Here is a 72089-nt window from a genome sequence, read left to right on the forward strand (position 1 = left end):
TCCTGAAAATTGCGGTTTTTCGGCGTTTCCGGTAAAAATCGCGGTCCGACGCGCAAAAGTGGGGTATCCTAGAAATCGCCTTTTAAAGACGCACCTTTCTGGCCCCACAAAAATGGGCATTTCAAATTAGAAACAAGTCAAATGAACAAAATAGTGTGAATAAGTAAGTATTTCAGGGGTGAGTTAGCAGGTTATTGGGGTAGTAAGTCCTGATATTTTTGGAGGTTGCAGTGGCCACTACGCCATTCAAAATAGGCAGTTTTTAGCATATGCAGTTAGGCCCCGTAGGACAATTTTAGCTAAAATGTGCTCCAAACACTCAAACCGGCTTGTATCTTGCAATCGAAAATATGGGAAACATGACTTAGACATCAAATGATACACTGTATGCCATGTTTCCAAATTGTTATGCACAGTGGTTACAGCATGAAGCGAATGCATGTGAATATACAAAGGTGCATTGCATTAAACAAGTCCAATGAGGGTGAAAAAAATGGCCGGCCTGCCTGCTTTCATCCATCATTTGTTCTAAATTTATAATTAATCAATGAGCTGAGGTGGAGTCTTAGCCAGTGGTACCATGAGGGGTGTGTAATGCACTTTAGGGTAGACAGCCAATCAGCTGCCAGATTCAATCTGTCCATCAAACACAGCAGCCAATCAGAGAGCTGGCCATTGATCAGCAGGCCCTTTATGACATCACAGACAGACCCATGGAACTCTCTGTGCTTGTCTGCTGGCTGTCAGTTGGGTGGGTGGGCGGCAGAGGGGGAGGATGTACGTCTCGTTTCTCCTGAAAATTGCGGGTTTTCGGCGTTTCCGGTAAAAATCGCGGTCCGACGCGCAAAAGTGGGGTATCGTAGAAATCGCCTTTTAAAGACGCACCTTTCTGGCCCCACAAAAATGGGCATTTCAAATTAGAAACAAGTCAAATGAACAAAATAGTGTGAATAAGTAAGTATTTCAGGGGTGAGTTAGCAGGTTATTGGGGTAGTAAGTCCTGATATTTTTGGAGGTTGCAGTGGCCACTACGCCATTCAAAATAGGCAGGCTTTAGCATATGCAGTTAGGCTCCGTAGGACAATTTTAGCTAAAATGTGCTCCAAACACTCAAACCGGCTTGTATCTTGCAATCGAAAATATGGGAAACATGACTTAGACATCAAATGATACACTGTATGCCATGTTTCCAAATTGTTATGCACAGTGGTTACAGCATGAAGCGAATGCATGTGAATATATACAAAGGTGCATTGCATTAAACAAGTCCAATGAGGGTGAAAAAAATGGCCGGCCTGCCTGCTTTCATCCATCATTTGTTCTAAATGTATAATTAATCAATGAGCTGAGGTGGAGTCTTAGCCAGTGGTACCATGAGGGGTGTGTAATGCACTTTAGCGTAGACAGCCAATCAGCTGCCAGATTCAATCTGTCAATCAAACACAGCAGCCAATCAGAGAGCTGGCCATTGATCAGCAGGCCCTTTATGACATCACAGACAGACCCACGGAACTCTCTGTGCTTGTCTGCTGGCTGGCTGTCAGTTGGGTGGGTGGGCGGCAGAGGGGGAGGATGTACGTCTCGTTTCTCCTGAAAATTGCGGTTTTTCAGCATTTCCGGTAAAAATCGCGGTCCGACGCGCAAAAGTGGGGTATCCTAGAAATCGCCTTTTAAAGACGCACCTTTCTGGCCCCACAAAAATGGGCATTTCAAATTAGAAACAAGTCAAATGAACAAAATAGTGTGAATAAGTAAGTATTTCAGGGGTGAGTTAGCAGGTTATTGGGGTAGTAAGTCCTGATATTTTTGGAGGTTACAGTGGCCACTACGCCATTCAAAATAGGCAGTTTTTAGCATATGCAGTTAGGCCCCGTTGGACAATTTGAGCTAAAATGTGCTCCAAACACTCAAACCGGCTTGTATCTTGCAATCGAAAATATGGGAAACATGACTTAGACATCAAATGATACACTGTATGCCATGTTTCCAAATTGTTATGCACAGTGGTTACAGCATGAAGCTAATGCATGTGAATATACAAAGGTGCATTGCATTAAACAAGTCCAATGAGGGTGAAAAAAAATGGCCGGCCTGCCTGCTTTCATCCATCATTTGTTCTAAATGTATAATTAATCAATGAGCTGAGGTGGAGTCTTAGCCAGTGGTACCATGAGGGGTGTGTAATGCACTTTAGCGTAGACAGCCAATCAGCTGCCAGATTCAATCTGTCAATCAAACACAGCAGCCAATCAGAGAGCTGGCCATTGATCAGCAGGCCCTTTATGACATCACAGACAGACCCACGGAACTCTCTGTGCTTGTCTGCTGGCTGGCTGTCAGTTGGGTGGGTGGGCGGCAGAGGGGGAGGATGTACGTCTCGTTTCTCCTGAAAATTGCGGTTTTTCGGCGTTTCCGGTAAAAATCGCGGTCCGACGCGCAAAAGTGGGGTATCCTAGAAATCGCCTTTTAAAGACGCACCTTTCTGGCCCCACAAAAATGGGCATTTCAAATTAGAAACAAGTCAAATGAACAAAATAGTGTGAATAAGTAAGTATTTCAGGGGTGAGTTAGCAGGTTATTGGGGTAGTAAGTCCTGATATTTTTGGAGGTTGCAGTGGCCACTACGCCATTCAAAATAGGCAGTTTTTAGCATATGCAGTTAGGCCCCGTAGGACAATTTTAGCTAAAATGTGCTCCAAACACTCAAACCGGCTTGTATCTTGCAATCGAAAATATGGGAAACATGACTTAGACATCAAATGATACACTGTATGCCATGTTTCCAAATTGTTATGCACAGTGGTTACAGCATGAAGCGAATGCATGTGAATATATACAAAGGTGCATTGCATTAAACAAGTCCAATGAGGGTGAAAAAAATGGCCGGCCTGCCTGCTTTCATCCATCATTTGTTCTAAATGTATAATTAATCAATGAGCTGAGGTGGAGTCTTAGCCAGTGGTACCATGAGGGGTGTGTAATGCACTTTAGCGTAGACAGCCAATCAGCTGCCAGATTCAATCTGTCAATCAAACACAGCAGCCAATCAGAGAGCTGGCCATTGATCAGCAGGCCCTTTATGACATCACAGACAGACCCACGGAACTCTCTGTGCTTGTCTGCTGGCTGGCTGTCAGTTGGGTGGGTGGGCGGCAGAGGGGGAGGATGTACGTCTCGTTTCTCCTGAAAATTGCGGTTTTTCGGCGTTTCCGGTAAAAATCGCGGTCCGACGCGCAAAAGTGGGGTATCCTAGAAATCGCCTTTTAAAGACGCACCTTTCTGGCCCCACAAAAATGGGCATTTCAAATTAGAAACAAGTCAAATGAACAAAATAGTGTGAATAAGTAAGTATTTCAGGGGTGAGTTAGCAGGTTATTGGGGTAGTAAGTCCTGATATTTTTGGAGGTTGCAGTGGCCACTACGCCATTCAAAATAGGCAGTTTTTAGCATATGCAGTTAGGCCCCGTAGGACAATTTTAGCTAAAATGTGCTCCAAACACTCAAACCGGCTTGTATCTTGCAATCGAAAATATGGGAAACATGACTTAGACATCAAATAATACACTGTATGCCATGTTTCCAAATTGTTATGCACAGTGGTTACAGCATGAAGCGAATGCATGTGAATATACAAAGGTGCATTGCATTAAACAAGTCCAATGAGGGTGAAAAAAAATGGCCGGCCTGCCTGCTTTCATCCATCATTTGTTCTAAATGTATAATTAATCAATGAGCTGAGGTGGAGTCTTAGCCAGTGGTACCATGAGGGGTGTGTAATGCACTTTAGCGTAGACAGCCAATCAGCTGCCAGATTCAATCTGTCAATCAAACACAGCAGCCAATCAGAGAGCTGGCCATTGATCAGCAGGCCCTTTATGACATCACAGACAGACCCACGGAACTCTCTGTGCTTGTCTGCTGGCTGGCTGTCAGTTGGGTGGGTGGGCGGCAGAGGGGGAGGATGTACGTCTCGTTTCTCCTGAAAATTGCGGTTTTTCGGCGTTTCCGGTAAAAATCGCGGTCCGACGCGCAAAAGTGGGGTATCCTAGAAATCGCCTTTTAAAGACGCACCTTTCTGGCCCCACAAAAATGGGCATTTCAAATTAGAAACAAGTCAAATGAACAAAATAGTGTGAATAAGTAAGTATTTCAGGGGTGAGTTAGCAGGTTATTGGGGTAGTAAGTCCTGATATTTTTGGAGGTTGCAGTGGCCACTACGCCATTCAAAATAGGCAGTTTTTAGCATATGCAGTTAGGCCCCGTAGGACAATTTTAGCTAAAATGTGCTCCAAACACTCAAACCGGCTTGTATCTTGCAATCGAAAATATGGGAAACATGACTTAGACATCAAATGATACACTGTATGCCATGTTTCCAAATTGTTATGCACAGTGGTTACAGCATGAAGCGAATGCATGTGAATATATACAAAGGTGCATTGCATTAAACAAGTCCAATGAGGGTGAAAAAAATGGCCGGCCTGCCTGCTTTCATCCATCATTTGTTCTAAATGTATAATTAATCAATGAGCTGAGGTGGAGTCTTAGCCAGTGGTACCATGAGGGGTGTGTAATGCACTTTAACGTAGACAGCCAATCAGCTGCCAGATTCAATCTGTCAATCAAACACAGCAGCCAATCAGAGAGCTGGCCATTGATCAGCAGGCCCTTTATGACATCACAGACAGACCCACGGAACTCTCTGTGCTTGTCTGCTGGCTGGCTGTCAGTTGGGTGGGTGGGCGGCAGAGGGGGAGGATGTACGTCTCGTTTCTCCTGAAAATTGCGGTTTTTCGGCGTTTCCGGTAAAAATCGCGGTCCGACGCGCAAAAGTGGGGTATCCTAGAAATCGCCTTTTAAAGACGCACCTTTCTGGCCCCACAAAAATGGGCATTTCAAATTAGAAACAAGTCAAATGAACAAAATAGTGTGAATAAGTAAGTATTTCAGGGGTGAGTTAGCAGGTTATTGGGGTAGTAAGTCCTGATATTTTTGGAGGTTGCAGTGGCCACTACGCCATTCAAAATAGGCAGTTTTTAGCATATGCAGTTAGGCCCCGTAGGACAATTTTAGCTAAAATGTGCTCCAAACACTCAAACCGGCTTGTATCTTGCAATCGAAAATATGGGAAACATGACTTAGACATCAAATGATACACTGTATGCCATGTTTCCAAATTGTTATGCACAGTGGTTACAGCATGAAGCGAATGCATGTGAATATATACAAAGGTGCATTGCATTAAACAAGTCCAATGAGGGTGAAAAAAATGGCCGGCCTGCCTGCTTTCATCCATCATTTGTTCTAAATGTATAATTAATCAATGAGCTGAGGTGGAGTCTTAGCCAGTGGTACCATGAGGGGTGTGTAATGCACTTTAGCGTAGACAGCCAATCAGCTGCCAGATTCAATCTGTCAATCAAACACAGCAGCCAATCAGAGAGCTGGCCATTGATCAGCAGGCCCTTTATGACATCACAGACAGACCCACGGAACTCTCTGTGCTTGTCTGCTGGCTGGCTGTCAGTTGGGTGGGTGGGCGGCAGAGGGGGAGGATGTACGTCTCGTTTCTCCTGAAAATTGCGTTTTTTCAGCATTTCCGGTAAAAATCGCGGTCCGACGCGCAAAAGTGGGGTATCCTAGAAATCGCCTTTTAAAGACGCACCTTTCTGGCCCCACAAAAATGGGCATTTCAAATTAGAAACAAGTCAAATGAACAAAATAGTGTGAATAAGTAAGTATTTCAGGGGTGAGTTAGCAGGTTATTGGGGTAGTAAGTCCTGATATTTTTGGAGGTTACAGTGGCCACTACGCCATTCAAAATAGGCAGTTTTTAGCATATGCAGTTAGGCCCCGTAGGACAATTTTAGCTAAAATGTGCTCCAAACACTCAAACCGGCTTGTATCTTGCAATCGAAAATATGGGAAACATGACTTAGACATCAAATGATACACTGTATGCCATGTTTCCAAATTGTTATGCACAGTGGTTACAGCATGAAGCGAATGCATGTGAATATATACAAAGGTGCATTGCATTAAACAAGTCCAATGAGGGTGAAAAAAATGGCCGGCCTGCCTGCTTTCATCCATCATTTGTTCTAAATGTATAATTAATCAATGAGCTGAGGTGGAGTCTTAGCCAGTGGTACCATGAGGGGTGTGTAATGCACTTTAGCGTAGACAGCCAATCAGCTGCCAGATTCAATCTGTCAATCAAACACAGCAGCCAATCAGAGAGCTGGCCATTGATCAGCAGGCCCTTTATGACATCACAGACAGACCCACGGAACTCTCTGTGCTTGTCTGCTGGCTGGCTGTCAGTTGGGTGGGTGGGCGGCAGAGGGGGAGGATGTACGTCTCGTTTCTCCTGAAAATTGCGGTTTTTCGGCGTTTCCGGTAAAAATCGCGGTCCGACGCGCAAAAGTGGGGTATCCTAGAAATCGCCTTTTAAAGACGCACCTTTCTGGCCCCACAAAAATGGGCATTTCAAATTAGAAACAAGTCAAATGAACAAAATAGTGTGAATAAGTAAGTATTTCAGGGGTGAGTTAGCAGGTTATTGGGGTAGTAAGTCCTGATATTTTTGGAGGTTGCAGTGGCCACTACGCCATTCAAAATAGGCAGTTTTTAGCATATGCAGTTAGGCCCCGTAGGACAATTTTAGCTAAAATGTGCTCCAAACACTCAAACCGGCTTGTATCTTGCAATCGAAAATATGGGAAACATGACTTAGACATCAAATGATACACTGTATGCCATGTTTCCAAATTGTTATGCACAGTGGTTACAGCATGAAGCGAATGCATGTGAATATATACAAAGGTGCATTGCATTAAACAAGTCCAATGAGGGTGAAAAAAATGGCCGGCCTGCCTGCTTTCATCCATCATTTGTTCTAAATGTATAATTAATCAATGAGCTGAGGTGGAGTCTTAGCCAGTGGTACCATGAGGGGTGTGTAATGCACTTTAGCGTAGACAGCCAATCAGCTGCCAGATTCAATCTGTCAATCAAACACAGCAGCCAATCAGAGAGCTGGCCATTGATCAGCAGGCCCTTTATGACATCACAGACAGACCCACGGAACTCTCTGTGCTTGTCTGCTGGCTGGCTGTCAGTTGGGTAGGTGGGCGGCAGAGGGGGAGGATGTACGTCTCGTTTCTCCTGAAAATTGCGGTTTTTCGGCGTTTCCGATAAAAATCGCGGGCCGACGCGCAAAAGTGGGGTATCCTAGAAATCGCCTTTTAAAGACGCACCTTTCTGGCCCCACAAAAATGGGCATTTCAAATTAGAAACAAGTCAAATGAACAAAATAGTGTGAATAAGTAAGTATTTCAGGGGTGAGTTAGCAGGTTATTGGGGTAGTAAGTCCTGATATTTTTGGAGGTTGCAGTGGCCACTACGCCATTCAAAATAGGCAGTTTTTAGCATATGCAGTTAGGCCCCGTAGGACAATTTTAGCTAAAATGTGCTCCAAACACTCAAACCGGCTTGTATCTTGCAATCGAAAATATGGGAAACATGACTTAGACATCAAATGATACACTGTATGCCATGTTTCCAAATTGTTATGCACAGTGGTTACAGCATGAAGCGAATGCATGTGAATATATACAAAGGTGCATTGCATTAAACAAGTCCAATGAGGGTGAAAAAAATGGCCGGCCTGCCTGCTTTCATCCATCATTTGTTCTAAATGTATAATTAATCAATGAGCTGAGGTGGAGTCTTAGCCAGTGGTACCATGAGGGGTGTGTAATGCACTTTAGCGTAGACAGCCAATCAGCTGCCAGATTCAATCTGTCAATCAAACACAGCAGCCAATCAGAGAGCTGGCCATTGATCAGCAGGCCCTTTATGACATCACAGACAGACCCATGGAACTCTCTGTGCTTGTCTGCTGGCTGGCTGTCAGTTGGGTGGGTGGGCGGCAGAGGGGGAGGATGTACGTCTCGTTTCTCCTGAAAATTGCGGTTTTTCGGCGTTTCCGGTAAAAATCGCGGTCCGACGCGCAAAAGTGGGGTATCCTAGAAATCGCCTTTTAAAGACGCACCTTTCTGGCCCCACAAAAATGGGCATTTCAAATTAGAAATAAGTCAAATGAACAAAATAGTGTGAATAAGTAAGTATTTCAGGGGTGAGTTGGCAGGTTATTGGGGTAGTAAGTCCTGATATTTTTGGAGGTTGCAGTGGCCACTACGCCATTCAAAATAGGCAGTTTTTAGCATATGCAGTTAGGCCCGTAGGACAATTTTAGCTAAAATGTGCTCCAAACACTCAAACCGGCTTGTATCTTGCAATCGAAAATATGGGAAACATGACTTAGACATCAAATGATACACTGTATGCCATGTTTCCAAATTGTTATGCACAGTGGTTACAGCATGAAGCGAATGCATGTGAATATATACAAAGGTGCATTGCATTAAACAAGTCCAATGAGGGTGAAAAAAATGGCCGGCCTGCCTGCTTTCATCCATCATTTGTTCTAAATGTATTATTAATCAATGAGCTGAGGTGGAGTCTTAGCCAGTGGTACCATGAGGGGTGTGTAATGCACTTTAACGTAGACAGCCAATCAGCTGCCAGATTCAATCTGTCAATCAAACACAGCAGCCAATCAGAGAGCTGGCCATTGATCAGCAGGCCCTTTATGACATCACAGACAGACCCACGGAACTCTCTGTGCTTGTCTGCTGGCTGGCTGTCAGTTGGGTGGGTGGGCGGCAGAGGGGGAGGATGTACGTCTCGTTTCTCCTGAAAATTGCGGTTTTTCGGCGTTTCCGGTAAAAATCGCGGTCCGACGCGCAAAAGTGGGGTATCCTAGAAATCGCCTTTTAAAGACGCACCTTTCTGGCCCCACAAAAATGGGCATTTCAAATTAGAAACAAGTCAAATGAACAAAATAGTGTGAATAAGTAAGTATTTCAGGCGTGAGTTAGCAGGTTATTGGGGTAGTAAGTCCTGATATTTTTGGAGGTTGCAGTGGCCACTACGCCATTCAAAATAGGCAGTTTTTAGAATATGCAGTTAGGCCCGTAGGACAATTTTAGCTAAAATGTGCTCCAAACACTCAAACCGGCTTGTATCTTGCAATCGAAAATATGGGAAACATGACTTAGACATCAAATGATACACTGTATGCCATGTTTCCAAATTGTTATGCACAGTGGTTACAGCATGAAGCGAATGCATGTGAATATACAAAGGTGCATTGCATTAAACAAGTCCAATGAGGGTGAAAAAAAATGGCCGGCCTGCCTTCTTTCATCCATCATTTGTTCTAAATGTATAATTAATCAATGAGCTGAGGTGGAGTCTTAGCCAGTGGTACCATGAGGGGTGTGTAATGCACTTTAGCGTAGACAGCCAATCAGCTGCCAGATTCAATCTGTCAATCAAACACAGCAGCCAATCAGAGAGCTGGCCATTGATCAGCAGGCCCTTTATGACATCACAGACAGACCCACGGAACTCTCTGTGCTTGTCTGCTGGCTGGCTGTCAGTTGGGTGGGTGGGCGGCAGAGGGGGAGGATGTACGTCTCGTTTCTCCTGAAAATTGCGGTATTTCGGCGTTTCCGGTAAAAATCGCGGTCCGACGCGCAAAAGTGGGGTATCCTAGAAATCGCCTTTTAAAGACGCACCTTTCTGGCCCCACAAAAATGGGCATTTCAAATTAGAAACAAGTCAAATGAACAAAATAGTGTGAATAAGTAAGTATTTCAGGGGTGAGTTAGCAGGTTATTGGGGTAGTAAGTCCTGATATTTTTGGAGGTTGCAGTGGCCACTACGCCATTCAAAATAGGCAGTTTTTAGCATATGCAGTTAGGCCCCGTAGGACAATTTTAGCTAAAATGTGCTCCAAACACTCAAACCGGCTTGTATCTTGCAATCGAAAATATGGGAAACATGACTTAGACATCAAATGATACACTGTATGCCATGTTTCCAAATTGTTATGCACAGTGGTTACAGCATGAAGCGAATGCATGTGAATATATACAAAGGTGCATTGCATTAAACAAGTCCAATGAGGGTGAAAAAAATGGCCGGCCTGCCTGCTTTCATCCATCATTTGTTCTAAATGTATAATTAATCAATGAGCTGAGGTGGAGTCTTAGCCAGTGGTACCATGAGGGGTGTGTAATGCACTTTAACGTAGACAGCCAATCAGCTGCCAGATTCAATCTGTCCATCAAACACAGCAGCCAATCAGAGAGCTGGCCATTGATCAGCAGGCCCTTTATGACATCACAGACAGACCCACGGAACTCTCTGTGCTTGTCTGCTGGCTGGCTGTCAGTTGGGTGGTTGGGCGGCAGAGGGGGAGGATGTACGTCTCGTTTCTCCTGAAAATTGCGGTTTTTCGGCGTTTCCGGTAAAAATCGCGGTCCGACGCGCAAAAGTGGGGTATCCTAGAAATCGCCTTTTAAAGACGCACCTTTCTGGCCCCACAAAAATGGGCATTTCAAATTAGAAACAAGTCAAATGAACAAAATAGTGTGAATAAGTAAGTATTTCAGGGGTGAGTTAGCAGGTTATTGGGGTAGTAAGTCCTGATATTTTTGGAGGTTGCAGTGGCCACTACGCCATTCAAAATAGGCAGTTTTTAGAATATGCAGTTAGGCCCGTAGGACAATTTTAGCTAAAATGTGCTCCAAACACTCAAACCGGCTTGTATCTTGCAATCGAAAATATGGGAAACATGACTTAGACATCAAATGATACACTGTATGCCATGTTTCCAAATTGTTATGCACAGTGGTTACAGCATGAAGCGAATGCATGTGAATATATACAAAGGTGCATTGCATTAAACAAGTCCAATGAGGGTGAAAAAAATGGCCGGCCTGCCTGCTTTCATCCATCATTTGTTCTAAATGTATAATTAATCAATGAGCTGAGGTGGAGTCTTAGCCAGTGGTACCATGAGGGGTGTGTAATGCACTTTAGCGTAGACAGCCAATCAGCTGCCAGATTCAATCTGTCAATCAAACACAGCAGCCAATCAGAGAGCTGGCCATTGATCAGCAGGCCCTTTATGACATCACAGACAGACCCACGGAACTCTCTGTGCTTGTCTGCTGGCTGGCTGTCAGTTGGGTGGGTGGGCGGCAGAGGGGGAGGATGTACGTCTCGTTTCTCCTGAAAATTGCGGTTTTTCGGCGTTTCCGGTAAAAATCGCGGTCCGACGCGCAAAAGTGGGGTATCCTAGAAATCGCCTTTTAAAGACGCACCTTTCTGGCCCCACAAAAATGGGCATTTCAAATTAGAAACAAGTCAAATGAACAAAATAGTGTGAATAAGTAAGTATTTCAGGGGTGAGTTAGCAGGTTATTGGGGCAGTAAGTCCTGATATTTTTGGAGGTTGCAGTGGCCACTACGCCATTCAAAATAGGCAGTTTTTAGCATATGCAGTTAGGCCCCGTAGGACAATTTTAGCTAAAATGTGCTCCAAACACTCAAACCGGCTTGTGTCTTGCAATCGAAAATATGGGAAACATGACTTAGACATCAAATGATACACTGTATGCCATGTTTCCAAATTGTTATGCACAGTGGTTACAGCATGAAGCGAATGCATGTGAATATACAAAGGTGCATTGCATTAAACAAGTCCAATGAGGGTGAAAAAAATGGCCGGCCTGCCTGCTTTCATCCATCATTTGTTCTAAATTTATAATTAATCAATGAGCTGAGGTGGAGTCTTAGCCAGTGGTACCATCAGGGGTGTGTAATGCACTTTAGGGAAGACAGCCAATCAGCTGCCAGATTCAATCTGTCCATCAAACACAGCAGCCAATCAGAGAGCTGGCCATTGATCAGCAGGCCCTTTATGACATCACAGACAGACCCACGGAACTCTCTGTGCTTGTCTGCTGGCTGTCAGTTGGGTGGGTGGGCGGCAGAGGGGGAGGATGTACGTCTCGTTTCTCCTGAAAATTGCGTTTTTTTGGCGTTTCCGGTAAAAATCGCGGTCCGACGCGCAAAAGTGGGGTATCGTAGAAATCGCCTTTTAAAGACGCACCTTTCTGGACCCACAAAAATGGGCATTTCAAATTAGAAACAAGTCAAATGAACAAAATAGTGTGAATAAGTAAGTATTTCAGGGGTGAGTTAGCAGGTTATTGGGGTAGTAAGTCCTGATATTTTTGGAGGTTGCAGTGGCCACTACGCCATTCAAAATAGGCAGGCTTTAGCATATGCAGTTAGGCCCCGTAGGACAATTTTAGCTAAAATGTGCTCCAAACACTCAAACCGGCTTTTACTGTATCTTGCAATCGAAAATATGGGAAACATGACTTAGACATCAAATGATACACTGTATGCCATGTTTCCAAATTGTTATGCACAGTGGTTACAGCATGAAGCGAATGCATGTGAATATATACAAAGGTGCATTGCATTAAACAAGTCCAATGAGGGTGAAAAAAATGGCCGGCCTGCCTGCTTTCATCCATCATTTGTTCTAAATGTATAATTAATCAATGAGCTGAGGTGGAGTCTTAGCCAGTGGTACCATGAGGGGTGTGTAATGCACTTTAGCGTAGACAGCCAATCAGCTGCCAGATTCAATCTGTCAATCAAACACAGCAGCCAATCAGAGAGCTGGCCATTGATCAGCAGGCCCTTTATGACATCACAGACAGACCCACGGAACTCTCTGTGCTTGTCTGCTGGCTGGCTGTCAGTTGGGTGGGTCGGCGGAAGAGGGGGAGGATGTACGTCTCGTTTCTCCTGAAAATTGCGGTTTTTCGGCGTTTCCGGTAAAAATCGCGGTCCAACGCGCAAAAGTGAGGTATCCTAGAAATCGCCTTTTAAAGACGCACCTTTCTGGCCCCACAAAAATGGGCATTTCAAATTAGAAACAAGTAAAATGAACAAAATAGTGTGAATAAGTAAGTATTTCAGGGGTGAGTTAGCAGGTTATTGGGGTAGTAAGTCCTGATATTTTTGGAGGTTGCAGTGGCCACTACGCCATTCAAAATAGGCAGTTTTTAGCATATGCAGTTAGGCCCCGTAGGACAATTTTAGCTAAAATGTGCTCCAAACACTCAAACCGGCTTGTATCTTGCAATCGAAAATATGGGAAACATGACTTAGACATCAAATGATACACTGTATGCCATGTTTCCAAATTGTTATGCACAGTGGTTACAGCATGAAGCGAATGCATGTGAATATACAAAGGTGCATTGCATTAAACAAGTCCAATGAGGGTGAAAAAAAATGGCCGGCCTGCCTGCTTTCATCCATCATTTGTTCTAAATGTATAATTAATCAATGAGCTGAGGTGGAGTCTTAGCCAGTGGTACCATGAGGGGTGTGTAATGCACTTTAGCGTAGACAGCCAATCAGCTGCCAGATTCAATCTGTCAATCAAACACAGCAGCCAATCAGAGAGCTGGCCATTGATCAGCAGGCCCTTTATGACATCACAGACAGACCCACGGAACTCTCTGTGCTTGTCTGCTGGCTGGCTGTCAGTTGGGTGGGTGGGCGGCAGAGGGGGAGGATATACGTCTCGTTTCTCCTGAAAATTGCGGTTTTTCGGCGTTTCCGGTAAAAATCGCGGTCCGACGCGCAAAAGTGGGGTATCCTAGAAATCGCCTTTTAAAGACGCACCTTTCTGGCCCCACAAAAATGGGCATTTCAAATTAGAAACAAGTCAAATGAACAAAATAGTGTGAATAAGTAAGTATTTCAGGGGTGAGTTAGCAGGTTATTGGGGTAGTAAGTCCTGATATTTTTGGAGGTTGCAGTGGCCACTACGCCATTCAAAATAGGCAGTTTTTAGCATATGCAGTTAGGCCCCGTAGGACACTTTTAGCTAAAATGTGCTCCAAACACTCAAACCGGCTTGTATCTTGCAATCGAAAATATGGGAAACATGACTTAGACATCAAATGATACACTGTATGCCATGTTTCCAAATTGTTATGCACAGTGGTTACAGCATGAAGCGAATGCATGTGAATATACAAAGGTGCATTGCATTAAACAAGTCCAATGAGGGTGAAAAAAATGGCCGGCCTGCCTGCTTTCATCCATCATTTGTTCTAAATTTATAATTAATCAATGAGCTGAGGTGGAGTCTTAGCCAGTGGTACCATCAGGGGTGTGTAATGCACTTTAGGGTAGACAGCCAATCAGCTGCCAGATTCAATCTGTCCATCAAACACAGCAGCCAATCAGAGAGCTGGCCATTGATCAGCAGGCCCTTTATGACATCACAGACAGACCCACGGAACTCTCTGTGCTTGTCTGCTGGCTGTCAGTTGGGTGGGTGGGCGGCAGATGGGGAGGATGTACGTCTCGTTTCTCCTGAAAATTGCGGTTTTTCGGCGTTTCCGGTAAAAATCGCGGTCCGACGCGCAAAAGTGGGGTATCGTAGAAATCGCCTTTTAAAGACGCACCTTTCTGGCCCCACAAAAATGGGCATTTCAAATTAGAAACAAGTCAAATTAACAAAATAGTTTGAATAAGTTAGTATTTCAGGGGTGAGTTAGCAGGTTATTGGGGTAGTAAGTCCTGATATTTTTGGAGGTTGCAGTGGCCACTACGCCATTCAAAATAGGCAGGCTTTAGCATATGCAGTTAGGCCCCGTAGGACAATTTTAGCTAAAATGTGCTCCAAACACTCAAACCGGCTTTTATCTTGCAATCGAAAATATGGGAAACATGACTTAGACATCAAATGATACACTGTATGCCATGTTTCCAAATTGTTATGCACAGTGGTTACAGCATGAAGCGAATGCATGTGAATATATACAAAGGTGCATTGCATTAAACAAGTCCAATGAGGGTGAAAAAAATGGCCGGCCTGCCTGCTTTCATCCATCATTTGTTCTAAATGTATAATTAATCAATGAGCTGAGGTGGAGTCTTAGCCAGTGGTACCATGAGGGGTGTGTAATGCACTTTAGCGTAGACAGCCAATCAGCTGCCAGATTCAATCTGTCAATCAAACACAGCAGCCAATCAGAGAGCTGGCCATTGATCAGCAGGCCCTTTATGACATCACAGACAGACCCACGGAACTCTCTGTGCTTGTCTGCTGGCTGGCTGTCAGTTGGGTGGGTGGGCGGCACAGGGGGAGGATGTACGTCTCGTTTCTCCTGAAAATTGCGGTTGTTCGGAGTTTCCGGTAAAAATCGCGGTCCGACGCGCAAAAGTGGGGTATCCTAGAAATCGCCTTTTAAAGACGCACCTTTCTGGCCCCACAAAAATGGGCATTTCAAATTAGAAACAAGTCAAATGAACAAAATAGTGTGAATAAGTAAGTATTTCAGGGGTGAGTTAGCAGGTTATTGGGGTAGTAAGTCCTGATATTTTTGGAGGTTGCAGTGGCCACTACGCCATTCAAAATAGGCAGTTTTTAGCATATGCAGTTAGGCCCCGTAGGACAATTTTAGCTAAAATGTGCTCCAAACACTCAAACCGGCTTGTATCTTGCAATCGAAAATATGGGAAACATGACTTAGACATCAAATGATACACTGTATGCCATGTTTCCAAATTGTTATGCACAGTGGTTACAGCATGAAGCGAATGCATGTGAATATATACAAAGGTGCATTGCATTAAACAAGTCCAATGAGGGTGAAAAAAATGGCCGGCCTGCCTGCTTTCATCCATCATTTGTTCTAAATGTATAATTAATCAATGAGCTGAGGTGGAGTCTTAGCCAGTGGTACCATGAGGGGTGTGTAATGCACTTTAGCGTAGACAGCCAATCAGCTGCCAGATTCAATCTGTAGATCAAACACAGCAGCCAATCAGAGAGCTGGCCATTGATCAGCAGGCCCTTTATGACATCACAGACAGACCCACGGAACTCTCTGTGCTTGTCTGCTGGTTGGCTGTCAGTTGGGTGGGTGGGCGGCAGAGGGGGAGGATGTACGTCTCGTTTCTCCTGAAAATTGCGGTTTTTCAGCGTTTCCGGTAAAAATCGCGGTCCGACGCGCAAAAGTGGGGTATCCTAGAAATCGCCTTTTAAAGACGCACCTTTCTGGCCCCACAAAAATGGGCATTTCAAATTAGAAACAAGTCAAATGAACAAAATAGTGTGAATAAGTAAGTATTTCAGGGGTGAGTTAGCAGGTTATTGGGGTAGTAAGTCCTTATATTTTTGGAGGTTGCAGTGGCCACTACGCCATTCAAAATAGGCAGTTTTTAGCATATGCAGTTAGGCCCCGTAGGACAATTTTAGCTAAAATGTGCTCCAAACACTCAAACCGGCTTGTATCTTGCAATCGAAAATATGGGAAACATGACTTAGACATCAAATGATACACTGTATGCCATGTTTCCAAATTGTTATGCACAGTGGTTACAGCATGAAGCGAATGCATGTAAATATACAAAGGTGCATTGCATTAAACAAGTCCAATGAGGGTGAAAAAAATGGCCGGCCTGCCTGCTTTCATCCATCATTTGTTCTAAATTTATAATTAATCAATGAGCTGAGGTGGAGTCTTAGCCAGTGGTACCATCAGGGGTGTGTAATGCACTTTAGGGTAGACAGCCAATCAGCTGCCAGATTCAATCTGTCCATCAAACACAGCAGCCAATCAGAGAGCTGGCCATTGATCAGCAGGCCCTTTATGACATCACAGACAGACCCACGGAACTCTCTGTGCTTGTCTGCTGGCTGGCTGTCAGTTGGGTGGGTGGGCGGCAGAGGGGGAGGATGTACGTCTCGTTTCTCCTGAAAATTGCGGTTTTTTGGCGTTTCCGGTACAAATCGCGGTCCGACGCGCAAAAGTGGGGTATCCTAGAAATCGCCTTTTAAAGACACACCTTTCTGGCCCCACAAAAATGGGCATTTCAAATTAGAAACAAGTCAAATGAACAAAATAGTGTGAATAAGTAAGTATTTCAGGGGTGAGTTAGCAGGTTATTGGGGTAGTAAGTCCTGATATTTTTGGAGGTTGCAGTGGCCACTACCCCATTCAAAATAGGCAGGCTTTAGCATATGCAGTTAGGCCCCGTAGGACAATTTTAGCTAAAATGTGCTCCAAACACTCAAACCGGCTTGTATCTTGCAATCGAAAATATGGGAAACATGACTTAGACATCAAATGATACACTGTATGCCATGTTTCCAAATTGTTATGCACAGTGGTTACAGCATGAAGCGAATGCATGTGAATATATACAAAGGTGCATTGCATTAAACAAGTCCAATGAGGGTGAAAAAAATGGCCGGCCTGCCTGCTTTCATCCATCATTTGTTCTAAATTTATAATTAATCAATGAGCTGAGGTGGAGTCTTAGCCAGTGGTACCATCAGGGGTGTGTAATGCACTTTAGGGTAGACAGGCAATCAGCTGCCAGATTCAATCTGTCAATCAAACACAGCAGCCAATCAGAGAGCTGGCCATTGATCAGCAGGCCCTTTATGACATCACAGACAGACCCACGGAACTCTCTGTGCTTGTCTGCTGGCTGGCTGTCAGTTGGGTGGGTGGGCGGCAGAGGGGGAGGATGTACGTCTCGTTTCTCCTGAAAATTGCGGTTTTTCTGCGTTTCCGGTAAAAATCGCGGTCCGACGCGCAAAAGTGGGGTATCGTAGAAATCGCCTTTTAAAGACGCACCTTTCTGGCCCCACAAAAATGGGCATTTCAAATTAGAAACAAGTCAAATGAACAAAATAGTGTGAATAAGTAAGTATTTCAGGGGTGAGTTAGCAGGTTATTGGGGTAGTAAGTCCTGATATTTTTGGAGGTTGCAGTGGCCACTACGCCATTCAAAATAGGCAGGCTTTAGCATATGCAGTTAGGCCCCGTAGGACAATTTTAGCTAAAATGTGCTCCAAACACTCAAACCGGCTTGTATCTTGCAATCGAAAATATGGGAAACATGACTTAGACATCAAATGATACACTGTATGCCATGTTTCCAAATTGTTATGCACAGTGGTTACAGCATGAAGCGAATGCATGTGAATATATACAAAGGTGCATTGCATTAAACAAGTCCAATGAGGGTGAAAAAAATGGCCGGCCTGCCTGCTTTCATCCATCATTTGTTCTAAATGTATAATTAATCAATGAGCTGAGGTGGAGTCTTAGCCAGTGGTACCATGAGGGGTGTGTAATGCACTTTAGCGTAGACAGCCAATCAGCTGCCAGATTCAATCTGTCAATCAATCACAGCAGCCAATCAGAGAGCTGGCCATTGATCAGCAGGCCCTTTATGACATCACAGACAGACCCACGGAACTCTCTGTGCTTGTCTGCTGGCTGGCTGTCAGTTGGGTGGGTGGACGGCAGAGGGGGAGGATGTACGTCTCGTTTCTCCTGAAAATTGCGGTTTTTTGGCGTTTCCGGTAAAAATCGCGGTCCGACGCGCAAAAGTGGGGTATCCTAGAAATCGTCTTTTAAAGACGCACCTTTCTGGCCCCACAAAAATGGGCATTTCAAATTAGAAACAAGTCAAATGAACAAAATAGTGTGAATAAGTAAGTATTTCAGGGGTGAGTTAGCAGGTTATTGGGGTAGTAAGTCCTGATATTTTTGGAGGTTGCAGTGGCCACTACGCCATTCAAAATAGGCAGTTTTTAGCATATACAGTTAGGCCCCGTAGGACAATTTTAGCTAAAATGTGCTCCAAACACTCAAACCGGCTTGTATCTTGCAATCGAAAATATGGGAAACATGACTTAGACATCAAATGATACACTGTATGCCATGTTTCCAAATTGTTATGCACAGTGGTTACAGCATGAAGCGAAAGCATGTGAATATACAAAGGTGCATTGCATTAAACAAGTCCAATGAGGGTGAAAAAAATGGCCGGCCTGCCTGCTTTCATCCATCATTTGTTCTAAATTTATAATTAATCAATGAGCTGAGGTGGAGTCTTAGCCAGTGGTACCATCAGGGGTGTGTAATGCACTTTAGGGTAGACAGCCAATCAGCTGCCAGATTCAATCTGTCCATCAAACACAGCAGCCAATCAAAGAGCTGGCCATTGATCAGCAGGCCCTTTATGACATCACAGACAGACCCACGGAACTCTCTGTGCTTGTCTGCTGGCTGGCTGTCAGTTAGGTGGGTGGGCGGCAGAGGGGGAGGATGTACGTCTCGTTTCTCCTGAAAATTGCGGTTTTTCGCCGTTTCCGGTAAAAATCGCGGTCCGACGCGCAAAAGTGGGGTATCGTAGAAATCGCCTTTTAAAGACGCACCTTTCTGGCCCCACAAAAATGGGCATTTCAAATTAGAAACAAGTCAAATGAACAAAATAGTGTGAATAAGTAAGTATTTCAGGGGTGAGTTAGCAGGTTATTGGGGTAGTAAGTCCTGATATTTTTGGAGGTTGCAGTGGCCACTACGCCATTCAAAATAGCCAGTTTTTAGCATATGCAGTTAGGCCCCGTAGGACAATTTTAGCTAAAATGTGCTCCAAACACTCAAACCGGCTTGTATCTTGCAATCGAAAATATGGGAAACATGACTTAGACATCAAATGATACACTGTATGCCATGTTTCCAAATTGTTATGCACAGTGGTTACAGCATGAAGCGAATGCATGTGAATATACAAAGGTGCATTGCATTAAACAAGTCCAATGAGGGTGAAAAAAATGGCCGGCCTGCCTGCTTTCATCCATCATTTGTTCTAAATTTATAATTAATCAATGAGCTGAGGTGGAGTCTTAGCCAGTGGTACCATGAGGGGTGTGTAATGCACTTTAGCGTAGACAGCCAATCAGCTGCCAGATTCAATCTGTCAATCAAACACAGCAGCCAATCAGAGAGCTGGCCATTGATCAGCAGGCCCTTTATGACATCACAGACAGACCCACGGAACTCTCTGTGCTTGTCTGCTGGCTGGCTGTCAGTTGGGTGGGTGGGCGGCAGAGGGGGAGGATGTACGTCTCGTTTCTCCTGAAAATTGCGGTTTTTCGGCGTTTCCGGTAAAAATCGCGGTCCGACGCGCAAAAGTGGGGTATCCTAGAAATCGCCTTTTAAAGACGCACCTTTCTGGCCCCACAAAAATGGGCATTTCAAATTAGAAACAAGTCAAATGAACAAAATAGTGTGAATAAGTAAGTATTTCAGGGGTGAGTTAGCAGGTTATTGGGGTAGTAAGTCCTGATATTTTTGGAGGTTGCAGTGGCCACTACGCCATTCAAAATAGGCAGTTTTTAGCATATGCAGTTAGGCCCCGTAGGACAATTTTAGCTAAAATGTGCTCCAAACACTCAAACCGGCTTGTATCTTGCAATCGAAAATATGGGAAACATGACTTAGACATCAAATGATACACTGTATGCCATGTTTCCAAATTGTTATGCACAGTGGTTACAGCATGAAGCGAATGCATGTGAATATACAAAGGTGCATTGCATTAAACAAGTCCAATGAGGGTGAAAAAAATGTCCGGCCTGCCTGCTTTCATCCATCATTTGTTCTAAATTTATAATTAATCAATGAGCTGAGGTGGAGTCTTAGCCAGTGGTACCATCAGGGGTGTGTAATGCACTTTAGGGTAGACAGCCAATCAGCTGCCAGATTCAATCTGTCAATCAAACACAGCAGCCAATCAGAGAGCTGGCCATTGATCAGCAGGCCCTTTATGACATCACAGACAGACCCACGGAACTCTCTGTGCTTGTCTGCTGGCTGGCTGTCAGTTGGGTGGGTGGGTGGGCGGCAGAGGGGGAGGATGTACGTCTCGTTTCTCCTGAAAATTGCGGTTTTTCTGCGTTTCCGGTAAAAATCGCGGTCCGACGCGCAAAAGTGGGGTATCGTAGAAATCGCCTTTTAAAGACGCACCTTTCTGGCCCCACAAAAATGGGCATTTCAAATTAGAAACAAGTCAAATGAACAAAATAGTGTGAATAAGTAAGTATTTCAGGGGTGAGTTAGCAGGTTATTGGGGTAGTAAGTCCTGATATTTTTGGAGGTTGCAGTGGCCACTACGCCATTCAAAATAGGCAGGCTTTAGCATATGCAGTTAGGCCCCGTAGGACAATTTTAGCTAAAATGTGCTCCAAACACTCAAACCGGCTTGTATCTTGCAATCGAAAATATGGGAAACATGACTTAGACATCAAATGATACACTGTATGCCATGTTTCCAAATTGTTATGCACAGTGGTTACAGCATGAAGCGAATGCATGTGAATATATACAAAGGTGCATTGCATTAAACAAGTCCAATGAGGGTGAAAAAAATGGCCGGCCTGCCTGCTTTCATCCATCATTTGTTCTAAATGTATAATTAATCAATGAGCTGAGGTGGAGTCTTAGCCAGTGGTACCATGAGGGGTGTGTAATGCACTTTAGCGTAGACAGCCAATCAGCTGCCAGATTCAATCTGTCAATCAAACACAGCAGCCAATCAGAGAGCTGGCCATTGATCAGCAGGCCCTTTATGACATCACAGACAGACCCACGGAACTCTCTGTGCTTGTCTGCTGGCTGGCTGTCAGTTGGGTGGGTGGACGGGAGAGGGGGAGGATGTACGTCTCGTTTCTCCTGAAAATTGCGGTTTTTCAGCGTTTCCGGTAAAAATCGCGGTCCGACGCGCAAAAGTGGGGTATCCTAGAAATCGTCTTTTAAAGACGCACCTTTCTGGCCCCACAAAAATGGGCATTTCAAATTAGAAACAAGTCAAATGAACAAAATAGTGTGAATAAGTAAGTATTTCAGGGGTGAGTTAGCAGGTTATTGGGGTAGTAAGTCCTGATATTTTTGGAGGTTGCAGTGGCCACTACGCCATTCAAAATAGGCAGTTTTTAGCATATACAGTTAGGCCCCGTAGGACAATTTTAGCTAAAATGTGCTCCAAACACTCAAACCGGCTTGTATCTTGCAATCGAAAATATGGGAAACATGACTTAGACATCAAATGATACACTGTATGCCATGTTTCCAAATTGTTATGCACAGTGGTTACAGCATGAAGCGAATGCATTTGAATATACAAAGGTGCATTGCATTAAACAAGTCCAATGAGGGTGAAAAAAATGGCCGGCCTGCCTGCTTTCATCCATCATTTGTTCTAAATTTATAATTAATCAATGAGCTGAGGTGGAGTCTTAGCCAGTGGTACCATCAGGGGTGTGTAATGCACTTTAGGGTAGACAGCCAATCAGCTGCCAGATTCAATCTGTCCATCAAACACAGCAGCCAATCAAAGAGCTGGCCATTGATCAGCAGGCCCTTTATGACATCACAGACAGACCCACGGAACTCTCTGTGCTTGTCTGCTGGCTGGCTGTCAGTTAGGTGGGTGGGCGGCAGAGGGGGAGGATGTACGTCTCGTTTCTCCTGAAAATTGCGGTTTTTCGCCGTTTCCGGTAAAAATCGCGGTCCGACGCGCAAAAGTGGGGTATCGTAGAAATCGCCTTTTAAAGACGCACCTTTCTGGCCCCACAAAAATGGGCATTTCAAATTAGAAACAAGTCAAATGAACAAAATAGTGTGAATAAGTAAGTATTTCAGGGGTGAGTTAGCAGGTTATTGGGGTAGTAAGTCCTGATATTTTTGGAGGTTGCAGTGGCCACTACGCCATTCAAAATAGGCAGTTTTTAGCATATGCAGTTAGGCCCGGTAGGACAATTTTAGCTAAAATGTGCTCCAAACACTCAAACCTGCTTGTATCTTGCAATCGAAAATATGGGAAACATGACTTAGACATCAAATGATACACTGTATGCCATGTTTCCAAATTGTTATGCACAGTGGTTACAGCATGAAGCGAATGCATGTGAATATACAAAGGTGCATTGAGGGTGAAAAAATGAGGGTGAAAAAAAATGTCCGGCCTGCCTGCTTTAATCCATCATTTGTTCTAAATGTATAATTAATCAATGAGCTGAGGTGGAGTCTTAGCCACTGGTACCATGAGGGGTGTGTAATGCACTTTAGCGTAGACAGCCAATCAGCTGCCAGATTCAATCTGTCAATCAAACACAGCAGCCAATCAGAGAGCTGGCCATTGATCAGCAGGCCCTTTATGACATCACAGACAGACCCACGGAACACTCTGTGCTTGTCTGCTGGCTGGCTGTCAGTTGGGTGGGTGGGCGGCAGAGGGGGAGGATGTATGTCTCGTTTCTCCTGAAAATTGCGGTTTTTCGGCGTTTCCGGTAAAAATCGCGGTCCGACGCGCAAAAGTGGGGTATCCTAGAAATCTCCTTTTAAAGACGCACCTTTCTGGCCCCACAAAAATGGGCATTTCAAATTAGAAACAAGTCAAATGAACAAAATAGTGTGAATAAGTAAGTATTTCAGGGGTGAGTTAGCAGGTTATTGGGGTAGTAAGTCCTGATATTTTTGGAGGTTGCAGTGGCCACTACGCCATTCAAAATAGGCAGGCTTTAGCATATGCAGTTAGGCCCCGTAGGACAATTTTAGCTAAAATGTGCTCCAAACACTCAAACCGGCTTGTATCTTGCAATCGAAAATATGGGAAACATGACTTAGACATCAAATGATACACTGTATGCCATGTTTCCAAATTGTTATGCACAGTGGTTACAGCATGAAGCGAATGCATGTGAATATACAAAGGTGCATTGCATTAAACAAGTCCAATGAGGGTGAAAAAAAATGGCCGGCCTGCCTGCTTTCATCCATCATTTGTTCTAAATGTATAATTAATCAATGAGCTGAGGTGGAGTCTTAGCCAGTGGTACCATGAGGGGTGTGTAATGCACTTTAGCGTAGACAGCCAATCAGCTGCCAGATTCAATCTGTCAATCAAACACAGCAGCCAATCAGAGAGCTGGCCATTGATCAGCAGGCCCTTTATGACATCACAGACAGACCCACGGAACTCTCTGTGCTTGTCTGCTGGCTGGCTGTCAGTTGGGTGGGTGGGCGGCAGAGGGGGAGGATGTACGTCTCGTTTTCTCCTGAAAATTGCGGTTTTTCGGCGTTTCCGGTAAAAATCGCGGTCCGACGCGCAAAAGTGGGGTATCCTAGAAATCGCCTTTTAAAGACGCACCTTTCTGGCCCCACAAAAATGGGCATTTCAAATTAGAAACAAGTCAAATGAACAAAATAGTGTGAATAAGTAAGTATTTCAGGGGTGAGTTAGCAGGTTATTGGGGTAGTAAGTCCTGATATTTTTGGAGGTTGCAGTGGCCACTACGCCATTCAAAATAGGCAGTTTTTAGCATATGCAGTTAGGACCCGTAGGACAATTTTAGCTAAAATGTGCTCCAAACACTCAAACCAGCTTGTATCTTGCAATCGAAAATATGGGAAACATGACTTAGACATCAAATGATACACTGTATGCCATGTTTCCAAATTGTTATGCACAGTGGTTACAGCATGAAGCGAATGCATGTGAATATACAAAGGTGCATTGCATTAAACAAGTCCAATGAGGGTGAAAAAAAATGGCCAGCCTGCCTGCTTTCATCCATCATTTGTTCTAAATGTATAATTAATCAATGAGCTGAGGTGGAGTCTTAGCCAGTGGTACCATCAGGGGTGTGTAATGCACTTTAGGGTAGACAGCCAATCAGCTGCCAGATTCAATCTGTCCATCAAACACAGCAGCCAATCAAAGAGCTGGCCATTGATCAGCAGGCCCTTTATGACATCACAGACAGACCCACGGAACTCTCTGTGCTTGTCTGCTGGCTGGCTGTCAGTTAGGTGGGTGGGCGGCAGAGGGGGAGGATGTACGTCTCGTTTCTCCTGAAAATTGCGGTTTTTCGCCGTTTCCGGTAAAAATCGCGGTCCGACGCGCAAAAGTGGGGTATCGTAGAAATCGCCTTTTAAAGACGCACCTTTCTGGCCCCACAAAAATGGGCATTTCAAATTAGAAACAAGTCAAATGAACAAAATAGTGTGAATAAGTAAGTATTTCAGGGGTGAGTTAGCAGGTTATTGGGGTAGTAAGTCCTGATATTTTTGGAGGTTGCAGTGGCCACTACGCCATTCAAAATAGGCAGTTTTTAGCATATGCAGTTAGGCCCCGTAGGACAATTTTAGCTAAAATGTGCTCCAAACACTCAAACCGGCTTGTATCTTGCAATCGAAAATATGGGAAACATAACTTAGACATCAAATGATATATGCCATGTTTCCAAATTGTTATGCACAGTGGTTACAGCATGAAGCGAATGCATGTGAATATACAAAGGTGCATTGCATTAAACAAGTCCAATGAGGGTGAAAAAAATGGCCGGCCTGCCTGCTTTCATCCATCATTTGTTCTAAATTTATAATTAATCAATGAGCTGAGGTGGAGTCTTAGCCAGTGGTACCATGAGGGGTGTGTAATGCACTTTAGCGTAGACAGCCAATCAGCTGCCAGATTCAATCTGTCAATCAAACACAGCAGCCAATCAGAGAGCTGGCCATTGATCAGCAGGCCCTTTATGACATCACAGACAGACCCACGGAACTCTCTGTGCTTGTCTGCTGGCTGGCTGTCAGTTGGGTGGGTGGGCGGCAGAGGGGGAGGATGTACGTCTCGTTTCTCCTGAAAATTGCGGTTTTTCGCCGTTTCCGGTAAAAATCGCGGTCCGACGCGCAAAAGTGGGGTATCGTAGAAATCGCCTTTTAAAGACGCACCTTTCTGGCTCCACAAAAATGGGCATTTCAAATTAGAAACAAGTCAAATGAACAAAATAGTGTGAATAAGTAAGTATTTCAGGGGTGAGTTAGCAGGTTATTGGGGTAGTAAGTCCTGATATTTTTGGAGGTTGCAGTGGCCACTACGCCATTCAAAATAGGCAGTTTTTAGCATATGCAGTTAGGCCCCGTAGGACAATTTTAGCTAAAATGTGCTCCAAACACTCAAACCGGCTTGTATCTTGCAATCGAAAATATGGGAAACATAACTTAGACATCAAATGATATATGCCATGTTTCCAAATTGTTATGCACAGTGGTTACAGCATGAAGCGAATGCATGTGAATATACAAAGGTGCATTGCATTAAACAAGTCCAATGAGGGTGAAAAAAATGGCCGGCCTGCCTGCTTTCATCCATCATTTGTTCTAAATTTATAATTAATCAATGAGCTGAGGTGGAGTCTTAGCCAGTGGTACCATGAGGGGTGTGTAATGCACTTTAGCGTAGACAGCCAATCAGCTGCCAGATTCAATCTGTCAATCAAACACAGCAGCCAATCAGAGAGCTGGCCATTGATCAGCAGGCCCTTTATGACATCACAGACAGACCCACGGAACTCTCTGTGCTTGTCTGCTGGCTGGCTGTCAGTTGGGTGGGTGGGCGGCAGAGGGGGAGGATGTACGTCTCGTTTCTCCTGAAAATTGCGGTTTTTCGGCGTTTCCGGTAAAAATCGCGGTCCGACGCGCAAAAGTGGGGTATCCTAGAAATAGCCTTTTAAAGACGCACCTTTCTGGCCCCACAAAAATGGGCATTTCAAATTAGAAACAAGTCAAATGAACAAAATAGTGTGAATAAGTAAGTATTTCAGGGGTGAGTTAGCAGGTTATTGGGGTAGTAAGTCCTGATATTTTTGGAGGTTGCAGTGGCCACTACGCCATTCAAAATAGGCAGTTTTTAGCATATGCAGTTAGGCCCCGTAGGACAATTTTAGCTAAAATGTGCTCCAAACACTCAAACCGGCTTGTATCTTGCAATCGAAAATATGGGAAACATGACTTAGACATCAAATGATACACTGTATGCCATGTTTCCAAATTGTTATGCACAGTGGTTACAGCATGAAGCGAATGCATGTGAATATACAAAGGTGCATTGCATTAAACAAGTCCAATGAGGGTGAAAAAAATGGCCGGCCTGCCTGCTTTCATCCATCATTTGTTCTAAATTTATAATTAATCAATGAGCTGAGGTGGAGTCTTAGCCAGTGGTACCATCAGGGGTGTGTAATGCACTTTAGGGTAGACAGCCAATCAGCTGCCAGATTCAATCTGTCAATCAAACACAGCAGCCAATCAGAGAGCTGGCCATTGATCAGCAGGCCCTTTATGACATCACAGACAGACCCACGGAACTCTCTGTGCTTGTCTGCTGGCTGGCTGTCAGTTGGGTGGGTGGGCGGCAGAGGGGGAGGATGTACGTCTCGTTTCTCCTGAAAATTGCGGTTTTTCTGCGTTTCCGGTAAAAATCGCGGTCCGACGCGCAAAAGTGGGGTATCGTAGAAATCGCCTTTTAAAGACGCACCTTTCTGGCCCCACAAAAATGGGCATTTCAAATTAGAAACAAGTCAAATGAACAAAATAGTGTGAATAAGTAAGTATTTCAGGGGTGAGTTAGCAGGTTATTGGGGTAGTAAGTCCTGATATTTTTGGAGGTTGCAGTGGCCACTACCCCATTCAAAATAGGCAGGCTTTAGCATATGCAGTTAGGCCCCGTAGGACAATTTTAGCTAAAATGTGCTCCAAACACTCAAACCGGCTTGTATCTTGCAATCGAAAATATGGGAAACATGACTTAGACATCAAATGATACACTGTATGCCATGTTTCCAAATTGTTATGCACAGTGGTTACAGCATGAAGCGAATGCATGTGAATATACAAAGGTGCATTGCATTAAACAAGTCCAATGAGGGTGAAAAAAAATGGCCGGCCTGCCTGCTTTCATCCATCATTTGTTCTAAATGTATAATTAATCAATGAGCTGAGGTGGAGTCTTAGCCAGTGGTACCATGAGGGGTGTGTAATGCACTTTAGCGTAGACAGCCAATCAGCTGCCAGATTCAATCTGTCAATCAAACACAGCAGCCAATCAGAGAGCTGGCCATTGATCAGCAGGCCCTTTATGACATCACAGACAGACCCACGGAACTCTCTGTGCTTGTCTGCTGGCTGGCTGTCAGTTGGGTGGGTGGGCGGCAGAGGGGGAGGATGTACGTCTCGTTTTCTCCTGAAAATTGCGGTTTTTCGGCGTTTCCGGTAAAAATCGCGGTCCGACGCGCAAAAGTGGGGTATCCTAGAAATCGCCTTTTAAAGACGCACCTTTCTGGCCCCACAAAAATGGGCATTTCAAATTAGAAACAAGTCAAATGAACAAAATAGTGTGAATAAGTAAGTATTTCAGGGGTGAGTTAGCAGGTTATTGGGGTAGTAAGTCCTGATATTTTTGGAGGTTGCAGTGGCCACTACGCCATTCAAAATAGGCAGTTTTTAGCATATGCAGTTAGGCCCCGTAGGACAATTTTAGCTAAAATGTGCTCCAAACACTCAAACTGGCTTGTATCTTGCAATCGAAAATATGGGAAACATGACTTAGACATCAAATGATACACTGTATGCCATGTTTCCAAATTGTTATGCACAGTGGTTACAGCATGAAGCGAATGCATGTGAATATACAAAGGTGCATTGCATTAAACAAGTCCAATGAGGGTGAAAAAAAATGGCCAGCCTGCCTGCTTTCATCCATCATTTGTTCTAAATGTATAATTAATCAATGAGCTGAGGTGGAGTCTTAGCCAGTGGTACCATCAGGGGTGTGTAATGCACTTTAGGGTAGACAGCCAATCAGCTGCCAGATTCAATCTGTCCATCAAACACAGCAGCCAATCAGAGAGCTGGCCATTGATCAGCAGGCCCTTTATGACATCACAGACAGACCCACGGAACTCTCTGTGCTTGTCTGCTGGCTGTCAGTTGGGTGGGTGGGCGGCAGAGGGGGAGGATGTACGTCTCGTTTCTCCTGAAAATTGCGGTTTTTCGGCGTTTCCGGTAAAAATCGCGGTCCGACGCGCAAAAGTGGGGTATCGTAGAAATCGCCTTTTAAAGACGCACCTTTCTGGCCCCACAAAAATGGGCATTTCAAATTAGAAACAAGTCAAATGAACAAAATAGTGTGAATAAGTAAGTATTTCAGGGGTGAGTTAGCAGGTTATTGGGGTAGTAAGTCCTGATATTTTTGGAGGTTGCAGTGGCCACTACGCCATTCAAAATAGGCAGGCTTTAGCATATGCAGTTAGGCCCCGTAGGACAATTTTAGCTAAAATGTGCTCCAAACTCTCAAACCGGCTTGTATCTTGCAATCGAAAATATGGGAAACATGACTTAGACATCAAATGATACACTGTATGCCATGTTTCCAAATTGTTATGCACAGTGGTTACAGCATGAAGCGAATGCATGTGAATATACAAAGGTGCATTGCATTAAACAAGTCCAATGAGGGTGAAATAAAATGGCCGGCCTGCCTGCTTTCATCCATCATTTGTTCTAAATGTATAATTAATCAATGAGCTGAGGTGGAGTCTTAGCCAGTGGTACCATGAGGGGTGTGTAATGCACTTTAGCGTAGACAGCCAATCAGCTGCCAGATTCAATCTGTCAATCAAACACAGCAGCCAATCAGAGAGCTGGCCATTGATCAGCAGGTCCTTTATGACATCACAGACAGACCCACGGAACTCTCTGTGCTTGTCTGCTGGCTGGCTGTCAGTTGGGTGGGTGGGCGGCAGAGGGGGAGGATGTACGTCTCGTTTCTCCTGAAAATTGCGGTTTTTCGGCGTTTCCGGTAAAAATCGCGGTCCGACGCGCAAAAGTGGGGTATCCTAGAAATCGCCTTTTAAAGACGCACCTTTCTGGCCCCACAAAAATGGGCATTTCAAATTAGAAACAAGTCAAATAAACAAAATAGTGTGAATAAGTAAGAATTTCAGGGGTGAGTTAGCAGGTTATTTTGGTAGTAAGTCCTGATATTTTTGGAGGTTGCAGTGGCCACTACGCCATTCAAAATAGGCAGTTTTTAGCATATGCAGTTAGGCCCCGTAGGACAATTTTAGCTAAAATGTGCTCCAAACACTCAAACCGGCTTGTATCTTGCAATCGAAAATATGGGAAACATGACTTAGACATCAAATGATACACTGTATGCCATGTTTCCAAATTGTTATGCACAGTGGTTACAGCATGAAGCGAATGCATGTGAATATATACAAAGGTGCATTGCATTAAACAAGTCCAATGAGGGTGAAAAAAATGTCCGGCCTGCCTGCTTTCATCCATCATTTGTTCTAAATTTATAATTAATCAATGAGCTGAGGTGGAGTCTTAGCCAGTGGTACCATCAGGGGTGTGTAATGCACTTTAGGGTAGACAGCCAATCAGCTGCCAGATTCAATCTGTCCATCAAACACAGAAGCCAATCAGAGAGCTGGCCATTGATCAGCAGGCCCTTTATGACATCACAGACAGACCCACGGAACTCTCTGTGCTTGTCTGCTGGCTGTCAGTTGGGTGGGTGGGCGGCAGAGGGGGAGGATGTACGTCTCGTTTCTCCTGAAAATTGCGGTTTTTCGGCGTTTCCGGTAAAAATCGCGGTCCGACGCGCAAAAGTGGGGTATCCTAGAAATCGCCTTTTAAAGACGCACCTTTCTGACCCCACAGAAATGGGCATTTCAAATTAGAAAAAAGTCAAATGAACAAAATAGTGTGAATTAGTAAGTATTTCAGGGGTGAGTTAGCAGGTTATTGGGGTAGTAAGTCCTGATATTTTTGGAGGTTGCAGTGGCCACTACGCCATTCAAAATAGGCAGTTTTTAGCATATGCAGTTAGGCCCCGTAGGACAATTTTAGCTAAAATGTGCTCCAAACACTCAAACCGGCTTGTATCTTGCAATCGAAAATATGGGAAACATGACTTAGACATCAAATGATACACTGTATGCCATGTTTCCAAATTGTTATGCACAGTGGTTACAGCATGAAGCGAATGCATGTGAATATACAAAGGTGCATTGCATTAAACAAGTCCAATGAGGGTGAAAAAAAATGGCCGGCCTGCCTGCTTTCATCCATCATTTGTTCTAAATGTATAATTAATCAATGAGCTGAGGTGGAGTCTTAGCCAGTGGTACCATGAGGGGTGTGTAATGCACTTTAGCGTAGACAGCCAATCAGCTGCCAGATTCAATCTGTCAATCAAACACAGCAGCCAATCAGAGAGCTGGCCATTGATCAGCAGGCCCTTTATGACATCACAGACAGACCCACGGAACTCTCTGTGCTTGTCTGCTGGCTGGCTGTCAGTTGGGTGGGTGGGCGGCAGAGGGGGAGGATGTACGTCTCGTTTCTCCTGAAAATTGCAGTTTTTCGGCGTTTCCGGTAAAAATCGCGGTCCGACGCGCAAAAGTGGGGTATCCTAGAAATCGCCTTTTAAAGACGCACCTTTCTGGCCCCACAAAAATGGGCATTTCAAATTAGAAACAAGTCAAATGAACAAAATAGTGTGAATAAGTAAGTATTTCAGGGGTGAGTTAGCAGGTTATTGGGGTTGTAAGTCCTGATATTTTTGGAGGTTGCAGTGGCCACTACGCCATTCAAAATAGGCAGTTTTTAGCATATGCAGTTAGGCCCCGTAGGACAATTTTAGCTAAAATGTGCTCCAAACACTCAAACCGGCTTGTATCTTGCAATCGAAAATATGGGAAACATGACTTAGACATCAAATGATACACTGTATGCCATGTTTCCAAATTGTTATGCACAGTGGTTACAGCATGAAGCCAATGCATGTGAATATACAAAGGTGCATTGCATTAAACAAGTCCAATGAGGGTGAAAAAAATGGCCGGCCTGCCCGCTTTCATCCATTATTTGTTCTAAATTTATAATTAATCAATGAGCTGAGGTGGAGTCTTAGCCAGTGGTACCATCAGGGGTGTGTAATGCACTTTAGGGTAGACAGCCAATCAGCTGCCAGATTCAATCTGTCCATCAAACACAGCAGCCAATCAGAGAGCTGGCCATTGATCAGCAGGCCCTTTATGACATCACAGACAGACCCACGGAACTCTCTGTGCTTGTCTGCTGGCTGTCAGTTGGGTGGGTGGGCGGCAGAGGGGGAGGATGTACGTCTCGTTTCTCCTGAAAATTGCGGTTTTTCGGCGTTTCCGGTAAAAATCGCAGTCCGACGCGCAAAAGTGGGGTATCGTAGAAATCGCCTTTTAAAGACGCACCTTTCTGGCCCCACAAAAATGGGCATTTCAAATTAGAAACAAGTCAAATGAACAAAATAGTGTGAATAAGTAAGTATTTCAGGGGTGAGTTAGCAGGTTATTGGGGTAGTAAGTTCTGATATTTTTGGAGGTTGCAGTGGCCACTACGCCATTCAAAATAGGCAGGCTTTAGCATATGCAGTTAGGCCCCGTAGGACAGTTTTAGCTAAAATGTGCTCCAAACACTCAAACCGGCTTGTATCTTGCAATCGAAAATATGGGAAACATGACTTAGACATCAAATGATACACTGTATGCCATGTTTCCAAATTGTTATGCACAGTGGTTACAGCATGAAGCGAATGCATGTGAATATACAAAGGTGCATTGCATTAAACAAGTCCAATGAGGGTGAAAAAAATGGCCGGCCTGCCTGCTTTCATCCATCATTTGTTCTAAATTTATAATTAATCAATGAGCTGAGGTGGAGTCTTAGCCAGCGGTACCATCAGGGGTGTGTAATGCACTTTAGCGTAGACAGCCAATCAGCTGCCAGATTCAATCTGTCAATCAAACACAGCAGCCAATCAGAGAGCTGGCCATTGATCAGCAGGCCCTTTATGACATCACAGACAGACCCACGGAACTCTCTGTGCTTGTCTGCTGGCTGGCTGTCAGTTGGGTGGGTGGGCGGCAGAGGGGGAGGATGTACGTCTCGTTTCTCCTGAAAATTGCGGTTTTTCGGCGTTTCCGGTAAAAATCGCGGTCCGACGCGCAAAAGTGGGGTATCCTTGAAATCGCATTTTAAAGACGCACCTTTCTGGCCCCACAAAAATGGGCATTTCAAATTAGAAACAAGTCAAATGAACAAAATAGTGTGAATAAGTAAGTATTTCAGGGGTGAGTTAGCAGGTTATTGGGGTTGTAAGTCCTGATATTTTTGGAGGTTGCAGTGGCCACTACGCCATTCAAAATAGGCAGTTTTTAGCATATGCAGTTAGGCCCCGTAGGACAATTTTAGCTAAAATGTGCTCCAAACACTCAAACCGGCTTGTATCTTGCAATCGAAAATATGGGAAACATGACTTAGACATCAAATGATACACTGTATGCCATGTTTCCAAATTGTTATGCACAGTGGTTACAGCATGAAGCGAATGCATGTGAATATACAAAGGTGCATTGCATTAAACAAGTCCAATGAGGGTGAAAAAAATGGCCGGCCTGCCTGCTTTCATCCATCATTTGTTCTAAATTTATAATTAATCAATGAGCTGAGGTGGAGTCTTAGCCAGTGGTACCATCAGGGGTGTGTAATGCACTTTAGGGTAGACAGCCAATCAGCTGCCAGATTCAATCTGTCCATCAAACACAGCAGCCAATCAGAGAGCTGGCCATTGATCAGCAGGCCCTTTATGACATCACAGACAGACCCACGGAACTCTCTGTGCTTGTCTGCTGGCTGTCAGTTGGGTGGGTGGGCGGCAGAGGGGGAGGATGTACGTCTCGTTTCTCCTGAAAATTGCGGTTTTCCGGCGTTTCCGGTAAAAATCGCAGTCCGACGCGCAAAATTGGGGTATCGTAGAAATCGCCTTTTAAAGACGCACCTTTCTGGCCCCACAAAAATGGGCATTTCAAATTAGAAACAAGTCAAATGAACAAAATAGTGTGAATAAGTAAGTATTTCAGGGGTGAGTTAGCAGGTTATTGGGGTAGTAAGTCCTGATATTTTTGGAGGTTGCAGTGGCCACTACGCCATTCAAAATAGGCAGGCTTTAGCATATGCAGTTAGGCCCCGTAGGACAATTTTAGCTAAAATGTGCTCCAAACACTCAAACCGGCTTGTATCTTGCAATCGAAAATATGGGAAACATGACTTAGACATCAAATGATACACTGTATGCCATGTTTCCAAATTGTTATGCACAGTGGTTACAGCATGAAGCGAATGCATGTGAATATACAAAGGTGCATTGCATTAAACAAGTCCAATGAGGGTGAAAAAAATGGCCGGCCTGCCTGCTTTCATCCATCATTTGTTCTAAATTTATAATTAATCAATGAGCTGAGGTGTAGTCTTAGCCAGTGGTACCATCAGGGGTGTGTAATGCACTTTAGGGTAGACAGCCAATCAGCTGCCAGATTCAATCTGTCCATCAAACACAGCAGCCAATCAGAGAGCTGGCCATTGATCAGCAGGCCCTTTATGACATCACAGACAGACCCACGGAACTCTCTGTGCTTGTCTGCTGGCTGTCAGTTGGGTGGGTGGGCGGCAGAGGGGGAGGATGTACATCTCGTTTCTCCTGAAAATTGCGGTTTTCCGGCGTTTCCGGTAAAAATCGCAGTCCGACGCGCAAAAGTGGGGTATCGTAGAAATCGCCTTTTAAAGACGCACCTTTCTGGCCCCACAAAAATGGGCATTTCAAATTAGAAACAAGTCAAATGAACAAAATAGTGTGAATAAGTAAGTATTTCAGGGGTGAGTTAGCAGGTTATTGGGGTAGTAAGTCCTGATATTTTTGGAGGTTGCAGTGGCCACTACGCCATTCAAAATAGGCAGGCTTTAGCATATGCAGTTAGGCCCCGTAGGACAATTTTAGCTAAAATGTGCTCCAAACACTCAAACCGGCTTGTATCTTGCAATCGAAAATATGGGAAACATGACTTAGACATCAAATGATACACTGTATGCCATGTTTCCAAATTGTTATGCACAGTGGTTACAGCATGAAGCGAATGCATGTGAATATACAAAGGTGCATTGCATTAAACAAGTCCAATGAGGGTGAAAAAAATGGCCGGCCTGCCTGCTTTCATCCATCATTTGTTCTAAATTTATAATTAATCAATGAGCTGAGGTGTAGTCTTAGCCAGTGGTACCATCAGGGGTGTGTAATGCACTTTAGGGTAGACAGCCAATCAGCTGCCAGATTCAATCTGTCCATCAAACACAGCAGCCAATCAGAGAGCTGGCCATTGATCAGCAGGCCCTTTATGACATCACAGACAGACCCACGGAACTCTCTGTGCTTGTCTGCTGGCTGTCAGTTGGGTGGGTGGGCGGCAGAGGGGGAGGATGTACGTCTCGTTTCTCCTGAAAATTGCGGTTTTTCGGCGTTTCCGGTAAAAATCGCAGTCCGACGCGCAAAAGTGGGGTATCGTAGAAATCGCCTTTTAAAGACGCACCTTTCTGGCCCCACAAAAATGGGCATTTCAAATTAGAAACAAGTCAAATGAACAAAATAGTGTGAATAAGTAAGTATTTCAGGGGTGAGTTAGCAGGTTATTGAGGTAGTAAGTCCTGATATTTTTGGAGGTTGCAGTGGCCACTACGTCATTCAAAATAGGCAGGCTTTAGCATATGCAGTTAGGCCCCGTAGGACAATTTTAGCTAAAATGTGCTCCAAACACTCAAACCGGCTTGTATCTTGCAATCGAAAATATGGGAAACATGACTTAGACATCAAATGATACACTGTATGCCATGTTTCCAAATTGTTATGCACAGTGGTTACAGCATGAAGCGAATGCATGTGAATATACAAAGGTGCATTGCATTAAACAAGTCCAATGAGGGTGAAAAAAATGGCCGGCCTGCCTGCTTTCATCCATCATTTGTTCTAAATTTATAATTAATCAATGAGCTGAGGTGGAGTCTTAGCCAGTGGTACCATCAGGGGTGTGTAATGCACTTTAGGGTAGACAGCCAATCAGCTGCCAGATTCAATCTGTCCATCAAACACAGCAGCCAATCAGAGAGCTGGCCATTGATCAGCAGGCCCTTTATGACATCACAGACAGACCCACGGAACTCTCTGTGCTTGTCTGCTGGCTGTCAGTTGGGTGGGTGGGCGGCAGAGGGGGAGGATGTACGTCTCGTTTCTCCTGAAAATTGCGGTTTTTCTGCGTTTCCGGTAAAAATCGCGGTCCGACGCGCAAAAGTGGGGTATCCTAGAAATCGCCTTTTAAAGACGCACCTTTCTGGCCCCACAAAAATGGGCATTTCAAATTAGAAACAAGTCAAATGAACAAAATAGTGTGAATAAGTAAGTATTTCAGGGGTGAGTTAGCAGGTTATTGGGGTAGTAAGTCCTGATATTTTTGGAGGTTGCAGTGGCCACTACGCCATTCAAAATAGGCAGGCTTTAGCATATGCAGTTAGGCCCCGTAGGACAATTTTAGCTAAAATGTGCTCCAAACACTCAAACCGGCTTGTATCTTGCAATCGAAAATATGGGAAACATGACTTAGACATCAAATGATACACTGTATGCCATGTTTCCAAATTGTTATGCACAGTGGTTACAGCATGAAGCGAATGCATGTGAATATACAAAGGTGCATTGCATTAAACAAGTCCAATGAGGGTGAAAAAAAATGGCCGGCCTGCCTGCTTTCATCCATCATTTGTTCTAAATGTATAATTAATCAATGAGCTGAGGTGGAGTCTTAGCCAGTGGTACCATGAGGGGTGTGTAATGCACTTTAGCGTAGACAGCCAATCAGCTGCCAGATTCAATCTGTCAATCAAACACAGCAGCCAATCAGAGAGCTGGCCATTGATCAGCAGGCCCTTTATGACATCACAGACAGACCCACGGAACTCTCTGTGCTTGTCTGCTGGCTGGCTGTCAGTTGGGTGGGTGGGCGGCAGAGGGGGAGGATGTACGTCTCGTTTCTCCTGAAAATTGCGGTTTTTCGGCGTTTCCGGTAAAAATCGCGTTCCGACGCGCAAAAGTGGGGTATCCTAGAAATCGCCTTTTAAAGACGCACCTTTCTGACCCCACAAAAATGGGCATTTCAAATTAGAAACAAGTCAAATGAACAAAATAGTGTGAATAAGTAAGTATTTCAGGGGTGAGTTAGCAGGTTATTGGGGTTGTAAGTCCTGATATTTTTGGAGGTTGCAGTGGCCACTACGCCATTCAAAATAGGGAGTTTTTAGCATATGCAGTTAGGCCCCGTAGGACAATTTTAGCTAAAATGTGCTCCAAACACTCAAACCGGCTTGTATCTTGCAATCGAAAATATGGGAAACATGACTTAGACATCAAATGATACACTGTATGCCATGTTTCCAAATTGTTATGCACAGTGGTTACAGCATGAAGCGAATGCATGTGAATATACAAAGGTGCATTGCATTAAACAAGTCCAATGAGGGTGTCAGTTGGGTGGGTGGGCGGCAGAGGGGGAGGATGTACGTCTCGTTTCTCCTGAAAATTGCGGTTTTTCGGCGTTTCCGGTAAAAATCGCGGTCCGACGCGCAAAAGTGGGGTATCCTAGAAATCGCCTTTTAAAGACGCACCTTTCTGGCCCCACAAAAATGGGCATTTCAAATTAGAAACAAGTCAAATGAACAAAATAGTGTGAATAAGTAAGTATTTCAGGGGTGAGTTAGCAGGTTATTGGGGTAGTAAGTCCTGATATTTTTGGAGGTTGCAGTGGCCACTACGCCATTCAAAATACGCAGTTTTTAGCATATGCAGTTAGGCCCCGTAGGACAATTTTAGCTAAAATGTGCTCCAAACATTCAAACCGGCTTGTATCTTGCAATCGAAAATATGGGAAACATGACTTAGACATCAAATGATACACTGTATGCCATGTTTCCAAATTGTTATGCACAGTGGTTACAGCATGAAGCGAATGCATGTGAATATACAAAGGTGCATTGCATTAAACAAGTCCAATGAGGGTGAAAAAAAATGGCCGGCCTGCCTGCTTTCATCCATCCTTTGTTCTAAATGTATAATTAATCAATGAGCTGAGGTGGAGTCTTAGCCAGTGGTACCATGAGGGGTGTGTAATGCACTTTAGCGTAGACAGCCAATCAGCTGCCAGATTCAATCTGTCAATCAAACACAGCAGCCAATCAGAGAGCTGGCCATTGATCAGCAGGCCCTTTATGACATCACAGACAGACCCACGGAACTCTCTGTGCTTGTCTGCTGGCTGGCTGTCAGTTGGGTGGGTGGGCGGCAGAGGGGGAGGATGTACGTCTCGTTTCTCCTGAAAATTGCGGTTTTTCGGCGTTTCCGGTAAAAATCGCGTTCCGACGCGCAAAAGTGGGGTATCCTAGAAATCGCCTTTTAAAGACGCACCTTTCTGGCCCCACAAAAATGGGCATTTCAAATTAGAAACAAGTCAAATGAACAAAATAGTGTGAATAAGTAAGTATTTCAGGGGTGAGTTAGCAGGTTATTGGGGTTGTAAGTCCTGATATTTTTGGAGGTTGCAGTGGCCACTACGCCATTCAAAATAGGCAGTTTTTAGCATATGCAGTTAGGCCCCGTAGGACAATTTTAGCTAAAATGTGCTCCAAACACTCAAACCGGCTTGTATCTTGCAATCGAAAATATGGGAAACATGACTTAGACATCAAATGATACACTGTATGCCATGTTTCCAAATTGTTATGCACAGTGGTTACAGCATGAAGCGAATGCATGTGAATATACAAAGGTGCATTGCATTAAACAAGTCCAATGAGGGTGAAAAAAATGGCCGGCCTGCCTGCTTTCATCCATCATTTGTTCTAAATTTATAATTAATCAATGAGCTGAGGTGGAGTCTTAGCCAGTGGTACCATCAGGGGTGTGTAATGCACTTTAGGGTAGACAGCCAATCAGCTGCCAGATTCAATCTGTCCATCAAACACAGCAGCCAATCAGAGAGCTGGCCATTGATCAGCAGGCCCTTTATGACATCACAGACAGACCCACGGAACTCTCTGTGCTTGTCTGCTGGCTGTCAGTTGGGTGGGTGGGCGGCAGAGGGGGAGGATGTACGTCTCGTTTCTCCTGAAAATTGCGGTTTTTCGGCGTTCCGGTAAAAATCGCGGTCCGACGCGCAAAAGTGGGGTATCGTAGAAATCGCCTTTTAAAGACGCACCTTTCTAGCCCCACAAAAATGGGCATTTCAAATTAGAAACAAGTCAAATGAACAAAATAGTGTGAATAAGTAAGTATTTCAGGGGTGAGTTAGCAGGTTATTGGGGTAGTAAGTCCTGATATTTTTGGAGGTTGCAGTGGCCACTACGCCATTCAAAATAGGCAGTTTTTAGCATATGCAGTTAGGCCCCGTAGGACAATTTTAGCTAAAATGTGCTCCAAACACTCAAACCGGCTTGTATCTTGCAATCGAAAATATGGGAAACATGACTTAGACATCAAATGATACACTGTATGCCATGTTTCCAAATTGTTATGCACAGTTGTTACAGCATGAAGCGAATGCATGTGAATATATACAAAGGTGCATTGCATTAAACAAGTCCAATGAGGGTGAAAAAAATGGCTGGCCTGCCTGCTTTCATCCATCATTTGTTCTAAATGTATAATTAATCAATGAGCTGAGGTGGAGTCTTAGCCAGTGGTACCATGAGGGGTGTGTAATGCACTTTAGCGTAGACAGCCAATCAGCTGCCAGATTCAATCTGTCAATCAAACACAGCAGCCAATCAGAGAGCTGGCCATTGATCAGCAGGTCCTTTATGACATCACAGACAGACCCACGGAACTCTCTGTGCTTGTCTGCTGGCTGGCTGTCAGTTGGGTGGGTGGGCGGCAGAGGGGGAGGATGTACGTCTCGTTTCTCCTGAAAATTGCGGTTTTTCGGCGTTTCCGGTAAAAATCGCGGTCCGACGCGCAAAAGTGGGGTATCCTAGAAATCGCCTTTTAAAGACGCACCTTTCTGGCCCAACAAAAATGGGCATTTCAAATTAGAAACAAGTCAAATGAACAAAATAGTGTGAATAAGTAAGTATTTCAGGGGTGAGTTAGCAGGTTATTGGGGTAGTAAGTCCTGATATTTTTGGAGGTTGCAGTGGCCACTACGGCATTCAAAATAGGCAGTTTTTAGCATATGCAGTTAGGCCCCGTAGGACAATTTTAGCTAAAATGTGCTCCAAACACTCAAACCGGCTTGTATCTTGCAATCGAAAATATGGGAAACATGACTTAGACATCAAATGATACACTGTATGCCATGTTTCCAAATTGTTATGTACAGTGGTTACAGCATGAAGCGAATGCATGTGAATATACAAAGGTGCATTGCATTAAACAAGTCCAATGAGGGTGAAAAAAAATGGCCGGCCTGCCTGCTTTCATCCATCATTTGTTCTAAATGTATAATTAATCAATGAGCTGAGGTGGAGTCTTAGCCAGTGGTACCATGAGGGGTGTGTAATGCACTTTAGCGTAGACAGCCAATCAGCTGCCAGATTCAATCTGTCAATCAAACACAGCAGCCAATCAGAGAGCTGGCCATTGATCAGCAAGCCCTTTATGACATCACAGACAGACCCACGGAACTCTCTGTGCTTGTCTGCTGGCTGGCTGTCAGTTGGTTGGGTGGGCGGCAGAGGGGGAGGATGTACGTCTCGTTTCTCCTGAAAATTGCGGTTTTTCGGCGTTTCCAGTAAAAATCGCGGTCCGACGCGCAAAAGTGGGGTATCCTAGAAATCGCCTTTTAAAGACGCACCTTTCTGGCCCCACAAAAATGGGCATTTCAAATTAGAAACAAGTCAAATGAACAAAATAGTGTGAATAAGTAAGTATTTCAGGGGTGAGTTAGCAGGTTATTGGGGTACATACAGATAGTGATAGATGCTCAATTAGTTCAGTAGCATTTCCCAGGTGCATGAGGGAGGGGTTAATTACTGGGTAAGTAAAACAAGACATTTTTTTCCCTCAACACACTGAGCAATGCTAGTAACCAATCTAGAACACTACATGATAATAGAATTCAGAGATATTGGTTACATATACCTGCGCAGGTGTATGCTATGCCCCCAAGCCTCGTCAAGGCTTCTCTGTATATTGGGGGTCCCTAGCGCTATATCTAGGTGCAGGGTGCGGCACCCCAAAAACCATAATAAGCTGGGAAGCCCAGTGCGGCATGCCAGTGATATACTAAGTGTTAATAATTAGTGATAGGAAGCCGAAGCTATATAAAAAGGGAGAGATGAATGAATGTAATTAAAATAGGATAGAGAGTGTTAGTGAGGGAAAAGTGTTAATAGAATGTAAGCGCATGCCGCACTAAAGGCACCCAGCCCATCCAGTCCAGGAGCACCGCACCCCACACCACCGTTACCCTAAATTGGGTCTACGATTAACCAGCAAGGAGCCACATGATAATGGCTCCTTACTTGATATATCCAAACTAAGAGCTACCTACCTTGGAGCAACCCCTGACTACTCCATGTGGCATATCAGGACCCACATCTCCTCCTAATATGGGCTCCCTTCTGCCTCTAACAACATACATACAGATAGTGATAGATGCTCAATTAGTTCAGTAGCATTTCCCAGGTGCATGAGGGAGGGGTTAATTACTGGGTAAGTAAAACAAGACATTTTTTTCCCTCAACACACTGAGCAATGCTAGTAACCAATCTAGAACACTACATGATAATAGAATTCAGAGATATTGGTTACATATACCTGCGCAGGTGTATGCTATGCCCCCAAGCCTCGTCAAGGCTTCTCTGTATATTGGGGGTCCCTAGCGCTATATCTAGGTGCAGGGTGCGGCACCCCAAAAACCATAATAAGCTGGGAAGCCCAGTGCGGCATGCCAGTGATATACTAAGTGTTAATAATTAGTGATAGGAAGCCGAAGCTATATAAAAAGGGAGAGATGAATGAATGTAATTAAAATAGGATAGAGAGTGTTAGTGAGGGAAAAGTGTTAATAGAATGTAAGCGCATGCCGCACTAAAGGCACCCAGCCCATCCAGTCCAGGAGCACCGCACCCCACACCACCGTTACCCTAAATTGGGTCTACGATTAACCAGCAAGGAGCCACATGATAATGGCTCCTTACTTGATATATCCAAACTAAGAGCTACCTACCTTGGAGCAACCCCTGACTACTCCATGTGGCATATCAGGACCCACATCTCCTCCTAATATGGGCTCCCTTCTGCCTCTAACAACATACATACAGATAGTGATAGATGCTCAATTAGTTCAGTAGCATTTCCCAGGTGCATGAGGGAGGGGTTAATTACTGGGTAAGTAAAACAAGACATTTTTTTCCCTCAACACACTGAGCAATGCTAGTAACCAATCTAGAACACTACATGATAATAGAATTCAGAGATATTGGTTACATATACCTGCGCAGGTGTATGCTATGCCCCCAAGCCTCGTCAAGGCTTCTCTGTATATTGGGGGTCCCTAGCGCTATATCTAGGTGCAGGGTGCGGCACCCCAAAAACCATAATAAGCTGGGAAGCCCAGTGCGGCATGCCAGTGATATACTAAGTGTTAATAATTAGTGATAGGAAGCCGAAGCTATATAAAAAGGGAGAGATGAATGAATGTAATTAAAATAGGATAGAGAGTGTTAGTGAGGGAAAAGTGTTAATAGAATGTAAGCGCATGCCGCACTAAAGGCACCCAGCCCATCCAGTCCAGGAGCACCGCACCCCACACCACCGTTACCCTAAATTGGGTCTACGATTAACCAGCAAGGAGCCACATGATAATGGCTCCTTACTTGATATATCCAAACTAAGAGCTACCTACCTTGGAGCAACCCCTGACTACTCCATGTGGCATATCAGGACCCACATCTCCTCCTAATATGGGCTCCCTTCTGCCTCTAACAACATACATACAGATAGTGATAGATGCTCAATTAGTTCAGTAGCATTTCCCAGGTGCATGAGGGAGGGGTTAATTACTGGGTAAGTAAAACAAGACATTTTTTTCCCTCAACACACTGAGCAATGCTAGTAACCAATCTAGAACACTACATGATAATAGAATTCAGAGATATTGGTTACATATACCTGCGCAGGTGTATGCTATGCCCCCAAGCCTCGTCAAGGCTTCTCTGTATATTGGGGGTCCCTAGCGCTATATCTAGGTGCAGGGTGCGGCACCCCAAAAACCATAATAAGCTGGGAAGCCCAGTGCGGCATGCCAGTGATATACTAAGTGTTAATAATTAGTGATAGGAAGCCGAAGCTATATAAAAAGGGAGAGATGAATGAATGTAATTAAAATAGGATAGAGAGTGTTAGTGAGGGAAAAGTGTTAATAGAATGTAAGCGCATGCCGCACTAAAGGCACCCAGCCCATCCAGTCCAGGAGCACCGCACCCCACACCACCGTTACCCTAAATTGGGTCTACGATTAACCAGCAAGGAGCCACATGATAATGGCTCCTTACTTGATATATCCAAACTAAGAGCTACCTACCTTGGAGCAACCCCTGACTACTCCATGTGGCATATCAGGACCCACATCTCCTCCTAATATGGGCTCCCTTCTGCCTCTAACAACATACATACAGATAGTGATAGATGCTCAATTAGTTCAGTAGCATTTCCCAGGTGCATGAGGGAGGGGTTAATTACTGGGTAAGTAAAACAAGACATTTTTTTCCCTCAACACACTGAGCAATGCTAGTAACCAATCTAGAACACTACATGATAATAGAATTCAGAGATATTGGTTACATATACCTGCGCAGGTGTATGCTATGCCCCCAAGCCTCGTCAAGGCTTCTCTGTATATTGGGGGTCCCTAGCGCTATATCTAGGTGCAGGGTGCGGCACCCCAAAAACCATAATAAGCTGGGAAGCCCAGTGCGGCATGCCAGTGATATACTAAGTGTTAATAATTAGTGATAGGAAGCCGAAGCTATATAAAAAGGGAGAGATGAATGAATGTAATTAAAATAGGATAGAGAGTGTTAGTGAGGGAAAAGTGTTAATAGAATGTAAGCGCATGCCGCACTAAAGGCACCCAGCCCATCCAGTCCAGGAGCACCGCACCCCACACCACCGTTACCCTAAATTGGGTCTACGATTAACCAGCAAGGAGCCACATGATAATGGCTCCTTACTTGATATATCCAAACTAAGAGCTACCTACCTTGGAGCAACCCCTGACTACTCCATGTGGCATATCAGGACCCACATCTCCTCCTAATATGGGCTCCCTTCTGCCTCTAACAACATACATACAGATAGTGATAGATGCTCAATTAGTTCAGTAGCATTTCCCAGGTGCATGAGGGAGGGGTTAATTACTGGGTAAGTAAAACAAGACATTTTTTTCCCTCAACACACTGAGCAATGCTAGTAACCAATCTAGAACACTACATGATAATAGAATTCAGAGATATTGGTTACATATACCTGCGCAGGTGTATGCTATGCCCCCAAGCCTCGTCAAGGCTTCTCTGTATATTGGGGGTCCCTAGCGCTATATCTAGGTGCAGGGTGCGGCACCCCAAAAACCATAATAAGCTGGGAAGCCCAGTGCGGCATGCCAGTGATATACTAAGTGTTAATAATTAGTGATAGGAAGCCGAAGCTATATAAAAAGGGAGAGATGAATGAATGTAATTAAAATAGGATAGAGAGTGTTAGTGAGGGAAAAGTGTTAATAGAATGTAAGCGCATGCCGCACTAAAGGCACCCAGCCCATCCAGTCCAGGAGCACCGCACCCCACACCACCGTTACCCTAAATTGGGTCTACGATTAACCAGCAAGGAGCCACATGATAATGGCTCCTTACTTGATATATCCAAACTAAGAGCTACCTACCTTGGAGCAACCCCTGACTACTCCATGTGGCATATCAGGACCCACATCTCCTCCTAATATGGGCTCCCTTCTGCCTCTAACAACATACATACAGATAGTGATAGATGCTCAATTAGTTCAGTAGCATTTCCCAGGTGCATGAGGGAGGGGTTAATTACTGGGTAAGTAAAACAAGACATTTTTTTCCCTCAACACACTGAGCAATGCTAGTAACCAATCTAGAACACTACATGATAATAGAATTCAGAGATATTGGTTACATATACCTGCGCAGGTGTATGCTATGCCCCCAAGCCTCGTCAAGGCTTCTCTGTATATTGGGGGTCCCTAGCGCTATATCTAGGTGCAGGGTGCGGCACCCCAAAAACCATAATAAGCTGGGAAGCCCAGTGCGGCATGCCAGTGATATACTAAGTGTTAATAATTAGTGATAGGAAGCCGAAGCTATATAAAAAGGGAGAGATGAATGAATGTAATTAAAATAGGATAGAGAGTGTTAGTGAGGGAAAAGTGTTAATAGAATGTAAGCGCATGCCGCACTAAAGGCACCCAGCCCATCCAGTCCAGGAGCACCGCACCCCACACCACCGTTACCCTAAATTGGGTCTACGATTAACCAGCAAGGAGCCACATGATAATGGCTCCTTACTTGATATATCCAAACTAAGAGCTACCTACCTTGGAGCAACCCCTGACTACTCCATGTGGCATATCAGGACCCACATCTCCTCCTAATATGGGCTCCCTTCTGCCTCTAACAACATACATACAGATAGTGATAGATGCTCAATTAGTTCAGTAGCATTTCCCAGGTGCATGAGGGAGGGGTTAATTACTGGGTAAGTAAAACAAGACATTTTTTTCCCTCAACACACTGAGCAATGCTAGTAACCAATCTAGAACACTACATGATAATAGAATTCAGAGATATTGGTTACATATACCTGCGCAGGTGTATGCTATGCCCCCAAGCCTCGTCAAGGCTTCTCTGTATATTGGGGGTCCCTAGCGCTATATCTAGGTGCAGGGTGCGGCACCCCAAAAACCATAATAAGCTGGGAAGCCCAGTGCGGCATGCCAGTGATATACTAAGTGTTAATAATTAGTGATAGGAAGCCGAAGCTATATAAAAAGGGAGAGATGAATGAATGTAATTAAAATAGGATAGAGAGTGTTAGTGAGGGAAAAGTGTTAATAGAATGTAAGCGCATGCCGCACTAAAGGCACCCAGCCCATCCAGTCCAGGAGCACCGCACCCCACACCACCGTTACCCTAAATTGGGTCTACGATTAACCAGCAAGGAGCCACATGATAATGGCTCCTTACTTGATATATCCAAACTAAGAGCTACCTACCTTGGAGCAACCCCTGACTACTCCATGTGGCATATCAGGACCCACATCTCCTCCTAATATGGGCTCCCTTCTGCCTCTAACAACATACATACAGATAGTGATAGATGCTCAATTAGTTCAGTAGCATTTCCCAGGTGCATGAGGGAGGGGTTAATTACTGGGTAAGTAAAACAAGACATTTTTTTCCCTCAACACACTGAGCAATGCTAGTAACCAATCTAGAACACTACATGATAATAGAATTCAGAGATATTGGTTACATATACCTGCGCAGGTGTATGCTATGCCCCCAAGCCTCGTCAAGGCTTCTCTGTATATTGGGGGTCCCTAGCGCTATATCTAGGTGCAGGGTGCGGCACCCCAAAAACCATAATAAGCTGGGAAGCCCAGTGCGGCATGCCAGTGATATACTAAGTGTTAATAATTAGTGATAGGAAGCCGAAGCTATATAAAAAGGGAGAGATGAATGAATGTAATTAAAATAGGATAGAGAGTGTTAGTGAGGGAAAAGTGTTAATAGAATGTAAGCGCATGCCGCACTAAAGGCACCCAGCCCATCCAGTCCAGGAGCACCGCACCCCACACCACCGTTACCCTAAATTGGGTCTACGATTAACCAGCAAGGAGCCACATGATAATGGCTCCTTACTTGATATATCCAAACTAAGAGCTACCTACCTTGGAGCAACCCCTGACTACTCCATGTGGCATATCAGGACCCACATCTCCTCCTAATATGGGCTCCCTTCTGCCTCTAACAACATACATACAGATAGTGATAGATGCTCAATTAGTTCAGTAGCATTTCCCAGGTGCATGAGGGAGGGGTTAATTACTGGGTAAGTAAAACAAGACATTTTTTTCCTCAACACACTGAGCAATGCTAGTAACCAATCTAGAACACTACATGATAATAGAATTCAGAGATATTGGTTACATATACCTGCGCAGGTGTATGCTATGCCCCCAAGCCTCGTCAAGGCTTCTCTGTATATTGGGGGTCCCTAGCGCTATATCTAGGTGCAGGGTGCGGCACCCCAAAAACCATAATAAGCTGGGAAGCCCAGTGCGGCATGCCAGTGATATACTAAGTGTTAATAATTAGTGATAGGAAGCCGAAGCTATATAAAAAGGGAGAGATGAATGAATGTAATTAAAATAGGATAGAGAGTGTTAGTGAGGGAAAAGTGTTAATAGAATGTAAGCGCATGCCGCACTAAAGGCACCCAGCCCATCCAGTCCAGGAGCACCGCACCCCACACCACCGTTACCCTAAATTGGGTCTACGATTAACCAGCAAGGAGCCACATGATAATGGCTCCTTACTTGATATATCCAAACTAAGAGCTACCTACCTTGGAGCAACCCCTGACTACTCCATGTGGCATATCAGGACCCACATCTCCTCCTAATATGGGCTCCCTTCTGCCTCTAACAACATACATACAGATAGTGATAGATGCTCAATTAGTTCAGTAGCATTTCCCAGGTGCATGAGGGAGGGGTTAATTACTGGGTAAGTAAAACAAGACATTTTTTTCCCTCAACACACTGAGCAATGCTAGTAACCAATCTAGAACACTACATGATAATAGAATTCAGAGATATTGGTTACATATACCTGCGCAGGTGTATGCTATGCCCCCAAGCCTCGTCAAGGCTTCTCTGTATATTGGGGGTCCCTAGCGCTATATCTAGGTGCAGGGTGCGGCACCCCAAAAACCATAATAAGCTGGGAAGCCCAGTGCGGCATGCCAGTGATATACTAAGTGTTAATAATTAGTGATAGGAAGCCGAAGCTATATAAAAAGGGAGAGATGAATGAATGTAATTAAAATAGGATAGAGAGTGTTAGTGAGGGAAAAGTGTTAATAGAATGTAAGCGCATGCCGCACTAAAGGCACCCAGCCCATCCAGTCCAGGAGCACCGCACCCCACACCACCGTTACCCTAAATTGGGTCTACGATTAACCAGCAAGGAGCCACATGATAATGGCTCCTTACTTGATATATCCAAACTAAGAGCTACCTACCTTGGAGCAACCCCTGACTACTCCATGTGGCATATCAGGACCCACATCTCCTCCTAATATGGGCTCCCTTCTGCCTCTAACAACATACATACAGATAGTGATAGATGCTCAATTAGTTCAGTAGCATTTCCCAGGTGCATGAGGGAGGGGTTAATTACTGGGTAAGTAAAACAAGACATTTTTTTCCCTCAACACACTGAGCAATGCTAGTAACCAATCTAGAACACTACATGATAATAGAATTCAGAGATATTGGTTACATATACCTGCGCAGGTGTATGCTATGCCCCCAAGCCTCGTCAAGGCTTCTCTGTATATTGGGGGTCCCTAGCGCTATATCTAGGTGCAGGGTGCGGCACCCCAAAAACCATAATAAGCTGGGAAGCCCAGTGCGGCATGCCAGTGATATACTAAGTGTTAATAATTAGTGATAGGAAGCCGAAGCTATATAAAAAGGGAGAGATGAATGAATGTAATTAAAATAGGATAGAGAGTGTTAGTGAGGGAAAAGTGTTAATAGAATGTAAGCGCATGCCGCACTAAAGGCACCCAGCCCATCCAGTCCAGGAGCACCGCACCCCACACCACCGTTACCCTAAATTGGGTCTACGATTAACCAGCAAGGAGCCACATGATAATGGCTCCTTACTTGATATATCCAAACTAAGAGCTACCTACCTTGGAGCAACCCCTGACTACTCCATGTGGCATATCAGGACCCACATCTCCTCCTAATATGGGCTCCCTTCTGCCTCTAACAACATACATACAGATAGTGATAGATGCTCAATTAGTTCAGTAGCATTTCCCAGGTGCATGAGGGAGGGGTTAATTACTGGGTAAGTAAAACAAGACATTTTTTTCCCTCAACACACTGAGCAATGCTAGTAACCAATCTAGAACACTACATGATAATAGAATTCAGAGATATTGGTTACATATACCTGCGCAGGTGTATGCTATGCCCCCAAGCCTCGTCAAGGCTTCTCTGTATATTGGGGGTCCCTAGCGCTATATCTAGGTGCAGGGTGCGGCACCCCAAAAACCATAATAAGCTGGGAAGCCCAGTGCGGCATGCCAGTGATATACTAAGTGTTAATAATTAGTGATAGGAAGCCGAAGCTATATAAAAAGGGAGAGATGAATGAATGTAATTAAAATAGGATAGAGAGTGTTAGTGAGGGAAAAGTGTTAATAGAATGTAAGCGCATGCCGCACTAAAGGCACCCAGCCCATCCAGTCCAGGAGCACCGCACCCCACACCACCGTTACCCTAAATTGGGTCTACGATTAACCAGCAAGGAGCCACATGATAATGGCTCCTTACTTGATATATCCAAACTAAGAGCTACCTACCTTGGAGCAACCCCTGACTACTCCATGTGGCATATCAGGACCCACATCTCCTCCTAATATGGGCTCCCTTCTGCCTCTAACAACATACATACAGATAGTGATAGATGCTCAATTAGTTCAGTAGCATTTCCCAGGTGCATGAGGGAGGGGTTAATTACTGGGTAAGTAAAACAAGACATTTTTTTCCCTCAACACACTGAGCAATGCTAGTAACCAATCTAGAACACTACATGATAATAGAATTCAGAGATATTGGTTACATATACCTGCGCAGGTGTATGCTATGCCCCCAAGCCTCGTCAAGGCTTCTCTGTATATTGGGGGTCCCTAGCGCTATATCTAGGTGCAGGGTGCGGCACCCCAAAAACCATAATAAGCTGGGAAGCCCAGTGCGGCATGCCAGTGATATACTAAGTGTTAATAATTAGTGATAGGAAGCCGAAGCTATATAAAAAGGGAGAGATGAATGAATGTAATTAAAATAGGATAGAGAGTGTTAGTGAGGGAAAAGTGTTAATAGAATGTAAGCGCATGCCGCACTAAAGGCACCCAGCCCATCCAGTCCAGGAGCACCGCACCCCACACCACCGTTACCCTAAATTGGGTCTACGATTAACCAGCAAGGAGCCACATGATAATGGCTCCTTACTTGATATATCCAAACTAAGAGCTACCTACCTTGGAGCAACCCCTGACTACTCCATGTGGCATATCAGGACCCACATCTCCTCCTAATATGGGCTCCCTTCTGCCTCTAACAACATACATACAGATAGTGATAGATGCTCAATTAGTTCAGTAGCATTTCCCAGGTGCATGAGGGAGGGGTTAATTACTGGGTAAGTAAAACAAGACATTTTTTTCCCTCAACACACTGAGCAATGCTAGTAACCAATCTAGAACACTACATGATAATAGAATTCAGAGATATTGGTTACATATACCTGCGCAGGTGTATGCTATGCCCCCAAGCCTCGTCAAGGCTTCTCTGTATATTGGGGGTCCCTAGCGCTATATCTAGGTGCAGGGTGCGGCACCCCAAAAACCATAATAAGCTGGGAAGCCCAGTGCGGCATGCCAGTGATATACTAAGTGTTAATAATTAGTGATAGGAAGCCGAAGCTATATAAAAAGGGAGAGATGAATGAATGTAATTAAAATAGGATAGAGAGTGTTAGTGAGGGAAAAGTGTTAATAGAATGTAAGCGCATGCCGCACTAAAGGCACCCAGCCCATCCAGTCCAGGAGCACCGCACCCCACACCACCGTTACCCTAAATTGGGTCTACGATTAACCAGCAAGGAGCCACATGATAATGGCTCCTTACTTGATATATCCAAACTAAGAGCTACCTACCTTGGAGCAACCCCTGACTACTCCATGTGGCATATCAGGACCCACATCTCCTCCTAATATGGGCTCCCTTCTGCCTCTAACAACATACATACAGATAGTGATAGATGCTCAATTAGTTCAGTAGCATTTCCCAGGTGCATGAGGGAGGGGTTAATTACTGGGTAAGTAAAACAAGACATTTTTTTCCCTCAACACACTGAGCAATGCTAGTAACCAATCTAGAACACTACATGATAATAGAATTCAGAGATATTGGTTACATATACCTGCGCAGGTGTATGCTATGCCCCCAAGCCTCGTCAAGGCTTCTCTGTATATTGGGGGTCCCTAGCGCTATATCTAGGTGCAGGGTGCGGCACCCCAAAAACCATAATAAGCTGGGAAGCCCAGTGCGGCATGCCAGTGATATACTAAGTGTTAATAATTAGTGATAGGAAGCCGAAGCTATATAAAAAGGGAGAGATGAATGAATGTAATTAAAATAGGATAGAGAGTGTTAGTGAGGGAAAAGTGTTAATAGAATGTAAGCGCATGCCGCACTAAAGGCACCCAGCCCATCCAGTCCAGGAGCACCGCACCCCACACCACCGTTACCCTAAATTGGGTCTACGATTAACCAGCAAGGAGCCACATGATAATGGCTCCTTACTTGATATATCCAAACTAAGAGCTACCTACCTTGGAGCAACCCCTGACTACTCCATGTGGCATATCAGGACCCACATCTCCTCCTAATATGGGCTCCCTTCTGCCTCTAACAACATACATACAGATAGTGATAGATGCTCAATTAGTTCAGTAGCATTTCCCAGGTGCATGAGGGAGGGGTTAATTACTGGGTAAGTAAAACAAGACATTTTTTTCCCTCAACACACTGAGCAATGCTAGTAACCAATCTAGAACACTACATGATAATAGAATTCAGAGATATTGGTTACATATACCTGCGCAGGTGTATGCTATGCCCCCAAGCCTCGTCAAGGCTTCTCTGTATATTGGGGGTCCCTAGCGCTATATCTAGGTGCAGGGTGCGGCACCCCAAAAACCATAATAAGCTGGGAAGCCCAGTGCGGCATGCCAGTGATATACTAAGTGTTAATAATTAGTGATAGGAAGCCGAAGCTATATAAAAAGGGAGAGATGAATGAATGTAATTAAAATAGGATAGAGAGTGTTAGTGAGGGAAAAGTGTTAATAGAATGTAAGCGCATGCCGCACTAAAGGCACCCAGCCCATCCAGTCCAGGAGCACCGCACCCCACACCACCGTTACCCTAAATTGGGTCTACGATTAACCAGCAAGGAGCCACATGATAATGGCTCCTTACTTGATATATCCAAACTAAGAGCTACCTACCTTGGAGCAACCCCTGACTACTCCATGTGGCATATCAGGACCCACATCTCCTCCTAATATGGGCTCCCTTCTGCCTCTAACAACATACATACAGATAGTGATAGATGCTCAATTAGTTCAGTAGCATTTCCCAGGTGCATGAGGGAGGGGTTAATTACTGGGTAAGTAAAACAAGACATTTTTTTCCCTCAACACACTGAGCAATGCTAGTAACCAATCTAGAACACTACATGATAATAGAATTCAGAGATATTGGTTACATATACCTGCGCAGGTGTATGCTATGCCCCCAAGCCTCGTCAAGGCTTCTCTGTATATTGGGGGTCCCTAGCGCTATATCTAGGTGCAGGGTGCGGCACCCCAAAAACCATAATAAGCTGGGAAGCCCAGTGCGGCATGCCAGTGATATACTAAGTGTTAATAATTAGTGATAGGAAGCCGAAGCTATATAAAAAGGGAGAGATGAATGAATGTAATTAAAATAGGATAGAGAGTGTTAGTGAGGGAAAAGTGTTAATAGAATGTAAGCGCATGCCGCACTAAAGGCACCCAGCCCATCCAGTCCAGGAGCACCGCACCCCACACCACCGTTACCCTAAATTGGGTCTACGATTAACCAGCAAGGAGCCACATGATAATGGCTCCTTACTTGATATATCCAAACTAAGAGCTACCTACCTTGGAGCAACCCCTGACTACTCCATGTGGCATATCAGGACCCACATCTCCTCCTAATATGGGCTCCCTTCTGCCTCTAACAACATACATACAGATAGTGATAGATGCTCAATTAGTTCAGTAGCATTTCCCAGGTGCATGAGGGAGGGGTTAATTACTGGGTAAGTAAAACAAGACATTTTTTTCCCTCAACACACTGAGCAATGCTAGTAACCAATCTAGAACACTACATGATAATAGAATTCAGAGATATTGGTTACATATACCTGCGCAGGTGTATGCTATGCCCCCAAGCCTCGTCAAGGCTTCTCTGTATATTGGGGGTCCCTAGCGCTATATCTAGGTGCAGGGTGCGGCACCCCAAAAACCATAATAAGCTGGGAAGCCCAGTGCGGCATGCCAGTGATATACTAAGTGTTAATAATTAGTGATAGGAAGCCGAAGCTATATAAAAAGGGAGAGATGAATGAATGTAATTAAAATAGGATAGAGAGTGTTAGTGAGGGAAAAGTGTTAATAGAATGTAAGCGCATGCCGCACTAAAGGCACCCAGCCCATCCAGTCCAGGAGCACCGCACCCCACACCACCGTTACCCTAAATTGGGTCTACGATTAACCAGCAAGGAGCCACATGATAATGGCTCCTTACTTGATATATCCAAACTAAGAGCTACCTACCTTGGAGCAACCCCTGACTACTCCATGTGGCATATCAGGACCCACATCTCCTCCTAATATGGGCTCCCTTCTGCCTCTAACAACATACATACAGATAGTGATAGATGCTCAATTAGTTCAGTAGCATTTCCCAGGTGCATGAGGGAGGGGTTAATTACTGGGTAAGTAAAACAAGACATTTTTTTCCCTCAACACACTGAGCAATGCTAGTAACCAATCTAGAACACTACATGATAATAGAATTCAGAGATATTGGTTACATATACCTGCGCAGGTGTATGCTATGCCCCCAAGCCTCGTCAAGGCTTCTCTGTATATTGGGGGTCCCTAGCGCTATATCTAGGTGCAGGGTGCGGCACCCCAAAAACCATAATAAGCTGGGAAGCCCAGTGCGGCATGCCAGTGATATACTAAGTGTTAATAATTAGTGATAGGAAGCCGAAGCTATATAAAAAGGGAGAGATGAATGAATGTAATTAAAATAGGATAGAGAGTGTTAGTGAGGGAAAAGTGTTAATAGAATGTAAGCGCATGCCGCACTAAAGGCACCCAGCCCATCCAGTCCAGGAGCACCGCACCCCACACCACCGTTACCCTAAATTGGGTCTACGATTAACCAGCAAGGAGCCACATGATAATGGCTCCTTACTTGATATATCCAAACTAAGAGCTACCTACCTTGGAGCAACCCCTGACTACTCCATGTGGCATATCAGGACCCACATCTCCTCCTAATATGGGCTCCCTTCTGCCTCTAACAACATACATACAGATAGTGATAGATGCTCAATTAGTTCAGTAGCATTTCCCAGGTGCATGAGGGAGGGGTTAATTACTGGGTAAGTAAAACAAGACATTTTTTTCCCTCAACACACTGAGCAATGCTAGTAACCAATCTAGAACACTACATGATAATAGAATTCAGAGATATTGGTTACATATACCTGCGCAGGTGTATGCTATGCCCCCAAGCCTCGTCAAGGCTTCTCTGTATATTGGGGGTCCCTAGCGCTATATCTAGGTGCAGGGTGCGGCACCCCAAAAACCATAATAAGCTGGGAAGCCCAGTGCGGCATGCCAGTGATATACTAAGTGTTAATAATTAGTGATAGGAAGCCGAAGCTATATAAAAAGGGAGAGATGAATGAATGTAATTAAAATAGGATAGAGAGTGTTAGTGAGGGAAAAGTGTTAATAGAATGTAAGCGCATGCCGCACTAAAGGCACCCAGCCCATCCAGTCCAGGAGCACCGCACCCCACACCACCGTTACCCTAAATTGGGTCTACGATTAACCAGCAAGGAGCCACATGATAATGGCTCCTTACTTGATATATCCAAACTAAGAGCTACCTACCTTGGAGCAACCCCTGACTACTCCATGTGGCATATCAGGACCCACATCTCCTCCTAATATGGGCTCCCTTCTGCCTCTAACAACATACATACAGATAGTGATAGATGCTCAATTAGTTCAGTAGCATTTCCCAGGTGCATGAGGGAGGGGTTAATTACTGGGTAAGTAAAACAAGACATTTTTTTCCCTCAACACACTGAGCAATGCTAGTAACCAATCTAGAACACTACATGATAATAGAATTCAGAGATATTGGTTACATATACCTGCGCAGGTGTATGCTATGCCCCCAAGCCTCGTCAAGGCTTCTCTGTATATTGGGGGTCCCTAGCGCTATATCTAGGTGCAGGGTGCGGCACCCCAAAAACCATAATAAGCTGGGAAGCCCAGTGCGGCATGCCAGTGATATACTAAGTGTTAATAATTAGTGATAGGAAGCCGAAGCTATATAAAAAGGGAGAGATGAATGAATGTAATTAAAATAGGATAGAGAGTGTTAGTGAGGGAAAAGTGTTAATAGAATGTAAGCGCATGCCGCACTAAAGGCACCCAGCCCATCCAGTCCAGGAGCACCGCACCCCACACCACCGTTACCCTAAATTGGGTCTACGATTAACCAGCAAGGAGCCACATGATAATGGCTCCTTACTTGATATATCCAAACTAAAGGTTATTGGGGTAGTAAGTCCTGATATTTTTGAGGTTGCAGTGGCCACTACGCCATTCAAAATAGGCAGTTTTTAGCATATGCAGTTAGGCCCCGTAGGACAATTTTAGCTAAAATGTGCTCCAAACACTCAAACCGGCTTGTATCTTGCAATCGAAAATATGGGAAACATGACTTAGACATCAAATGATACACTGTATGCCATGTTTCCAAATTGTTATGCACAGTGGTTACAGCATGAAGCGAATGCATGTGAATATACAAATATGCATTGCATTAAACAAGTCCAATGAGGGTGAAAAAAATGGCCGGCCTGCCTGCTTTCATCCATCATTTGTTCTAAATTTATAATAAATCAATGAGCTGAGGTTGAGTCTTAGCCAGTGGTACCATCAGGGGTGTGTAATGCACTTTAGGGTAGACAGCCAATCAGCTGCCAGATTCAATCTGTCCATCAAACACAGCAGCCAATCAGAGAGCTGGCCATTGATCAGCAGGCCCTTTATGACATCACAGACAGACCCACGGAACTCTCTGTGCTTGTCTGCTGGCTGTCAGTTGGGTGGGTGGGCGGCAGAGGGGGAGGATGTACGTCTCGTTTCTCCTGAAAATTGCGTTTTTTCGGCGTTTCCGGTAAAAATCGCGGTCCGACGCGCAAAAGTGGGGTATCGTAGAAATCGCCTTTTAAAGACGCACCTTTCTGGCCCCACAAAAATGGGCATTTCAAATTAGAAACAAGTCAAATGAACAAAATAGTGTGAATAAGTAAGTATTTCAGGGGTGAGTTAGCAGGTTATTGGGGTAGTAAGTCCTGATATTTTTGGAGGTTGCAGTGGCCACTACGCCATTCAAAATAGGCAGTTTTTAGCATATGCAGTTAGGCCCCGTAGGACAATTTTAGCTAAAATATGCTCCAAACACTCAAACCGGCTTGTATCTTGCAATCGAAAATATGGGAAACATGACTTAGACATCAAATGATACACTGTATGCAATGTTTCCAAATTGTTATGCACAGTGGTTACAGCATGAAGCGAATGCATGTGAATATATACAAAGGTGCATTGCATTAAACAAGTCCAATGAGGGTGAAAAAAATGGCCGGCCTGCCTGCTTTCATCCATCATTTGTTCTAAATGTATAATTAATCAATGAGCTGAGGTGGAGTCTTAGCCAGTGGTACCATGAGGGGTGTGTAATGCACTTTAGCGTAGACAGCCAATCAGCTGCCAGATTCAATCTGTCAATCAAACACAGCAGCCAATCAGAGAGCTGGCCATTGATCAGCAGGCCCTTTATGACATCACAGACAGACCCACGGAACTCTCTGTGCTTGTCTGCTGGCTGGCTGTCAGTTGGGTGGGTGGGCGGCAGAGGGGGAGGATGTACGTCTCGTTTCTCCTGAAAATTGCGGTTTTTCGGCGTTTCCGGTAAAAATCGCGTTCCGACGCGCAAAAGTGGGGTATCCTAGAAATCGCCTTTTAAAGACGCACCTTTCTGACCCCACAAAAATGGGCATTTCAAATTAGAAACAAGTCAAATGAACAAAATAGTGTGAATAAGTAAGTATTACAGGGGTGAGTTAGCAGGTTATTGGGGTTGTAAGTCCTGATATTTTTGGAGGTTGCAGTGGCCACTACGCCATTCAAAATAGGGAGTTTTTAGCATATGCAGTTAGGCCCCGTAGGACAATTTTAGCTAAAATGTGCTCCAAACACTCAAACCGGCTTGTATCTTGCAATCGAAAATATGGGAAACATGACTTAGACATCAAATGATACACTGTATGCCATGTTTCCAAATTGTTATGCACAGTGGTTACAGCATGAAGCGAATGCATGTGAATATACAAAGGTGCATTGCATTAAACAAGTCCAATGAGGGTGTCAGTTGGGTGGGTGGGCGGCAGAGGGGGAGGATGTACGTCTCGTTTCTCCTGAAAATTGCGGTTTTTCGGCGTTTCCGGTAAAAATCGCGGTCCGACGCGCAAAAGTGGGGTATCCTAGAAATCGCCTTTTAAAGACGCACCTTTCTGGCCCCACAAAAATGGGCATTTCAAATTAGAAACAAGTCAAATGAACAAAATAGTGTGAATAAGTAAGTATTTCAGGGGTGAGTTAGCAGGTTATTGGGGTAGTAAGTCCTGATATTTTTGGAGGTTGCAGTGGCCACTACGCCATTCAAAATACGCAGTTTTTAGCATATGCAGTTAGGCCCCGTAGGACAATTTTAGCTAAAATGTGCTCCAAACATTCAAACCGGCTTGTATCTTGCAATCGAAAATATGGGAAACATGACTTAGACATCAAATGATACACTGTATGCCATGTTTCCAAATTGTTATGCACAGTGGTTACAGCATGAAGCGAATGCATGTGAATATACAAAGGTGCATTGCATTAAACAAGTCCAATGAGGGTGAAAAAAAATGGCCGGCCTGCCTGCTTTCATCCATCCTTTGTTCTAAATGTATAATTAATCAATGAGCTGAGGTGGAGTCTTAGCCAGTGGTACCATGAGGGGTGTGTAATGCACTTTAGCGTAGACAGCCAATCAGCTGCCAGATTCAATCTGTCAATCAAACACAGCAGCCAATCAGAGAGCTGGCCATTGATCAGCAGGCCCTTTATGACATCACAGACAGACCCACGGAACTCTCTGTGCTTGTCTGCTGGCTGGCTGTCAGTTGGGTGGGTGGGCGGCAGAGGGGGAGGATGTACGTCTCGTTTCTCCTGAAAATTGCGGTTTTTCGGCGTTTCCGGTAAAAATCGCGTTCCGACGCGCAAAAGTGGGGTATCCTAGAAATCGCCTTTTAAAGACGCACCTTTCTGGCCCCACAAAAATGGGCATTTCAAATTAGAAACAAGTCAAATGAACAAAATAGTGTGAATAAGTAAGTATTTCAGGGGTGAGTTAGCAGGTTATTGGGGTTGTAAGTCCTGATATTTTTGGAGGTTGCAGTGGCCACTACGCCATTCAAAATAGGCAGTTTTTAGCATATGCAGTTAGGCCCCGTAGGACAATTTTAGCTAAAATGTGCTCCAAACAGTCAAACCGGCTTGTATCTTGCAATCGAAAATATGGGAAACATGACTTAGACATCAAATGATACACTGTATGCCATGTTTCCAAATTGTTATGCACAGTGGTTACAGCATGAAGCGAATGCATGTGAATATACAAAGGTGCATTGCATTAAACAAGTCCAATGAGGGTGAAAAAAATGGCCGGCCTGCCTGCTTTCATCCATCATTTGTTCTAAATTTATAATTAATCAATGAGCTGAGGTGGAGTCTTAGCCAGTGGTACCATCAGGGGTGTGTAATGCACTTTAGGGTAGACAGCCAATCAGCTGCCAGATTCAATCTGTCCATCAAACACAGCAGCCAATCAGAGAGCTGGCCATTGATCAGCAGGCCCTTTATGACATCACAGACAGACCCACGGAACTCTCTGTGCTTGTCTGCTGGCTGTCAGTTGGGTGGGTGGGCGGCAGAGGGGGAGGATGTACGTCTCGTTTCTCCTGAAAATTGCGGTTTTTCGGCGTCCGGTAAAAATCGCGGTCCGACGCGCAAAAGTGGGGTATCGTAGAAATCGCCTTTTAAAGACGCACCTTTCTAGCCCCACAAAAATGGGCATTTCAAATTAGAAACAAGTCAAATGAACAAATAGTGTGAATAAGTAAGTATTTCAGGGGTGAGTTAGCAGGTTATTGGGGTAGTAAGTCCTGATATTTTTGGAGGTTGCAGTGGCCACTACGCCATTCAAAATAGGCAGTTTTTAGCATATGCAGTTAGGCCCCGTAGGACAATTTTAGCTAAAATGTGCTCCAAACACTCAAACCGGCTTGTATCTTGCAATCGAAAATATGGGAAACATGACTTAGACATCAAATGATACACTGTATGCCATGTTTCCAAATTGTTATGCACAGTTGTTACAGCATGAAGCGAATGCATGTGAATATATACAAAGGTGCATTGCATTAAACAAGTCCAATGAGGGTGAAAAAAATGGCTGGCCTGCCTGCTTTCATCCATCATTTGTTCTAAATGTATAATTAATCAATGAGCTGAGGTGGAGTCTTAGCCAGTGGTACCATGAGGGGTGTGTAATGCACTTTAGCGTAGACAGCCAATCAGCTGCCAGATTCAATCTGTCAATCAAACACAGCAGCCAATCAGAGAGCTGGCCATTGATCAGCAGGTCCTTTATGACATCACAGACAGACCCACGGAACTCTCTGTGCTTGTCTGCTGGCTGGCTGTCAGTTGGGTGGGTGGGCGGCAGAGGGGGAGGATGTACGTCTCGTTTCTCCTGAAAATTGCGGTTTTTCGGCGTTTCCGGTAAAAATCGCGGTCCGACGCGCAAAAGTGGGGTATCCTAGAAATCGCCTTTTAAAGACGCACCTTTCTGGCCCAACAAAAATGGGCATTTCAAATTAGAAACAAGTCAAATGAACAAAATAGTGTGAATAAGTAAGTATTTCAGGGGTGAGTTAGCAGGTTATTGGGGTAGTAAGTCCTGATATTTTTGGAGGTTGCAGTGGCCACTACGGCATTCAAAATAGGCAGTTTTTAGCATATGCAGTTAGGCCCCGTAGGACAATTTTAGCTAAAATGTGCTCCAAACACTCAAACCGGCTTGTATCTTGCAATCGAAAATATGGGAAACATGACTTAGACATCAAATGATACACTGTATGCCATGTTTCCAAATTGTTATGTACAGTGGTTACAGCATGAAGCGAATGCATGTGAATATACAAAGGTGCATTGCATTAAACAAGTCCAATGAGGGTGAAAAAAAATGGCCGGCCTGCCTGCTTTCATCCATCATTTGTTCTAAATGTATAATTAATCAATGAGCTGAGGTGGAGTCTTAGCCAGTGGTACCATGAGGGGTGTGTAATGCACTTTAGCGTAGACAGCCAATCAGCTGCCAGATTCAATCTGTCAATCAAACACAGCAGCCAATCAGAGAGCTGGCCATTGATCAGCAAGCCCTTTATGACATCACAGACAGACCCACGGAACTCTCTGTGCTTGTCTGCTGGCTGGCTGTCAGTTGGTTGGGTGGGCGGCAGAGGGGGAGGATGTACGTCTCGTTTCTCCTGAAAATTGCGGTTTTTCGGCGTTTCCAGTAAAAATCGCGGTCCGACGCGCAAAAGTGGGGTATCCTAGAAATCGCCTTTTAAAGACGCACCTTTCTGGCCCCACAAAAATGGGCATTTCAAATTAGAAACAAGTCAAATGAACAAAATAGTGTGAATAAGTAAGTATTTCAGAGGTGAGTTAGCAGGTTATTGGGGTAGTAAGTCCTGATATTTTTGAGGTTGCAGTGGCCACTACGCCATTCAAAATAGGCAGTTTTTAGCATATGCAGTTAGGCCCCGTAGGACAATTTTAGCTAAAATGTGCTCCAAACACTCAAACCGGCTTGTATCTTGCAATCGAAAATATGGGAAACATGACTTAGACATCAAATGATACACTGTATGCCATGTTTCCAAATTGTTATGCACAGTGGTTACAGCATGAAGCGAATGCATGTGAATATACAAATATGCATTGCATTAAACAAGTCCAATGAGGGTGAAAAAAATGGCCGGCCTGCCTGCTTTCATCCATCATTTGTTCTAAATTTATAATAAATCAATGAGCTGAGGTTGAGTCTTAGCCAGTGGTACCATCAGGGGTGTGTAATGCACTTTAGGGTAGACAGCCAATCAGCTGCCAGATTCAATCTGTCCATCAAACACAGCAGCCAATCAGAGAGCTGGCCATTGATCAGCAGGCCCTTTATGACATCACAGACAGACCCACGGAACTCTCTGTGCTTGTCTGCTGGCTGTCAGTTGGGTGGGTGGGCGGCAGAGGGGGAGGATGTACGTCTCGTTTCTCCTGAAAATTGCGTTTTTTCGGCGTTTCCGGTAAAAATCGCGGTCCGACGCGCAAAAGTGGGGTATCGTAGAAATCGCCTTTTAAAGACGCACCTTTCTGGCCCCACAAAAATGGGCATTTCAAATTAGAAACAAGTCAAATGAACAAAATAGTGTGAATAAGTAAGTATTTCAGGGGTGAGTTAGCAGGTTATTGGGGTAGTAAGTCCTGATATTTTTGGAGGTTGCAGTGGCCACTACGCCATTCAAAATAGGCAGTTTTTAGCATATGCAGTTAGGCCCCGTAGGACAATTTTAGCTAAAATATGCTCCAAACACTCAAACCGGCTTGTATCTTGCAATCGAAAATATGGGAAACATGACTTAGACATCAAATGATACACTGTATGCAATGTTTCCAAATTGTTATGCACAGTGGTTACAGCATGAAGCGAATGCATGTGAATATACAAAGGTGCATTGCATTAAACAAGTCCAATGAGGGTGAAAAAAAATGGCCGGCCTGCCTGCTTTCATCCATCATTTGTTCTAAATGTATAATTAATCAATGAGCTGAGGTGGAGTCTTAGCCAGTGGTACCATGAGGGGTGTATAATGCACTTTAGCGTAGACAGCCAATCAGCTGCCAGATTCAATCTGTCAATCAAACACAGCAGCCAATCAAAGAGCTGGCCATTGATCAGCAAGCCCTTTATGACATCACAGACAGACCCACGGAACTCTCTGTGCTTGTCTGCTGGCTGGCTGTCAGTTGGTTGGGTGGGCGGCAGAGGGGGAGGATGTACGTCTCGTTTCTCCTGAAAATTGCGGTTTTTCGGCGTTTCCAGTAAAAATCGCGGTCCGACGCGCAAAAGTGGGGTATCCTAGAAATCGCCTTTTAAAGACGCACCTTTCTGGCCCCACAAAAATGGGCATTTCAAATTAGAAACAAGTCAAATGAACAAAATAGTGTGAATAAGTAAGTATTTCAGGGGTGAGTTAGCAGGTTATTGGGGTAGTAAGTCCTGATATTTTTGGACGTTGCAGTGGCCACTACGCCATTCAAAATAGGCAGTTTTTAGCATATGCAGTTAGGCCCCGTAGGACAATTTTAGCTAAAATGTGCTCCAAACACTCAAACCGGCTTGTATCTTGCAATCGAAAATATGGGAAACATGACTTAGACATCAAATGATACACTGTATGCCATGTTTCCAAATTGTTATGCACAGTGGTTACAGCATGAAGCGAATGCATGTGAATATACAAAGGTGCATTGCATTAAACAAGTCCAATGAGGGTGAAAAAAATGGCCGGCCTGCCTGCTTTCATCCATCATTTGTTCTAAATTTATAATTAATCAATGAGCTGAGGTGGAGTCTTAGCCAGTGGTACCATGAGGGGTGTGTAATGCACTTTAGCGTAGACAGCCAATCAGCTGCCAGATTCAATCTGTCAATCAAACACAGCAGCCAATCAGAGAGCTGGCCATTGATCAGCAGGCCCTTTATGACATCACAGACAGACCCACGGAACTCTCTGTGCTTGTCTGCTGGCTGTCAGTTGGGTGGGTGGGCGGCAGAGGGGGAGGATGTACGTCTCGTTTCTCCTGAAAATTGCGTTTTTTCGGCGTTTCCGGTAAAAATCGCGGTCCGACGCGCAAAAGTGGGGTATCGTAGAAATCGCCTTTTAAAGACGCACCTTTCTGGCCCCACAAAAATGGGCATTTCAAATTAGAAACAAGTCAAATGAACAAAATAGTGTGAATAAGTAAGTATTTCAGGGGTGAGTTAGCAGGTTATTGGGGTAGTAAGTCCTGATATTTTTGGAGGTTGCAGTGGCCACTACGCCATTCAAAATAGGCAGGCTTTAGCATATGCAGTTAGGCCCCGTAGGACAATTTTAGCTAAAATGTGCTCCAAACACTCAAACCGGCTTGTATCTTGCAATCGAAAATATGGGAAACATGACTTAGACATCAAATGATACACTGTATGCCATGTTTCCAAATTGTTATGCACAGTGGTTACAGCATGAAGCGAATGCATGTGAATATATACAAAGGTGCATTGCATTAAACAAGTCCAATGAGGGTGAAAAAAATGGCCGGCCTGCCTGCTTTCATCCATCATTTGTTCTAAATGTATAATTAATCAATGAGCTGAGGTGGAGTCTTAGCCAGTGGTACCATGAGGGGTGTGTAATGCACTTTAGCGTAGACAGCCAATCAGCTGCCAGATTCAATCTGTCAATCAAACACAGCAGCCAATCAGAGAGCTGGCCAATGATCAGCAAGCCCTTTATGACATCACAGACAGACCCACAGAACTCTCTGTGCTTGTCTGCTGGCTGGCTGTCAGTTGGTTGGGTGGGCGGCAGAGGGGGAGGATGTACGTCTCGTTTCTCCTGAAAATTGCGGTTTTTCGGCGTTTCCGGTAAAAATCGCGGTCCGACGCGCAAAAGTGGGGTATCCTAGAAATCGCCTTTTAAAGACGCACCTTTCTGGCCCCACAAAAATGGGCATTTCAAATTAGAAACAAGTCAAATGAACAAAATAGTGTGAATAATTAAGTATTTCAGGGGTGAGTTAGCAGGTTATTGGGGTAGTAAGTCCTGATATTTTTGGAGGTTGCAGTGGCCACTACGCCATTCAAAATAGGCAGTTTTTAGCATATGCAGTTAGGCCCCGTAGGACAATTTTAGCTAAAATGTGCTCCAAACACTCAAACCGGCTTGTATCTTGCAATCGAAAATATGGGAAACATGACTTAGACATCAAATGATACACTGTATGCCATGTTTCCAAATTGTTATGCACAGTGGTTACAGCATGAAGCGAATGCATGTGAATATACAAAGGTGCATTGCATTAAACAAGTCCAATGAGGGTGAAAAAAATGGCCAGCCTGCCTGCTTTAATCCATCATTTGTTCTAAATTTATAATTAATCAATGAGCTGAGGTTGAGTCTTAGCCAGTGGTACCATCGGGGGTGTGTAATGCACTTTAGGGTAGACAGCCAATCAGCTGCCAGATTCAATCTGTCCATCAAACACAGCAGCCAATCAGAGAGCTGGCCATTGATCAGCAGGCCCTTTATGACATCACAGACAGACCCACAGAACTCTCTGTGCTTGTCTGCTGGCTGTCAGTTGGGTGGGTGGGCGGCAGAGGGGGAGGATGTACGTCTCGTTTCTCCTGAAAATTGCGGTTTTTCGGCGTTTCCGGTAAAAATCGCGGTCCGACGCGCAAAAGTGGAGTATCTTAGAAATCGCCTTTTAAAGACGCACCTTTCTGGCCCCACAAAAATGGGCATTTCAAATTAGAAACAAGTCAAATGTACAAAATAGTGTGAATAAGTAAGTATTTCAGGGGTGATTTAGCAGGTTATTGGGGTAGTAAGTCCTGATATTTTTGGAGGTTGCAGTGGCCACTACGCCATTCAAAATAGGCAGTTTTTAGCATATGCAGTTAGGCCCCGTAGGACAATTTTAGCTAAAATGTGCTCCAAACACTCAAACCGGCTTGTATCTTGCAATCGAAAATATGGGAAACATGACTTAGACATCAAATGATACACTGTATGCCATGTTTCCAAATTGTTATGCACAGTGGTTACAGCATGAAGCGAATGCATGTGAATATATACAAAGGTGCATTGCATTAAACAAGTCCAATGAGGGTGAAAAAAATGGCCGGCCTGCCTGCTTTCATCCATCATTTGTTCTAAATGTATAATTAATCAATGAGCTGAGGTGGAGTCTTAGCCAGTGGTACCATGAGGGGTGTGTAATGCACTTTAGCGTAGACAGCCAATCAGCTGCCAGATTCAATCTGTCAATCAAACACAGCAGCCAATCAGAGAGCTGGCCATTGATCAGCAGGCCCTTTATGACATCACAGACAGAACCACGGAACTCTCTGTGCTTGTCTGCTGGCTGGCTGTCAGTTGGGTGGGTGGGCGGCAGAGGGGGAGGATGTACGTCTCGTTTCTCCTGAAAATTGCGGTTTTTCGGCGTTTCCGGTAAAAATCGCGGTCCGACGCGCAAAAGTGGGGTATCCTAGAAATCGCCTTTTAAAGACGCACCTTTCTGGCCCCACAAAAATGGGCATTTCAAATTAGAAACAAGTCAAATGAACAAAATAGTGTGAATAAGTAAGTATTTCAGGGGTGAGTTAGCAGGTTATTGGGGTAGTAAGTCCTGATATTTTTGGAGGTTGCAGTGGCCACTACGCCATTCAAAATAGGCAGTTTTTAGCATATGCAGTTAGGCCCCGTAGGACTCTTTTAGCTAAAATGTGCTCAAAACACTCAAACCGGCTTGTATCTTGCAATCGAAAATATGGGAAACATGACTTAGACATCAAATGATACACTGTATGCCATGTTTCCAAATTGTTATGCACAGTGGTTACAGCATGAAGCGAATGCATGTGAATATACAAAGGTGCATTGCATTAAACAAGTCCAATGAGGGTGAAAAAAAATGGCCGGCCTGCCTGCTTTCATCCATCATTTGTTCTAAATGTATAATTAATCAATAAGCTGAGGTGGAGTCTTAGCCAGTGGTACCATGAGGGGTGTGTAATGCACTTTAGCGTAGACAGCCAATCAGCTGCCAGATTCAATCTGTCAATCAAACACAGCAGCCAATCAGAGAGCTGGCCATTGATCCACAGGCCATTTATGACATCACAGACAGACCCACGGAACTCTCTGTGCTTGTCTGCTGGCTGGCTGTCAGTTGGGTGGGTGGGCGGCAGAGGGGGAGGATGTACGTCTCGTTTCTCCTGAAAATTGCGTTTTTTCGGCGTTTCCGGTAAAAATCGCGGTCCGACGCGCAAAAGTGGGGTATCCTAGAAATCGCCTTTTAAAGACGCACCTTTCTGGCCCCACAAAAATGGGCATTTCAAATTAGAAACAAGTCAAATGAACAAAATAGTGTGAATAAGTAAGTATTTCAGGGGTGAGTAAGCAGGTTATTGGGGTAGTAAGTCCTGATATTTTTGGAGGTTGCAGTGGCCACTACGCCATTCAAAATAGGCAGTTTTTAGCATATGCAGTTAGGCCCCGTAGGACAATTTTAGCTAAAATGTGCTCCAAACACTCAAACCGGCTTGTATCTTGCAATCGAAAATATGGGAAACATGACTTAGACATCAAATGATACACTGTATGCCATGTTTCCAAATTGTTATGCACAGTGGTTACAGCATGAAGCGAATGCATGTGAATATACAAAGGTGCATTGCATTAAACAAGTCCAATGAGGGTGAAAAAAATGGCCGGCCTGCCTGCTTTCATCCATCATTTGTTCTAAATTTATAATTAATCAATGAGCTGAGGTGGAGTCTTAGCCAGTGGTACCATCAGGGGTGTGTAATGCACTTTAGGGTAGACAGCCAATAAGCTGCCAGATTCAATCTGTCCATCAAACACAGCAGCCAATCAGAGAGCTGGCCATTGATCAGCAGGCCCTTTATTACATCACAGACAGACCCACGGAACTCTCTGTGCTTGTCTGCTGGCTGTCAGTTGGGTGGGTGGGCGGCAGAGGGGGAGGATGTATGTCTCGTTTCTCCTGAAAATTGCGGTTTTTCGGCGTTTCCGGTAAAAATCGCGGTCCGACGCGCAAAAGTGGGGTATCGTAGAAATCGCCTTTTAAAGACGCACCTTTCTGGCCCCACAAAAATGGGCATTTCAAATTAGAAACAAGTCAAATGAACAAAATAGTGTGAATAAGTAAGTATTTCAGGGGTGAGTTAGCAGGTTATTGGGGTAGTAAGTCCTGATATTTTTGGAGGTTGCAGTGGCCACTACGCCATTCAAAATAGGCAGGCTTTAGCATATGCAGTTAGGCCCCGTAGGACAATTTTAGCTAAAATGTGCTCCAAACACTCAAACCGGCTTGTATCTTGCAATCGAAAATATGGGAAACATGACTTAGACATCAAATGATACACTGTATGCCATGTTTCCAAATTGTTATGCACAGTGGTTACAGCATGAAGCGAATGCATGTGAATATACAAAGGTGCATTGCATTAAACAAGTCCAATGAGGGTGAAAAAAAATGGCCGGCCTGCCTGCTTTCATCCATCATTTGTTCTAAATGTATAATTAATCAATGAGCTGAGGTGGAGTCTTAGCCAGTGGTACCATGAGGGGTGTGTAATGCACTTTAGCGTAGACAGCCAATCAGCTGCCAGATTCAATCTGTCAATCAAACACAGCAGCCAATCAGAGAGCTGGCCATTGATCAGCAGGCCCTTTATGACATCACAGACAGAACCACGGAACTCTCTGTGCTTGTCTGCTGGCTGGCTGTCAGTTGGGTGGGTGGGCGGCAGAGGGGGAGGATGTACGTCTCGTTTCTCCTGAAAATTGCGGTTTTTCGGCGTTTCCGGTAAAAATCGCGGTCCGACGCGCAAAAGTGGGGTATCCTAGAAATCGCCTTTTAAAGACGCACCTTTCTGGCCCCACAAAAATGGGCATTTCAAATTAGAAACAAGTCAAATGAACAAAATAGTGTGAATAAGTAAGTATTTCAGGGGTGAGTTAGCAGGTTATTGGGGTAGTAAGTCCTGATATTTTTGGAGGTTGCAGTGGCCACTACGCCATTCAAAATAGGCAGTTTTTAGCATATGCAGTTAGGCCCCGTAGGACTCTTTTAGCTAAAATGTGCTCAAAACACTCAAACCGGCTTGTATCTTGCAATCGAAAATATGGGAAACATGACTTAGACATCAAATGATACACTGTATGCCATGTTTCCAAATTGTTATGCACAGTGGTTACAGCATGAAGCGAATGCATGTGAATATACAAAGGTGCATTGCATTAAACAAGTCCAATGAGGGTGAAAAAAAATGGCCGGCCTGCCTGCTTTCATCCATCATTTGTTCTAAATGTATAATTAATCAATAAGCTGAGGTGGAGTCTTAGCCAGTGGTACCATGAGGGGTGTGTAATGCACTTTAGCGTAGACAGCCAATCAGCTGCCAGATTCAATCTGTCAATCAAACACAGCAGCCAATCAGAGAGCTGGCCATTGATCCACAGGCCATTTATGACATCACAGACAGACCCACGGAACTCTCTGTGCTTGTCTGCTGGCTGGCTGTCAGTTGGGTGGGTGGGCGGCAGAGGGGGAGGATGTACGTCTCGTTTCTCCTGAAAATTGCGTTTTTCGGCGTTTCCGGTAAAAATCGCGGTCCGACGCGCAAAAGTGGGGTATCCTAGAAATCGCCTTTTAAAGACGCACCTTTCTGGCCCCACAAAAATGGGCATTTCAAATTAGAAACAAGTCAAATGAACAAAATAGTGTGAATAAGTAAGTATTTCAGGGGTGAGTAAGCAGGTTATTGGGGTAGTAAGTCCTGATATTTTTGGAGGTTGCAGTGGCCACTACGCCATTCAAAATAGGCAGTTTTTAGCATATGCAGTTAGGCCCCGTAGGACAATTTTAGCTAAAATGTGCTCCAAACACTCAAACCGGCTTGTATCTTGCAATCGAAAATATGGGAAACATGACTTAGACATCAAATGATACACTGTATGCCATGTTTCCAAATTGTTATGCACAGTGGTTACAGCATGAAGCGAATGCATGTGAATATACAAAGGTGCATTGCATTAAACAAGTCCAATGAGGGTGAAAAAAATGGCCGGCCTGCCTGCTTTCATCCATCATTTGTTCTAAATTTATAATTAATCAATGAGCTGAGGTGGAGTCTTAGCCAGTGGTACCATCAGGGGTGTGTAATGCACTTTAGGGTAGACAGCCAATAAGCTGCCAGATTCAATCTGTCCATCAAACACAGCAGCCAATCAGAGAGCTGGCCATTGATCAGCAGGCCCTTTATGACATCACAGACAGACCCACGGAACTCTCTGTGCTTGTCTGCTGGCTGTCAGTTGGGTGGGTGGGCGGCAGAGGGGGAGGATGTATGTCTCGTTTCTCCTGAAAATTGCGGTTTTTCGGCGTTTCCGGTAAAAATCGCGGTCCGACGCGCAAAAGTGGGGTATCGTAGAAATCGCCTTTTAAAGACGCACCTTTCTGGCCCCACAAAAATGGGCATTTCAAATTAGAAACAAGTCAAATGAACAAAATAGTGTGAATAAGTAAGTATTTCAGGGGTGAGTTAGCAGGTTATTGGGGTAGTAAGTCCTGATATTTTTGGAGGTTGCAGTGGCCACTACGCCATTCAAAATAGGCAGGCTTTAGCATATGCAGTTAGGCCCCGTAGGACAATTTTAGCTAAAATGTGCTCCAAACACTCAAACCGGCTTGTATCTTGCAATCGAAAATATGGGAAACATGACTTAGACATCAAATGATACACTGTATGCCATGTTTCCAAATTGTTATGCACAGTGGTTACAGCATGAAGCGAATGCATGTGAATATATACAAAGGTGCATTGCATTAAACAAGTCCAATGAGGGTGAAAAAAATAGCCGGCCTGCCTGCTTTCATCCATCATTTGTTCTAAATGTATAATTAATCAATGAGCTGAGGTGGAGTCTTAGCCAGTGGTACCATGAGGGGTGTGTAATGCACTTTAGCGTAGACAGCCAATCAGCTGCCAGATTCAATCTGTCAATCAAACACAGCAGCCAATCAGAGAGCTGGCCATTGATCAGCAGGTCCTTTATGACATCACAGACAGACCCACGGAACTCTCTGTGCTTGTCTGCTGGCTGGCTGTCAGTTGGGTGGGTGGGCGGCAGAGGGGGAGGATGTACGTCTCGTTTCTCCTGAAAATTGCGGTTTTTCTGCGTTTCCGGTAAAAATCGCGGTCCGACGCGCAAAAGTGGGGTATCCTAGAAATCGCCTTTTAAAGACGCACCTTTCTGGCCCCACAAAAATGGGCATTTCAAATTAGAAACAAGTCAAATGAACAAAATAGTGTGAATAAGTAAGTATTTCAGGGGTGAGTTAGCAGGTTATTGGGGTAGTAAGTCCTGATATTTTTGGAGGTTGCAGTGGCCACTACGCCATTCAAAATAGGCAGTTTTTAGCATATGCAGTTAGGCCCCGTAGGACAATTTTAGCTAAAATGTGCTCCAAACACTCAAACCGGCTTGTATCTTGCAATCGAAAATATGGGAAACATGACTTTGACATCAAATGATACCCTGTATGCCATGTTTCCAAATTGTTATGTACAGTGGTTACAGCATGAAGCGAATGCATGTGAATATACAAAGGTGCATTGCATTAAACAAGTCCAATGAGGGTGAAAAAAAATGGCCGGCCTGCCTGCTTTCATCCATCATTTGTTCTAAATGTATAATTAATCAATGAGCTGAGGTGGAGTCTTAGCCAGTGGTACCATGAGGGGTGTGTAATGCACTTTAGCGTAGACAGCCAATCAGCTGCCAGATTCAATCTATCAATCAAACACAGCAGCCAATCAGAGAGCTGGCCATTGATCAGCAGACAGACCCACGGAACTCTCTGTGCTTGTCTGCTGGCTGTCAGTTGGGTGGGTGGGCGGCAGAGGGGGAGGATGTACGTCTCGTTTCTCCTGAAAATTGCGGTTTTTCGGCGTTTCCGGTAAAAATCGCGGTCCGACGCGCAAAAGTGGGGTATCCTAGAAATCGCCTTTTAAAGACGCACCTTTCTGGCCCCACAAAAATGGGCATTTCAAATTAGAAATAAGTCAAATGAACAAAATAGTGTGAATAAGTAAGTATTTCAGGGGTGAGTTAGCAGGTTATTGGGGTAGTAAGTCCTGATATTTTTGGAGGTTGCAGTGGCCACTACGCCATTCAAAATAGGCAGTTTTTAGCATATGCAGTTAGGCCCCGTAGGACTCTTTTAGCTAAAATGTGCTCCAAACACTCAAACCGGCATGTATCTTGCAATCGAAAATATGGGAAACATGACTTAGACATCAAATGATACACTGTATGCCATGTTTCCAAATTGTTATGCACAGTGGTTACAGCATGAAGCGAATGCATGTGAATATACAAAGGTGCATTGCATTAAACAAGTCCAATGAGGGTGAAAAAAATGGCCGGCCTGCCTGCTTTCATCCATCATTTGTTCTAAATGTATAATTAATCAATGAGCTGAGGTGGAGTCTTAGCCAGTGGTACCATGAGGGGTGTGTAATGCACTTTAGCGTAGACAGCCAATCAGCTGCCAGATTCAATCTGTCAATCAAACACAGCAGCCAATCAGAGAGCTGGCCATTGATCAGCAGGCCCTTTATGACATCACAGACAGACCCACGGAACTCTCTGTGCTTGTCTGCTGGCTGGCTGTCAGTTGGGTGGGTGGGCGGCAGAGGGGGAGGATGTACGTCTCGTTTCTCCTGAAAATTGCGGTTTTTCGGCGTTTCCGGTAAAAATCGCGGTCCGACGCGCAAAAGTGGGGTATCCTAGAAATCGCCTTTTAAAGACGCACCTTTCTGGCCCCACAAAAATGGGCATTTCAAATTAGAAACAAGTCAAATGAACAAAATAGTGTGAATAAGTAACTATTTCAGGGGTGAGTTAGCAGGTTATTGGGGTAGTAAGTCCTGATATTTTTGGAGGTTGCAGTGGCCACGACGCCATTCAAAATAGGCAGTTTTTAGCATATGCAGTTAGGCCCCGTAGGACTCTTTTAGCTAAAATGTGCTCCAAACACTCAAACCGGCTTGTATCTTGCAATCGAAAATATGGGAAACATGACTTAGACATCAAATGATACACTGTATGCCATGTTTCCAAATTGTTATGCACAGTGGCTACAGCATGAAGCGAATGCATGTGAATATACAAAGGTGCATTGCATTAAACAAGTCCAATGAGGGTGAAAAAAAATGGCCGGCCTGCCTGCTTTCATCCATCATTTGTTCTAAATGTATAATTAATCAATGAGCTGAGGTGGAGTCTTAGCCAGTGGTA

Source organism: Crinia signifera, chromosome 7, assembly GCF_055691185.1.
Source record: "Crinia signifera chromosome 7, ASM5569118v1, whole genome shotgun sequence".
Lineage (NCBI taxonomy): Eukaryota > Metazoa > Chordata > Amphibia > Anura > Myobatrachidae > Crinia > Crinia signifera.